General features: G+C 46.6%; 2 protein-coding genes across 2 annotated transcripts; both read right to left on the bottom strand.

Annotated features, from left to right (window-relative positions):
• Window positions 1–27,893: 27,893 nt before the first annotated feature.
• On the bottom strand, window positions 27,894–28,718 carry LOC119377211 (uncharacterized). The gene has a single exon (XM_037646785.1). It carries the CDS (start codon window positions 28,716–28,718, stop codon window positions 27,894–27,896), a length of 825 nt encoding a protein of 274 aa, XP_037502713.1.
• A 10,138-nt stretch (window positions 28,719–38,856) lies between these two features.
• Window positions 38,857–63,163, bottom strand: LOC119377210 (transcription factor E2F3-like; the record flags this gene model as incomplete). The annotated part of the gene is made up of 6 exons (XM_049411556.1): window positions 38,857–42,801; window positions 42,908–42,914; window positions 50,722–50,906; window positions 51,511–51,514; window positions 61,997–62,111; window positions 62,886–63,163. Coding segments are annotated over 6 exons (819 nt in total), but the record flags the coding sequence as incomplete, so codon positions are not given.
• Window positions 63,164–66,072: the final 2,909 nt, after the last annotated feature.

Genomic DNA, 66,072 nt, shown 5'->3' with positions numbered 1-66,072 from the left:
AAGCATTCAACAACCAACTCGTTGCGAAATTCGCATTGTGTGACGCCTGGTTAGAGAATTCGCGTCGAGTGAAGCCTGCTTGTTATTTTACTCTTCTATCACGCTATGTTACATATAGTAATGTGGTTCCTTCCCGACATGAAGCCTATATAGTGTCTTTCTACAAAGCAGTTTCAGGTACCGGCATGGCTGAGGTAGAATACTGGGCTCACACGCAAAGGGCCCAGGTTTGAATCCCGTTCCATCCTGGAAATTGTTTTGTTTATTTCAGTTTTTTTTTTCTTACTTCGCGCGATAGTGGTTACGGACACCGGTGGCGGATGACAACTACGGCGCCAAAAACGACCGCTGAAATGATCTCGTAACAGCTTACGCTGTAAAATGAGTCTTAAGGGCCCATAACATTAAGATTCAACTTTTTGGCATATTTCCACAGTGGTTAATACCGTGGCCCACCTCAGTCGGTGACGAAAGCATCTGAGCCAATGAGGAACGAATGGTTTACAAAAATCTTGCATAATATAACTGGCCCTTCACTCTTACAGCAAACGATCTTTCTGCAAAGTTAAATGTATGTAATTAGATGAGAATCAACTGATTTCGTGTGTAAAACAATTCCCTGACAACCAATAAGGTTACAAACACAACTGACCAACAACAGAATTTCAGGCCCTCCAGCCATTATATTCACTAATTTTCATGACTTCACGGTAAAACGCTTCCACTATTGGTGCTTCTCAGTGACGAAGTGTTTGAGTGCAGAAGCATAGCGTTAAGGTGCAGTGCAATTTTATATGCGGTAATTTTAGCTCTCAGATTGTTACTGAGCACAATCTCCAAGTGAAGCAATGAACAAGGCTAGTTGGTGAATGTTCAAGAGTGCTTTGTGCCGAGTACTGCACTCGGGGAACAGCGAAGGAACATGACAAGCAAGTATAACACTGCTTGTTCTTTCTTTGTTGCCTTAGTGTAATACTAGGCACAATACAATCAATCTATTCGTGAATTCATAACACACAATAACCAGAACTACAAGTGTTAACTGCAGAAAGATCTCTGCCAAGGACTTTTAATCCCCTCAACAGCATCGACCTGACAACAACCATTCGTCATCCCCGACTGGATCTTCAATATTCCCCAAGCATACACTAATAGTGCAATGCAAGGCATGGAACCAGGCTAGTTGATACATGATGTTATTTTTACTGCCCACACAAACTAAACAAGGCACTATGGTGGGCTGAGCCTTATTGGCACAGAACTGCAAGGTTTACACACACAGCCATGGGAGGAAAAACTGCCAGTAAATGGCAGCAGCCAATTTGCCGACAGCGTCCTTCAAGCAAGGCCTAGTGGAAAAATTTTTTTCATAGACTCCTAGTAACGTCACACTCCACAAATTGCTTGGAGATACCTTTAAGCTTGTACAGAAAAAGATCACAATACCATCACAAACTAAAGAGAAGTGCAATTGAAAACACCTCTACAACAAAATTGCCTGCTTGACAAACGAGGTGCAAACCAAATAAGCATCGCTACAGCAGACAGACATGCCTGCACAGCAAACAATGTAGGCATCCCCAACAGCAGATTACAACCTTACAACTTGCGCATGTTCTGATACTGCCCCCTGCTGCAGTCAAGTGTGCTGTTGGCTACACTGGGAGTGCCAATCAATAAGACTGCAGCTATGGTTGTCCGCACCCCATAGCTCCAACTAATAGCACATAAGAGAGCCCCAACAGCCACGCAGTCATGTGCATTACAAGCAGTGCTCGTAATAGATTAACCTAGACAAACATTTGCTGCATTCACATAATTCATTGTTAAACTACGACTGCAGAGGAGTAGCATCTACTCATTAGAAATCGAATTTGTCAACAAAGGTTCTCTTCTGCTTAGTGCACTTAGACTGCTCTATTATATGCAGCATGGGGCTTGGCAATAGTGTCTGAAGCATTTTGGAGCAAGCTTGACATCTGATGAACATACTTTATGCTCAATAAGTAAACTGATTGATCTGCAATGTACACTGAATCACCACATTCTTTAAATGTGCCAACCATAGACAACACGCACGGCATTCACAATACCGCTCCTGCACTTTTTTTTTTTTGCTCTCGTTAGTTTTGCTATGCTGTCAATATTAAAAACTACATGCTATGTCAGGGAAGCTACCAGGTCACCCATCACAGGAAAACTTAAGGTGTGAAGTGAAGGCCAGCTTTCTAGATTTTATATATATATGTGTCTTTTTTCCCCCTCCTGTATTGTGTGTTTCCTGATGAAGGCTGGTCCCCAGTTGAAACGTCGGGAAAACAAGTTTTCGTTTTGCGCGTCCTCTACTCAGTAGTATATACATATTGTCATGACTATAAAGGTGCTAACCAGCTCAATATTGTTCTAAGTTTAAACTCAGCCCAAATAACTCCAATCAGGCTGGATACAAAAACACAATGATGCTAACATTCCTCATAGCACTTGCCTGTTTTTTTGTTACAATGCCAGTACACAACCACTGAACCCCTCAAACAAGATGCCAGCCTTCTGCTGCAATCTCTTCACAAAATACTTTGGCCTGGGAATGTCTGTTGCAGACAGGACTTCAGGGAGATTATTTAGGACCACAAGACACAGCATGTGTCAATCAGTGAATTTTTATTTACATTGCAGGAGCAAAACAGAGGGTCCTGCCAGCCACAGTAACTCCTGAACACAACTGGCTGAAGAAGCAACCTGCTTCGAAAGGGGGAAAAAAAAAAAAGCTAAGCCACACATGACACGTCAGGAGTGGGCCACATACACATAGAAAAAAAATTAGTCTATTGCAAACATGCAGTTGAATGCAACATAACAGTAAACACAACACTGCATGTTTCAACTTTATATTACAGGCAACTTTATATACTATTTACAACTCACACTGAGCAAACTTCAATTTTTTTTTCACTTTTTTTTTTCTTTTGTTTCTTGAGTTCACGAGAAACAGCATTTACAGGTCCTAACCTGAGAGTCACAATTCATTCTACACCCCCTCCTTCCCAGTTATGACCTGCCGCATAGCGTGGCATGCACCACTGCACCACACCACTCCCACCCAATTGCTAACCACAACTCTCCTAGAGTTCTACTATATACAAGGCCACACACGTTTTGCGGCAACAAAGAAAAAACACCAGCATTCAATACGGGTGGCGTACACGATCTCACACATGGGCGGTATCACGAAGGGAGAAGAACTGACGCCACGACGCAAGCCAGCAGGGTGCTCAAAAACCACCAAAAATCCCACACACACAGACTTCGCGAGCCCCTCTCACCACTTACAAGCCTCCAAACGTTGTCGGGAACACCGGTACTGCTATGCGCACAGAGGACAGTACACACATTCGCACTGCACAAAACCGAGCAGCTATGCTTCACTCGATTCCGCAAAGCAGAGAACCCAAACCCGACAACGTAGTGTTCCACAATAAGTTAGGAAAAGATAACCGGAGCACGGCCACTTCGGGGAAAAAGTCATCCTCGTACCGTGCGGGGGGCCCTCCGGTGGTGTGGCATTCACACATTTAAAAATTCTAGCCTAAGTGCCCGCTCACTCCGAGAGGGGGGGGTGGGGGCGGGGGCGGAGTCTTTCGGCAGCGGGGGTCAACGGGGGGAGGCGGGGGTGGGATGCCAAAGTACTGGGGCACCTGGTACGCACCTGGCGCCATGTGCATAGGGGCGGGGGCGGCGGGTAGCCATACGGTGGCTGAAAGTACAGCGGCGGGTGATGAGGCGGAGGCGGTGCCGAAAACTGTGGCGCAGGAACGTAGCCCTGGTGAAACTGCGGCGGCACGTGATTGGCCTTCCACCGGAAGGTGGCACGGGCGGTGCCGGGTAGCTCGGTCCTGGTGGCGGTGGAGGGGGTGGCGGCACAGGCACGGACACTTTCCTCGACTTGGGCGAGCGAGCACGGTGCTCCCCGTCGTCAGACCGCCGGTCCCTTTTTCGGCCGCTGTTCAGCCGCTCCTTGCTGATCTTGAGCTTGAGACCCGTGCTCGGAGGTGGAGGCGGCGGAGTGTGCGCCCCTTGCCAGACTCTGGCACGTCGGCTGGAGGAGGCGGGGGCGGCGTTGGCGTGGGCGGAACAATCTTGAGCTGGGAATCTGATCTTCAGAGCTTCCCGCGGCGGGCTTCCGGTCAACCCGCTGCCGGACTGCTGGAGCTTCTCCTTGCTGATGGTTATCTTCAAGCCGCCGCCAGCACTCGGCTGTGACGACCTGCTGCCGTTTTCTTCCCTCGACGCCTCCGGCGTTCCTTCTCTCGCTCTCGGACTTCTCCTTCCGAGAACTCTCGGACTTCGAGCTGCCTGACGACTTGCGGTCGTGCTTGCTGATGCCGTTGCGCTCCACTTTTCTGTCTGAATCTGCCGCAGGTGCGCCATCCACAGACTGATTCACAGCGGCTGTGCATCGACAGCGTTGCTTGCTGCATGTGGGCTCCTACGTCAGGACCCGGTCACCGTGAGACTTTCCTTCCGAAGTCTTCTCCCCTCCACTGTGCTTACCGGGGGATGAGTGCTTGTTTCTGGAACGCTCCGATGAGCTGTGTTGTGCTTGTGCCTTTCTTTGCGTTCTTTCGTTCTGACCTTTCCTTTCCTTATCCTTGACTGGAGGTGCAGCAACTGCTCCGGCTTCACTTCAGCCTTGACTTCTGGCTTGTCGGACGGGTGCTGGCAATGGAGCAGCAGTCGGTGCCGGTGCTGCAGGTGGCGGCGGTGGAGGCAGCAGCTGTGCAGCCTGAGGTGGAAGTGGAGGCGTGGAAGGCCGGGACTTCTGAGGAGGGAGCGGCGGGGTTGCCGGGACTGGCTCTGCTGCGGTGGCGGGGGCGAAGGGGGGCGCACCTTCGGCGGTGGCAGTGGAGGAGTGCGAGGCTCCACTTTCGCTGGCGGCACTGCTGGAGGTGGAACAGCAGCCACTTTCGGCGGAGCGATACTCTCCTCGGCGGCAACGTTGGCACCGAAGGAGGCGGTGGAACCGTATGCGACAATGTCATGAGCACGTCCTGCGAATTGCTCCTGTCATCGGCGTCAAACTGCAGCGGCGATATGGCAGGCATGATGTCTGGCCCATCGAGGCCAAAGGAGAAGCTGTCGATGGACGAGTCACCGCCGTCACCACAAACTGAGCTCCGAAGTTGAAGTTGAAGCCGCTCGCGTCGTCTGAGGTATGCCTGTTTAACTGTGTGGCTGATGGCTTAGTGCTTTCGGTAGCAGTAGCTGTCGGTGGATGGTGCAGCGGCGCCGTGGTCGCACTGACGTCGGGGGTCGGTTCAAGTGAGGCTGGTGATGCCTGCTCTGAGAATGCGACGAAGGAGCCTGATGAGGGGTGAGACGTGGCTCCGTGATGCGACCCTGACCGATCGGATGGTGGTGGCTGAGGCTTTGGCTGTCCCTTCTGGCGGCAGCGCTTGTCCCGGTACGCATCCAGTGAAAGCGGCTGAGAGCCGTGACTGCTGGAGCCTTCTGGGGCCTTTCGCTTGCCAGGGGAAAGCACGTGCTCGGCGCCCTGGTTACTGGTCTGCAGCTGCACCAGTCCCGGTGACGGCTGCGCCGGTCCGTGATGCGGTGGTACCTTGGCATTCCGGTGCAGTGTGGGTCCGATGGTGGCTTCCGACTGCTGCCATGGCTACTGGATGCAGGCTGCCTTTCGCTGCTCGCATGGGCCTCACTTGAAGTGGACGGCTCATGACTAGCAGCGGCTGCGGCCCTCTCTTCCTCTTCTGCTGTGCGTGGGCTCCTGTGAAGTGCACCAAGTGAAAAAGTAGCTTTGATACCATTTAGTAGCAGTAATCAGTGTATACACCCCTAGTATATGCTGATTTCACTAATGTCACGCTAGCATTACATAGCACATTTTATGGTGCCTGCATACCCAATATTGCCAGTAAAGACTTTAATGCCCCAATTCACACATTGCAGTGTTCATCAGAGCTACAGCAAAATCTTGGAATGACATAACTGCTGCCCACTCCAGCAATTGTTTTATATATTGGCATTCTTTGAATGTACCCGCTGCACATAACACTGGGCAACAATGTCAAATACGTTTCAGTTGTTTATAAGCATCTGCTTGTGTACAGTGACGAGTGTCGTATGAATGTATGTAGCACTTTATCACTGTGCATTTAAAATGCTAAAAACCAGCTATTTGAGCGCACTTGACCAATATGAAGATGCTTTAGAAATGACAGCTGCATTAGCGAAAAACAGTCATCTCGCTGACAGACACAGCTGTTGTGCACTTTTGCAAGCTCACAGCACACTACTACAAACTACACCTTTATCACCTTAATTCAAATAGTAGAGAAATACGTCAGCACCACTGTACCACATGAGCTTTGGTTCTGCGCCACCAAAGAAAGTTGTCTGTAGATGTAAAGCAACAAGCAATGCAATACCCTTCGCGAAGAACCGCTGGTGCTTGGTGCCGATGCAACCGGTGTCGGTGCCGCCGTAGAGCTCGATCCGCCGCTACCCGCTCCGATGCTCATGATCTTGCGCTTGAGCCGGCTCGGGCACTTGTCCAGAATGGCCAGGAACTCGGACGTCAGCTCTAGAAAAGTTAACATTTAATAATAACAATTGTTGGGGTTTAACATTCCAAAACCACGATATGACTGAGGGACGCCATAGTGGAGGGCTCCGGAAATTTCGACCACCTAGAGTTCTTTAACGTGAACCTAAATCTAAGTACACGGGCTTCCAGCATCCATCGAAAATGCGGCCGCTGCGGCGAGGATTCGATCCCATGACCTTCAGGTCAGCAGTCAAGCACCATAACCACCAGACCACTGTGGCAGGTTAGGGGAGTTAACACAAGCCGTGAGAATTTCAGACAAGGAGGAACACAGCAGGCTACTGCAAACCAGGATCTAATACCAAACAGCAAGCATCTCACAAGTTTTATTGAGAACCATCAGCAGCCTATTTTATGTCACCTGTTTTGAAAGAGACAGCAGAATCCTATGCCTGATATTTTCTTCAGGGCTACTAATATTTTCTTAAAGGCTACTGACACCAATTTTCTAAACTGAGTCTACAAATCTGAATACGGAGACAGCTCTGAGCAAGTGTGAAGCTCAGTAAATGCTCATATTTTATTTTGACATTAACATTTTTGTAACTGCGCCTATTTCATCAATAGTATGTTACCGATGACTTCAAGTTCAAATTTTGTCGCTCTTGAGTGCTTCTGGACAGCTAAAGCAAAAAGGAAAAGAGGCAGTATTTTATCAGTTTCGTTTCTGAGTTTCTTTTTTCCGCTGCGGGGGCATTTTTAAAGCTCCTTCACAGTCGGGGAGGCAGGCACTTGTGGGTTTGGTTATGGCGTCGTCACTCGCGGGTGCTCCACGAAAACAGCGAATTTCGACGGATTCCGATGAATCTGAGTGTCAACCTCTGGAAGATGGTAGCAGCACAGACACAGAAGACGACTTCAATTTGTCAGACTTAAGTAAGGATGACGATAGTGCGTCAAACCGTCCCGGAACATCAGCAGGTAGCCACCACTAAGTTTCACTCTCTCCTTGGGCCATTTTAACGCTGCCGCGTGTTGATGTAAACATAGCCAGTGCATACTAAAGGTCGCAGCTCTTATCTGCAAAATGTCAATATCGTTTGGGCAGGAGCATTTAGTGCGGCTGCAGAAAGAGCAGAGTTCTCTCTGCAAAGACAGCGTGGAGTGGACCTTGATAAAGGTATAGCACTCCGGAGTTGCGCACGGTGGTTTTTCGTGTTGTTTTCATTGCAGCAGTCGTCAGAGAGATATGCAACCACACAATTAACTATGTGTGGATGCATATTTTCGTAAAGCCAATGCACAGTGAGAGGGACGGATTCTGGAGGGAGGTCACTGAGGAGGAGGAGATGCGCATGTTCGTCGGACTGCTGGTGTACACGGGAATTGTCCAAGTCCCACGCCTCCATTGCTATTGGAGTCAACACGTATTTACAGGCCTTCCAGCATCAGTGATGCCACAGAAAAGGTTCAAGGCATTGCTTGTCTTCTTGAGTGTCTCTGATCTGGAGAAGACAGTCGCATCGTACGGTATGTTTCACCACGTGTCTTCTCTACTGCAACACACGAACGATTCACCTGCGCTATTTTTTCAACCGTATTGGAACCTTTCCGTGGATAAGAGAAGGGTGCAATCTAAAGGTCAGTCCGATATTCGACAGTACTAAAGGACGAAGTGGTCAAATGGGGATACAAATTATGGGTTTTGGCAGATTCCGAAACGGAGTACACTGTTCATTGCAATGTATACATGGGAAGGCAAATTGAAAAACTATGCTACAAAGATAGGAAAGTCGAGCAGAAAAAAATGTTTTTTGCGAATTATGTGCAGCCAACCTTTGTTTCACCGCAGTGAGAAACTGCTTTGCGAGGTGGCATGATAGCCACTATACTCACGGACAACTTTCCTTGGTAATGAAGGAAAGGCTACAGGGGCGGAGCTACTGCACATGTACTGCCCAGCGAAGTAGTCCGGTTCGGCACGCGTTTCGAATTTTTTTGGTTTGTGAACCTTCCATACTCCCGTGACGGCCATTTCATTATTCGAGTGGCCGTCACAGGCTTACACAGCCATTTGTTAGTGAAATTCGTCACAAGCTCCCTCGGCGTGTCGTCGGAAAAGCTGGAGGGTGACAAGCGCTCACCTGAAGACGAAGATGCCATTGTGAAACTTGCACGAGAATGTGACGAGTAGAGACCGGATTTTAGGCAAATGCCTATTTGTTCCTTGTGCTCCTATTGCACCATTTTGACATATGAGCATGAATTAAGAGGTTAAAGGACCGACAACTGGCAAGAAACGGGTGATTAGATCCTGGTGGAAATGAAAAGGCCGTGAATTATAGTGACAGATTCCAGAATACTTTTCGCGATCTGAGTAGGGTTTATATTTTTAAATCGCGTTTAAAAGTAACAAAAACCGGTATGTCGCGCCGCCTAGCGCGAGCGCCATGAACAAGACGTATGCAGTTAAGCACTTTGTTGTACGTAGTCTAATGCTTTTACACGCACCAGAACGAGGGCTGAAAATTTGAATAGGTATGTTATTGTCAATTCCCGTTGTTCTAAGGTAAAAGAAGTAAAGCATGAGATGCGGCGCTGCTTTCGTGGCTTCCAGTGAAACGGAGGCTGCGGCGCATGCGCGCGGCGTCGGCGGCGTTTCCCGCGTAGCTCGACTCTCGTCTGCTCTGTCGTATCGGATTTTTGAAGAGTAGCGCACGAGTTTGCGCTGCTGCTCGCAAAATGCCATCGACTTACTGTTCTGTGGAGGAGTGCTACCACTTCATGAACAGCACTGCTGGTGCATCCTACCACTTGTTTCGTTTTCGAAGGCTTAGCTTGGCTTGGCTTGACTAAAATGTGATAAAGCGACCTGTGTACGGCCAAAGTACTTCTATAAGAAGCCCAGAAAAACGCTAAACTATTGTAAAATAATGTAATAGGCTAGAAAGCAGTAGTCGCGGCACCGCAAGCTTTGCAAACGTAACATTGCCTTTTCATACTTAGGGCATAACTTGTCACCACTGCTGGCGTATAATCGCCATCGCGCTCACCTCTCACTGTTTGCAGCATGTGATATTAAGACTGCATAATCGCTGCAGATCGAAAAACTCTGATTACAAATGTTTTACGGGTTCTCCGCGTTACCACTCCGTGATTAGAAGCTCTGACTGGTAAGCTTCCCATTGCACTCAAGAAAACGGGTACCACAAAAGTTGGTTGTCGGTCCCTTTAAGAAGGGCTTTTAGTGTTCTTATGGTGCCTATAGGTTGTATTCACGTGACGGTCATGCTGGAAGAAGTGATAGCGGAAAGTGCACCGGCTGTGCTGGCAAACCGCGTGGCCACCATTTCGGAGGCCGTCGGTTGCGACCGGTGCATTCACCGTCCGCTGCCCACAAGCTGTTTTTCCTGCAAACTCCTCCTGTTTTATATATTTGGCTCTAAAAATGTTAAATTTACGGTTGTGAAGCTGCTGCAGCCATGGGCGATAAGGGCTCGGCTCGCTTGTGCGTGTAAGCTGTGAAATTGGACGCCGATGTGAAACAGCGATACACTTGGACAAAGTGGCTCGGTGGTGGTGCCGTTGACCCACTGAATCTGACGAGCAAGGAAGCCTCATCGTGCTTGTACGGAAGGTGGAACTTTCAAACATAAAGGAGCACTTGGTGCACGCTACAAGTTTTGTGACGCATGAGCAACTTAATGCCAAGAAATGTTGGAGGAGTGGGTTTGTCCAGAAAACCTCGCTGAAAAGTTACCGCGACGACTGCGTCGTTGTGCGTGCAAAACTTACATTTCAGCTGTAAGTGTGAAAGGCGTGTTTACCAAACAATTTGATGTTAGTGCGATTCTGTACAATCCTGGTTGAAGCAGCGGGGTTAACAGCGCTTACCAAGTAATGCCAGGTCCTTCTGCTAATGCATATAAAAGCACCGTTACACGGAGGTGTACTTTCGATTGCAGTAGAGTGCAAACGAGACTTAAATTTCGACGCAACTTGCTCACCCACAGCTTGATTGATCGCGATGAAATGTGGTCTCTAGGGCGTTAAATTATTTCACGAGACCGTAGTACAAGTCGCGTGTGCAAGTGTACAAAAACTCGCAGCCAGAAGTCCACTTTAGCGAGAAAAACAAAAGCGTGTGCATCTCATTTTAGCTCGCAATGTACCGCGCATGTGTGAGTATGGACAGTCCAATGTTGAGTACTTTACTGTGTCGTGCTTTAAGCAGACATCTTCGTGATTTAGTGCAATGCGGCAAATACTGAATGCATTACTGTGTCAATGCGATTTTTTTTGTCGTATTTCGTTCGCGTCTGATTAAATGACTTTCCTTCTTTTTGATACACAGCTGTCAGATCCGAACTTAACTGAGTTTCCATTTGCAGGTAAACACTCTCAGACGCTTACTACACAGCCTTTGAGCCGGCGAAGGCGGCTGAACGATTCGTCGCAACGTTTCGCCGAAACCTCCAGAGTACGGCTACACTGTCTGCGAATAACGTTCACCAACGAATAAAATTCAACCACTTTTGCGTTCTCACATGTGTCACCCTTCGATTTTGTGCGTTTGCTGCACCAAATATGGCTCAGTTAACCATGATATCAAATGGCGGGCACAAAAATGGCTGAACTTAATATCACGCAGAGGTACACACAGGGGACACGGCCCTAGACATGGTGGCACAGAACACCCGGAAGGAGTCGCTTCCCGGCATGCCGCACGGGTATTGTGTGGGAGCGCAGGGTTGCTCGGGGGTGAATACCACCGAGCAACCCTGCGCCTATGCCTATTTTGGCATTCGTGCTAAATGCTTACAAATGCCTATAAATGCCTATTTTCAAAATTCGTGCTTATATGAACGCTGTTTAGCGTCAAGTTGCGCTCCTGGGTGCTGTTTGAGACCGTTATTCATGTTACTGCGTAAGATTGACTGTTGAGAACTATAGGGTTAGGCCTATTCCTCCAGTTCAACCAACCAACAACCGATAGCAGCAGTGAAGCGGGACACGCTGGCGAGCATTCGCCGCCGCACTGACATGGCTCGAGCGGTTGGTGAATGCGAAACCGCGGGGAGCCTTCAGCGGAAAGGGAAGTGAAGGGCAAAAAAAGAAAAAGAAAATGTTATGTGCACGCAGCCTTTGTTTTGTTTGCAATGTACTTTTAAGGTGTTCACTGCAGTAGCGTAGACAGCTTTTTCAGGGTTGGGGGGGGGGGGGGACAACCATACTTTATACCCGTGTCACACGGGCGTTTCGAAGGCCATTGAACCGATGTTCAATTGACTCAACGGGGATGCACGCGCTGCCACACGGGCAGTTTCGAAGGCCATTGAGTCAGTGGCCCATCGAGTCGACGGAGCACTCGACAACTCCATTGAAACTTCGACGGCCATCGAGCGGCGGAAGCGGAAACAGTGTCACCGCGCCCTCTCATTCCCAGTGTGCTCGTACTCATGATTAGAAAAGGAAAAATTTAACGAGTATGCATTAAAAGTAGTGTGCATGGTCGTTGTAACTTATTTACTAAAGTATTTGTGTGATTTCACGCTTCGTTGTGTCACCGCATCCATAGTCGTCAACAAATTGTTCACGAGCAACAGCTCATTCTCGATGGCGTCGGCTTCCTATTTCGCCGCTTTCGATCCCAGCATCAAGCTGCATGATCGCAGCCGCATAGAACACCATAGCGGCCTTGTCATCTGTTTCACGGTCACTCAGGATGGCGGAACAGGCACGTAATGAAACCAATGAAACGAAATGAATACACGCAACCGCAAAAAGGCACAACTACGTGGTAAACTTTGCAAACCCGGAAAAGCGGCCGGACAGGTAAAGCGTTTATAACGTAGCCACAGTTTCGCCGTTCAACATACTTATAACCAACTCTGCTTATAACTAATAATGCACTTATAATTATGTATAAACATTTTTTTTTATATTTCAGAACAAGACAACGCACAAATGTGTGCTTTTAAGTGGATTTATTTTAGTTCACTTACGACGACATGAAAACGAAAATAAGATTAGCAGCGCCACAAAATGTTTGCGAGAAACACCTGAATCAGTCAACGGCCGTTGAAAACCGTCGTGTGGCAACGCGAGAACTCCATCGAGTTCGATGGAGTTGTAGCGTTTCGATGGCCATCGGCTCAATGGCCTTTCAAACGTGCCCGTGTGTCACGGGTATAAGACTGGTTACGGACTACGACTACGACTACGAGGGACGAACGGGTGCCGCCTTAAGGAGCTTCGCCCCTAAAACAAATTCCTGGCGAAAAAAAGTTTCTGGGCGAGGCAGGATTCGAACCCGCGTACCCGCGATCCGAAGGCGCGAGCGTCGTAACCACTCGGATATGCAGGCTTTTTGTATTTCCGGTTGTACGTCACACAAACGGGGACGACACAATTATATTACAAGACAAAAAAAAAAGAATGCTAGCACACATCGGCCGTCAATCGCTGCGTGAATAACATTGTCATATAAAAATCCATTGTAACCAGATGTTCTACCCTAGCCAACCACGAAGGAACACGTTATTTTGTTTACTCTACTTCGATAAAACGGCCGATAAGTTTCCTGAAAATAGTCTTGCTTGTCTTTTATCTGGGTCACAGTAAAATGCAGTCATTCGTGAGCGCCCTTAAAGGGCCCCTCACCAGGTTTGACAATTTTGAGCTGACGAGGGCAATGCATACACTGGGCGTTCACGATCACGTCTGCCAAAATTTGCAACGCTACGCGCCGCGGAAATGGGTCAAATTTCAAGGTGAACGCTGCTTGCCCTCCCTCTCGCGGGCGCGCGCTTTAGAGAATGAGGGGATGACGTACATGATAAAATGGCCCTACGTAGATGGTAGTGCTGTGACATCGCTCCTCTACGTAGACGACTGTGCTCTGACGTCGCCAACAGTAGCACGTGACGCTGCGATAATTATTTGACACGACATGTGTAGTTTGTGTAATTTGTTGCTTGAATAGATTAATAAAACTTGACACAAATAATGAGACACACAAAGGGAATGTGTGCGTCTTTTTCAAATTTTGTTTCGTGAACTGTAGCGAGATGCGGGGCTTATGTGCCTCCCTTTCCCATGCGTTCGTGTCCCCGCGGTTAGCGCATCGAGCAGACGCCAGCCGTGGAAACGAAAGTAATGTTCTGGCGCGTTCGAGCACTGATTATGCTCATTTATTCTACCGCGTCCAAGTAAACGTTAATGCGGCACTGGCTCACGATACCGCCACTCTCGTGCCCGTACAAATGTCTCAACTTTCATGCCCGTCCCGCAGAAACAGGCAGTACACCACAGAGAACGCCGACAAAACGCCCATGGCCGCTTCATAAAAAAAAAAAAAAAAAAGGTAGCGGCCGTGCAACGCCGCTCGCGTGCTCGGGCTGGCTCGGGCACGTCATGCGCACGTGACCATGCATGCGCATGACGTGTCCATGCGTATGTGTCAAGTGAAGAGGGCAGGGAAGGGATTTGGCTTGCGAAGGCTACACGGGGCGAGTGGCAAGGGTTTGAAACTCGCCTCCTCGCATCGTGGTTTCGCGCCGCTACAAATTATTGTTTTTCTCAGCTCGTAATGAACCGATCTGAAAAATTCTTGCGGCATACTGCTCTTCATTCGGCACAGAACAACTTCCAGCGTCAAACTAAAATTTGATATGTGGCCTGGTGAGGGGCCCTTTAAGCACGCGAGCAGAGCACAGCATAGCCTTGTATAGCATAGTATACAGCAAGGGGGCGGGAAAGGAAAGTGAGGGTAAGGAGGTGAGATGTGAGGGGGTAGGGAAAGGAGGAAGGGAGAGAGTCATATAAAGAAAGAAAAGGAAGAAAAGCAGAAAGTGAAAGAGAGAAATAAGTAGAGAGGTAAAGGTAGAAAGACCGAGAAAGAAATACATGCAGAGATAAAGAAACAAAGAAAAAAAAGACAGAAAAACAGATGAGAGAACTTATTTCAGGCTTGGCTCCACTAGTGCGAAGCTGCCTCGATTTCTTTCTGCGCTTCACACTTCGCTCTCCTTCAAACCTTGTTAGTCGTGTTTCAAGCTAGAAGTGTGCAGCGAATAACTGGCTCTTAAGCGGTCTTAACCGGGTGTTCGTCTTTCATCGACAGCCGCAGACTCGAATAGAAAGCGCGACAGACAGCGAGAAGATCTATCCTGGCTAGTAAATATCATCTAAGACGGCAGTAAAGTGCACCGTAAGCTAGTACACTATCGTCCACTCTAGACCCACTCTTGCAGCCACATCAAATCCCCGCGCCGCGACCCGATATTTATTATAGTACGTTGGTAACGTCACAACTTTCCCTTCGTCTATACCCACTCAAAAGTTCCAGCAAGCATGCATGGGCTCCACCAGCTGAGGCACGCGTTGGTGTTTTGCGCTGCAACGATTCACACAACAATGATTACTTGGATTCAGGCAGCTAGGCCGGCGGAGACAAAGTGCAACTCTTCGGAAAACGAGCCCCTGTCCCCGAGGTGTGACGGACACCTCGTAACAGTCGGTAGCCCGTAACAAGTCCCTGAAATTTGGGCGATAGTGAATACACTATATTTATAGCCGACGTTTCGGTCAAGGGAACATGCTAGGAGAGTTGTATTGGGACGCAGCGTCAAATGAGCTTTCGGCACAATTTCAATGAGACCGTGAATGATCTGAAAACATGCGCAGGTCTCCCACCAGGCTGCAGCACCAAACGCTACAGTACCTCGCGTCACGAATGGTGGGAATATGCGAGCGAAACGCGGTCGACAGAGACGCTTGTAGTAAATGCGCAGAGCAGGGTGCCCAGGCGGATTCGGCTCCGCTGGCAGATGACGAAGCAGTTGCCGAAAAGACGTTGCACCGAGAGCTTTCAAAGTTTACAATTCAAAAAATGCCCCAGCCTCAAGTTGAAGTACCATCGTGAGCAGTACGAGCTCGTGGCAAATAGCCTCAAACGCGACGCAAGGCGATTCGCTGCGGCCGCTGTCGGAAACAAAGTGGAAAGGGCGCCGCGGTCCCGCACGCCCGCCTCGCTGACGGAAACTGCAACTGATTGCTTATCACGGGCAGCTCGCCAGAGCGCGGCAGTGCGCTGTCGGTAGCTCCACGCAAAATACCTCCTTTCCATTCGCTTGTGTGTATGTGTAAGACACAAAATCAAGATACAGCAAAATAAAACGGTAATGCTCCTCGCTGCGCGTGAGCACTACAAGAGGCTCTACAATATCAAGCTGCTATTTGTGTCGTATATTTCACGGATCGTAAAAACAGTCGCGTAGTGGGAGTGAGAACAGTTCACGGAAAATCGTCACCCTTTCCACTTTATTCTTGACAGCGCCGGAAGAGTGTCTGTCGAATAGGGATTTGAGGCAATCCGCCACGCGCTCGCCTGTTCCCTGTCACGATAGTGCTTAATATTCATGGAGCCGTTTCGCTGGGTATTCACGTGCCAAAACCACGACATGATTTATGAGGCACGTCGCAGCGGGGACTCCAGATTAATTTCTACCACCTGGGGTTCGCTAATCCGACCTAGATCGAAGCACACGGGCGTTCTTTGCATTTCGGCCCATCGAAACGCGGCCGCCATGGGCGAGAATCGAACCCGCGTCCAGAGCCTTTTCGCTTTCCTCCTTTCCGCTCGTAAAATACCTGACATTCCGGTTACTTTCATTTTTACAGTGAAAATGTTATGAGATCACAAGAGCCGATTTTGGTGCCATAATTGTCCGCCGCCGCCGGTGTCCGTAACAGCTATCGCACGAAATAATAAAAGTTGAAATGACAAAAAAATATCCATGATTGAATAGGACTTGAACACGGGCCCTCAGCGTGGCAGTTGAATATTCTACCACAGAGCCACGCTGTAGCTTGAAGCTCCATCGCAAAAAGACCCTATACAGGCGTCATGTCGGGCAAGGAACCGCGTTAACATACGTAATATAGCGGGGTAGAACAGTAAAATAGCCAGGCGTCACACAATGCGGTCGAATTGCGCAGCCAGTGGATCGTTGACTGCTTCCAACTTATTACACAGGACTCTGCCATAATTCTTCATCGTCATCAGCCACAGCAAAAGTGCACATAATGCCTTACAGATGTGTAGCAGGTATCACGCTTCTCCGCAGAATGACGAATAATGGCATAATGGGTGCTTTCCTACTTCACAAAAATTATGACGATTTACGGCGTATGTGGGTACCTTGCAAGTGTACTTGTATTAGTAGCCCAAAGAGAGTTTACAACAGGCTCTAGAAAGGCCGCTCTTCCCGCTACCGCTGTGGCTGTGCCGCGTGTTCCGCGCAGGCATGGCAATTTTTGGTATTTCGGAAAAAAAAACGACGTTGACTGGGGATGCAACGTAGCTAACAACATCGCCGTGACTGTCCCCTTCGCTCCAGCGGCATAAACACCGAACGGATCTGTAAGTACCGTTTTTTTTTTCCCTTCCAATAAACGCGCCGATGCCATGAGCCGCGAATATTAAAAAAACATTTCTCACCTGAATCCAGTGTCATTTCGCACGAAAGGCTCGGGATACCACGGCTGCTACTTCACTGTTGCGCTCCCGGTGGTGGAATGGTTCCTGGAATGCGTAGCACTGCACCGCATGACAACTCGCAAGAAACGTTGTTGCGCATGCGCAAGGAACGTATTTGCCCACCGAAGTGCCATTCGCCACAGGTAAGCATACCCATGCGTCAATTTCTAATTCAACAGCTCTGACTTCTTTACAACACCAGAACACCGCCCACCTCTAGACTGCAAAGGTTTGTCAGTTGGTACGAGACAAGAGTTGACCACGCGGCAAAACACAACTCCGATGCAATGTGCGATTTCCACACACGTGTGCACTGCAGCGTTTATGAAGGCTGCAATAAAAAAAGGTCGGTTGCGCAGCGTATCTGCCTTGATCTGGTGCATACCCGGCTAACTGTTGAGAAATCACAATACGTTATTTCCTTCGAGATTACCACTCCCCGAAAAAACACAGCGTGTTAGTAGAGGCAGTACAAATTAAATATGAAGCAGGAAGGAAGGTGACACGAAAGAAGTTCGCAGGCAAACACCTGAAAACTTGCAATATTCTTTATGCAACGGAGCTATAATGAAAATTTGTCTAAATACTGCCAACTTCACCAAAATTCATTAAACAATTTTACAAGAATCTTATATGCGATAACAATAAGAAGAATCCCTTCAGATACAATCGTTCCCCCAGTATCTAGTACTTTTAATAAGAATAAAATGGACAAAAAAAGCACAGGAAGTCGACAAGGACAGGCGCAATCTTTCCTCTAACTCAGCGGTTTGCGAAATGCGTGGTTGTCGATTACGAAATCCCGCTATCGCGTGGGGCGTCATATTTCGAGCAAATTGGACGTTTTGTTTACGATCGTGCAAGGAGATACGAGCTTTCATGTAGAAGTAAAAGTAACGCTCATTCGCATATGCGTTGTCAAGCTTGCGCGCATGGTCCAACTTTCTGGAAGATTAATACCTTCAGAAGCGCGCGCATACGGGCCCGTTGGCTCATGACACGCTGGGAAAACAGCGCAAAGAACAGGATGTAAGAAGGTTCAAGAAACAGCAGCGCTGTGCTTTGTCCATTCTTTTTATAGCGCCCTGTTCGTTGCGAGATGCTTATCCAGCAAGTTGAGACCTTGCGTAAAATCAAACATATCCCTCCCCAGGAAATTGATGGCTTTTTGAACATTTTCAAATGAGAATGCATGCATAACGCTACCTTTACTGCTTTGCTGGATAGCGAGAAGTATTTTTTGCGCGGCTTGCAATTACTATCGTGTTTTGACGATGTGCTCAATTACTGCGCATGCGCGATAATGTCCTTAAGCTGATGTTAAAGACGAAAACCAGGTCAAATGAAAGTTTCCGCATGTGCATACCTGCTTCCCATCCTTGTATGGTTTTGCGAATGTTATTTACATTCAGCATGACAAGTATGTCTGGTTGGACAGTTTGGTAAAGATGCCCGGCATAGAATAGCTAGAGGACTATGGACGAAAATATAGGTACACGAAAAAATTGTTTTTTTAATATATACTATATGAAAAAAAAATACATGTTAGAGCCGTCTATCTCATCATCATGATATTAATATAGAAGAAACACATAAAAACAAGAAATAATAAAAGACTAAGAAAAGGAAAAAAAGCTTGGAGGACGCTTCAGCTTCGCCTTCAAGAGCGATAGCGTAATCGGGCCCCGGCCGTGCGCATCGCCTTCTCAACAGAGCTTATGTAGAGTTACTGACCTAAAGGTAGCATATACAGTAACTCTAAGCTTATGCGAAATCTGCTGCCATCTAGCGGCAGCCGTGCGCATTCCCGCCATGTTGAAGGCTAAGCGCGCTCTGCATGTGCACACACGGATAGGAACGGCAATGCCAACATATTTTCGTGTGCCCTGTTGCTGAGGAAATTGGGATGCTGAAAAAAGGTTTGCAAGAAACTAACCTCCATATGTTATTAGAATTCCTTGCGGCCGATCGTTCCGTTGCTCCGGCTACTGCTTGCGACTAAGACCGTGTTTACACTCGCCGTTCTTAATAGATGCGGTATGTGACAGCATCGGCACTCATCAGAGAACACTTTTTCGTGTCATGCCGGAACGAGGCAGTTCTCGCGCCGTGTACTTACAGGCACATGCAAACAGGCTTTGTGTACAAGCTCCAAAGCTGCATCGCAGCTACTCGTGCATGCCTGCGCAGTTGTTGACGCCATTACTTTATCACATTGCGACAACAGTTACATGTTAGGTAGCTCGTGCGCGTCATCGATTCGCAGCGAACGGACCGATTATGCTGGCACGTGTTGTTCGTAGTTTGTTTTCGATTGTGAAGTTTAACAAGGTAGTATTTGGTGGGATGCATTGCGCGCGTACTGCTTCCCTATGCGTATTTCAAGCACCTCATGTGCTATAACTGCCAAATTCAGAGGGCCGGCCCAGATGGCCTGGCCCCTACTTTCTTTTTTATTTATACCCCAAGAAAAGCACATATCAGGTTCTCCCAGCTGACGCTGATCTCCCTTCGGAAAAATTCTGTATCCAACCCTGTGTGCTGCGAAATATTAACAGATGCTTGTGTGTGGCACGAAACTGAAAAAAAAATGCTGTTACCGCAGGCGTGTTATATTCGACCGTGAGTGCGCTACCGTTGGTTACGCGCAGAGGTGGTTTCGCAAGAGTTCAGTCGGCGACGCAAAACTGCCTTGCTGCAACGGGTTGAAATTGTAAGGCGCCAGTAGGCCCCGAAAGCGCAATGTGAACGCGAATCTTCTTGGCGGATGGCGTTGCTTACGTGCACATGTCGGAAGGATATTCAAAAAAATACCAGCTCATCAGCACCTACTTCTTGGAGCAACACTTTTCATGTTTACTTTTCACGTGCGTGAGAAGGGGGCCTGTCTTACATTTTAACCGTGTGGTAATTCTACGCGAAACATACATCGGTGACTACAGCACCGAAATATTTCTTGTTTCAAAAATCACAAGGATGACAACGTTTTATTTAAAATAAGATGCATAATACATTAGGTTGACGTACGTTGGACCTTATGAAATACCTCTTGAAATGGGTCAGCAGCACTTTCTTACAGTCATCGCTGTGCCCAGCCGCGTCGCGCGCTAATGCCTCCTTCCAACCATCCTACACTACACACATTACATTCCGATAGCTAACAACGCTTCAATCGCTACACTGAAAACAGACAAAATTTATAACCAAGCACAAAGGTTCATTCTCAACGACGACAGGCTTACACGTGACTTGGTGACAAATTTGTACCTTCTTCTCGTTGCGAGGCAGTTCTTCACACGTAATAATTGTCAACGTAAAAACTAGGAAATGCCGGTAATGTGTACAGGCTCGTCTGACGTTTTTATGCCCCGATTGCCGACTATCAAAGCAGATACAAGCAAGAAGAAATAGCCATAGGCGTGCGCACAGGAGGGGGGGAGTCTACAGGAAGCCTTGGGTTTTAGGGACAACAATGGAAAGCTGAACACTCCGCGATAGAAATAAGTAAGAGACGGTTAGAGTATTGGTGGCAGAAAAGTAGAGATAAAGTACAAAAATAAATAATGGGGAAAAATAAGGTCATTCTGCCTTAAGAGCAAGAGAGATGGAACGAGAATTTAAATTTTTTTTGGTATAATAACATAGATTTAATCAATGTAGATAAGGTATTAGGCCAGCATGGAACAAGGAAGTTTTTTTTTTTTTCTTCGAGCATGGTGGCAGACATGTCACCGCCCCGTTATAAAGGGGACGCTCATAGCATCCATCCATCCATCCATCCATCCATCCATCCATCCATCCATCCATCCATCCATCTTATTTTATTCTCCTGCATGGCGACAACCTGCAAAAGCATGCGGACAAACAAAGAGTTCGAGAACGATCACCGATAAGCGTAAACCCTGGCAATGTGGTTGTGTCTTCAGGGGTGAAGTTACAGCCGCAGACATGTGGATCGTGGCGTTGAACGGATAGCGAGAGCGCGACGCTCATTGCAGCAACGAGCTGAAGGGATTCCGCTCGCCAGATGCCTCACAAACATTGCACGAAGTGGCAGCTACAAGTCACCAATTGCTAGATTTGTGGTACACAACACGGCTAGGGCAATTCATTTTGTCCAAGAAAAGAAACCTCGAGATAAATACTGTCGCTCAGCTCACGTCAACACAGAGCACGTTGTAACACAGGCAGACAACGCTCGTTGCCCACAGAAGGTTCAGTGACGTGGACTGGACATATCCAATCAGATCAGCCGCCTGCGTGACGTCGCGCTTCCAGTGCAACACGCACTGGAAGTGGGCGGGGATCACAGCTGAGCCGCTGTGATCGGTGGCGATTCACAGCTTTAAAGCCTTGTAATAAATTACACAGTTTACGCACATAGCTTAAATCGGTCTGTAAATGATGCTTACGACTTGCTCTACAGGCCCAATGTGTTCGTACAAAATCGTCAAAACCGTTTCCGGGTCCCTTTAACAACTGTACTTGCGCAGTCCGCGCGCAGTCGTTCGTGTCCTTACGGCACGGTTGAGGCATGCACCGAGAACCAAAGCTAAGCTAGCAATTGAGAAGGCCATGCGCACGGCCGGGGCCCGATTAAGCTATTGCGTTCTACTCTTGAAGGCGAAGCTCAAGCGTCCTCGAAGTTTTCTACGGCTTTCAACAGTGCTTCTTTATTGTTACGTCCTAGTTTGTTAATGAGATTGACGGGAACCCGATCTAAACCCAAGTCAGTGAGCTACGAAAATTTTCCATCTGCCTTCTCCCATTTGAAATTCTCAAGTACTAGCATTTCCTCGATTGCGCTCTCCTTCAAAGTTCATACTTTTACTCGCCGGGGAAATCCCCTGGACGTTTCTTTTAAACGACTCGGCTGTTACCTTCCAGATCTAACTTTGCGCTTCGTACACCTCCATTTGATTTCCTCCTTCATCTGCAATATGTCATTCTATTGTGACAGACTTTTACCACCTAGCGATGCTCACACCTTAAGCGCTTCCTTCTTTTTTTCGTGAATCTCTGTCACCAAGCGATCAGCCAGGGGCACTAAAGGCAAATAAAATTTTATTTCAGAGTGCAATGTCAATGCTTGAGAACCTAAAAGGCCAATATTTCCACGCGCTTCTTTTTCTTTTTTAATCAATCAAATTTTATTAATCTAGTCAAAAATATAGTACATTGCAGGTAAATATGCAGGAGGAGGTCCCAAGGTTACACACCGCAGGCGGGACCTCCTTTATTAATACAATGGAAAACTAAACTAAGAAAAGCGAAGAACTGCTTGTTATAAGTGTTACTAGTAAGAAGTATATTACTGAATAGTCAAACTACACACAAACCAACTTCACAAAATTAGATATGTACAGCCATTATACACTGAATAAACACTTTTTTCAATTTTCCTTTAAATACATGAATGTGCATACTATCTTTCGAATCACGTGATTATGAATTCCATAATGAAATTGATGAAAAAACGATGCTCATTTTTCCATAGTTCGTTCGAACTTTAGGCAACAAAAGGTTATTAGAGACCGCGAATCTTGTTCTATTGGAGTTGCACAACAAGACGGCAGGAAATAAGTCGATAATGATGGTGCGGTGAAAAACCTTAAAAAACAATACACATACGTTATAAACATGGAGTTCGGAGACGGGTAGTATATGAAGCTGAGAAAAAATAGGATGTGATGGCGCTTGACGTGAAGCGAAAGTTATGAGCCGTATTGCTTGCTTTTGCAGTACCTTTAATGGCCAAATGTGCACTGAATATGAATTACCCCATGATGTGATGCAATAACTGAGATGGCTGTGTATGAATGCATAATACAATGCCTTAAGAGTTTCGATGCTAAAACACATTCGTGACTTGACCAATGCCCTTATACCATATGAAATCTTTTCACAAACAGAATTAATGTGTTCGTGAAATTTCAAATGTGTATCGACTATAACTCCTAAAGATGAAGTATGTCCACTTAAAGGAATGACTACCGAGTCTACAAAGAGGTGGGCAATGAATGGTAATTTTTTGTTCGGTGAGTGAAAAAGCATAAAACAAGTTTTGGAAGGATTAATCAATAATCTGTTATTGTTACACCACTCAACAAGTGAAATGAGGTCAGCTTGAAGTCTGGACACGAGAGTCGCAGAATCCGAGTGATGCGAAAAAAGAGTCGTGTCATCAGCGTAAACATGAAGAATAGTAAGATATGTAACTGGTCCGTTACACACACAACCACTGCATTGTGCAAACCGCGCCCGAATGTCTGGGAACCTTCTAGATGTGTCGGGGAACCCTTGTGGACTGGTCGAAGTGATAGCGGACCCCTTGGTGTGACGAACCGGGGGGGGGGGGGGGGGGGGGGGGGAGGGTGAGGGGAACGCGCTCACTGCCATACGTATTAAAAGGAAGTCAGAACAGGCGAAGGAAATGCAGCGCTATTGCGGCTGATGTAGCCGGCTCAGCAGGAGGAGGAGGAAGGAAAGGCAGGGAGGTCAACCAGACGCGCGTCCGGTTTGCTACCCTACTCTGGGTGGAGGGGATTAAAAGAAGGAACAAAAAAGAGGGAAGAAAGCACCGTCAGGGCACATGTGCGCCTGTCCATTACACGTCTACAAGCGACCGCTTAACCCGCGGTCTATTTTAAAAACAGTAACAATGCCCGCGTCGCTTTGCTGGCCTGCGACGCGTATACGACTCATGCAAAAGAGAACTCGATCTTACCCTCAAGAACAACGCAAGTCCCGTCTTTGCCGGGTTGTGCTCCGCTAAAGCCTCTTGCACCGCTACGCCAGCTGCCGGGCAGTGTGGGCAAGGTGGATGCTACGTCAGAAGGCCGTTCCCGGAGGCGAGCGGTTTGAATTGCGTAAACGTTATGCCGACAACGAAAAGGTGATTTTCTTTCAAACTAAGCATTTCCTTGGCATGAAACAAGCAATACGATATTTCTTGAACGCTGTTTCAACAACCCACGTCGACTTTACCCATTTATGCCCAGTGTCCTACTTGCAGGACGCTTCTTTGGTGTTTAAAATCGTTACTTCTTTAGGTGAAGATTGGAGCCATTTATAGCAAATGAAGGAGGTGTCTGCCGAAACATGTGCTATAGCCTACACATTGCTTGCCCTTAATATTACCGCGTACGGACTACTTCATTGAGCGAACGTGCACTCTGTAAGGGAAAAGCCTGGAGCAGAGGATCCTAAGTTGTGACGCTTTCTTTTTCTTATTATTGCAAAAATCCCGCCATTCCACCGTTCGTGCTAAATGTAGTTTGAGCCGTGACACTTGAGCTCAGTGCCACGAGAAAAAAACTCGGTGCAAAAAGCGCTGCAAAACTATGTTGCACTTACCTGACAGTAAATAAATATTTTGTACGTTTTGTTAAGGGCACGAATCACTATTCGTGGATAAAAATATTTGTTTGCTTAATTTTTCCGGGTATGCATGGGCATATATGGGTTATATAGGGACTGAGGTTAGATCCACTATAACAATGCGTGTGGCGGCGAGCGTAAAAACCAGGGAACCGTTCAGACCGATGGCAGGAGCAGAAGAAGACTATTCTTTATTTTTCGTTTTCTTTTCATCGCAGCCCGCAGCACGAGGAACGAGGAGCGTGCGCATGCACATGCGCCTGTGCGCGCCATAATTAATAGTCAGCCGATGCAGACGACGATGGCCGCTAGAGGGCTCCCCCTCCCTTTAAGAGAAAGGGGGGTGTAGCGCTGGCGTCAAAGAAAATGTCTTTGATGTCAGAGGGCCAGGCGAATCCTTGGTTGCAGGGGCGGCTTAGTGGTCGAAAGCGCATAACGGCGGGGCGGTTGCCAAGTAGGCGGGTTTGACTCTGTCCAGAGCGACGACTCCTTCCCGCCCGTTGAGCTCGATGGTAACAGTTTTTTCTGTCCGGCTGAGCACCTTGAACGGGCCGTCGTAGGGAGGCGTAAGGGATGGTCGAATTCCTGCACGCCGGACGAAAACGTGGCTCGCTGTAGCCATGTCCTTGCTGACAAAAACGTCAGTCGATGATGCATCCCGACTAGGGCAAGGACGCAGGCGAGAAAATAGGAAGCGAAGCTGTTGAGCGTAACTGTCTGGATCGGGCGTAGCGACACTAGCTGACGCGAAAAATTCACCAGGCATACGCAACGTTGTACCGTAGACCAACTCCGCCGTTGTGCAGCCGAGGTCTTCCTTGAAAGACGAGCGGATGCCAAGCAGGACGAGAGGAAGATCTTCAGCCCAAGACGAACGAGCCTGGCGAGCGATCAAGGCGGCTTTAAGTTGACGATGAAGGCGTTCAACCATTCCATTTGCTGATGGGTGGTAGGCGGTCGTATGGATATGACGAACGCCAAGCAGGTCTGTGAGTTTGCGGAAGAGATCGCATTCGAACTGTCGGCCGCGATCGGTGGTCACAACGCTGGGACATCCGAAACGAGAGATCCAGCCACTGACAAACGCTGAAGCCACGGTAAGTGCTGTTATGTCGGTGAGAGGAAACGCTTCAGGCCAACGGGTGTAACGGTCCACACAGGTGAGAATGTAGCGAGCACCTCTGGATGGCGGAAGTGGTCCAACGATGTCGATGTGGACGTGATCAAACCGAGCATCGGGTGGGCGAAATGAGTGAATTGGTGATTTCGTATGTCGTGTCGTTTTGGAGCGTTGACAGTGTACGCATTCACGCGCCCAACGCCGCACGTCGGAGTTCACACTCGGCCACACAAAGCGAGTCGTAATGAGACGTTGCGTAGCACGAACTCCTGGATGGCTTGTGCCGTGAAGCTTGTTGAATATGTGACGGCGGAGTCGGAGTGGGACAAACGGACGTGTTCGACCCCGTGACACGTCGCAAGTGATGGTGCCGGAAGAAAATGGGAGGGGAACGTCGGACAGCACCAGTGATGTGGTGGATGAGCGGATGTCTCGAAGTTCGACGTCTGTAAGTTGCGCCGTGGCGATTTCTTCGAAGTCAAGTGTGGGTGCCGATATCGCGTCGATACGGGAGAGGGCATCTGCAGCCGCATTGACTGAGCCTTCAATGTACCGGACGTCCACAGTGAATTCGGAAATAAAGTTGAGGTGCCGTATTTCTCGTGCGGTATAAGTATCGGGGTTACCGCGAAAAGCGAATGTCAAAGGCTTGTGGTCCGTAAGGACGTGAAAGCTTGAGCCTTCTAACAGATGTCGGAAATGTCGAATGCCCAGATATACGGCCAGCAGCTCACGACCAAACGTGCTGTAACGCGTTTCTGCCGGTTTCAGTTTCTGAGAGAAAAACCCGAGTGGATACCAAGAGTTGCGCTGCCACTGCTGTAAAACCGCGCCGACAGCCGCACTAGAAGCATCGGTGATAAGACGCATTGGTGCAACGTGCAGAGGATGTACCAGCAGTGTAGCGTCCGCCAATGCGTTCTTGGCAGCATAGAAGGAAGCTTCGGCGTCAGACGTCCAAGTCAGTGGGGAGGACGGAGCTTTGGTGGTCTTGAGGAGATCCGTGAGCGGTATGATAATGCGGGCAATGTTGGGAAGAAAACGGCGGTGGAAGTTTAGCAACCCAAGGAACTCGCGGAGCTTTCGGAGTGATGTTGGGCGAGGGAAGTCGCGCAAGGCTTGGACTTTCTTGTCCAACGGCCTGATTCCCTCTTTTGTCACACGGTGTCCGAGGAACTCAATATCGTCGACACCAAAGACACACTTTGCGGGGTTGATGAGAAGGCCATGTTCCTGGAGTCGAGAAAATAGCAGACGCAAATGGGTGCAATGCTGTTCGGGGGAAACACTAGCCACCAGGAGGTCGTCGAGATATGCAAATACGAAGGGAAGTCCACGAGTTACTTCGTTTATAAACCTCTGGAACGTCTGAGCAGCGTTTCGCAATCCGAACGGCATGCGAACATACTCGAAAAGTCCGAATGGTGTCACAATTGCAGTCTTCGGGATGTCCGCTGGCTCGACCGGAATCTGGTGGTAGGCCTTTACCAAGTCTATTTTGCTGAATATCACCGCTCCCGCGAGGTTGGCAGAGAAGTCGTGAATGTGAGGGAGGGGATAGCGATCAGGTATGGTGCGCGCGTTGAGTGCTCGATAGTCACCACAGGGGCGCCAATCCCCTGGATCACGCTTTGGGACCATGTGGAGAGCTGACGACCAACTGCTCGACGAAGGGCGGATGATGCCCAGTTGCAGCATGTGGTCGAATTCTCTTTTCGCGATGGCAAGGCGGTCCCCAGCGAGGCGCCTGGGTCGGCAAAATACTGGAGGGCCAGTAGTGACAACATGATGCGTGACGTTGTGACGTACAGGCAGCTCAAGGTTGGAAGGCTTCGTGATGGCTGGAAAGTCTGCTAGAATTGAGGCGAACATAGATGCCGGTATCTGTGGCGCCGTTCCAGTGGTATATGTTGGAGGTGCGAGGATGCCTTGTATGGACATCCTGGTCGTTGTGTCGACGAGTCGACGTGCCCGGAGGTCAACGCTGAGGGCGAAGTGTGTCAGAAAATCAGCACCCAATATGGCCATGCGTACATCTGCAACAACGAACACCCATCGGAAGGTGCGTCGGAGACCCAAATCGATGGTGAGAGAGCGCTGACCATATGTATTGATGGCAGAGTTGTTGGCTGCTTGAAGGGGAGCAGTCTGCGGAGAGCGCTGCCGGTCGAGTCGTGTGGCAGGAACGACACTGACCTCTGCACCTGTGTCCACGAGAAATCGATGTCCGGCAATCCTGTCAGTGACGTAGAATAGGCGGCTTGTCGTATGGCAAGAGTCACTGGCCGCCATCAGTGGCTCTGCGGTACGTTTCCCTGCCAGCTGCAAGGAGGACGACACTGACGCGCGCTGGCACCGAAGTTGCTGTGATACCAGCAGTAGACGCGTCGACGAGGACCGGAACGGGAGCTAGACCTCGGAGACAATCTGGGACGGTAATCGCGGTCTCGTCGACGGGGGTGAGACGGTGGCCGTAGGGCATTAACAGTCTCGGCGAGGTCGTCGATCAGTTGCTCCAGGCGAGACTGCCGGTCCTCGAGTTGCGACAACGGAACGCTAGATGCCGTAGCCACAGTACCTCCTACTGCATAGTCAGCGACGCGATCGGCCTGCTCCGCCAGCTTGTCGAGGGGCAGGTCGTCAGGTGCGGTAGCCAAGGCAAGGACTACATTCTGTGGCAGGCGCTGGAAAAACAGTTCTCGCAGCAGCGGGCTGTTTACATCCAACTTACAGCCACTGAGAAGCTGCTGCATGCGACGTAGCAGTTCTGACGGTCGCCGGTCGCCGAGCTCCTCTTCGTTGAGAAGCTGCTGGAGACGCCTGCGCACAGACACAGACTTGCGTTGCAGCACCGTCGTTTTAAAGTGGTCATAAGGTGTGGTTTCATGGGGCGTGCACACAAGGTCGTGAAACGCTGCAACCACTTCCGTAGAGAGCGCGGAGACAGCGTGGCAATACTTCGCTTGTTGCGAGGTAATGCGCCGAAGGGCAAAGATGGCCTCCACGTGCGTGAACCAGGCTGCAGGATTCTGGGGCCAAAACGACGGCAGGTGAATCTGCACCGTGGCGATGCCCTCTGCGCCGATCGTCGGTCTGTCGCTTGTGTTCCCGTCCATGATGTAGTGCTCGCCCTGCGATCACGTCCGTGTCACCACGTTATAGGGACTGAGGTTAGATCCACTATAACAATGCGTGTGGCGGCGAGCGTAAAAACCAGGGAACCGTTCAGACCGATGGCAGGAGCAGAAGAAGACTATTCTTTATTTTTCGTTTTCTTTTCATCGCAGCCCGCAGCACGAGGAACGAGGAGCGTGCGCATGCACATGCGCCTGTGCGCGCCATAATTAATAGTCAGCCGATGCAGACGACGATGGCCGCTAGAGGTTAATATTTGCCTTAGTGTCCCTTCAATCTTTGCTTCGCCCAATATATATCCATACAGTGTTTTTTTATTGCAATAGAAATTATATGGACACTATCGGCTGGTTTTTGCCCTCATCGTTGCCGGCATGTCCCGGATATGTATGTGTATGTATATATAAATAAAAGCCACAAAGAAAAATAAATCGGAAACAAAAGCGTTCCGAAGCGCGCCACCGGGAGTAGAACCTGCGACCCCTCGCTCCACAGCGCGCCGCTTTAAACCAACGTCTTTAAACAACTCGGCCACGCGCCTCCGGTTGTTCAGGGGGTGCTAATGGCGAGCTATTTATAATACAGCATTTAACGCTGGCGGCACGCACATCCCGGAGGCGCTTCAGCGTGTGCAGTATAACCCGCGAGATTGCCCGAAAGGCGCGCTTTAAAGCAACACTCCTACGTTTTCCTTCAGTTTGAAAACTGTCCTTGAGACGCGCACTAAAATGACCCATTTCTGTACCCACACGCAATGTGGAACGCCGGGTAAACATTTTTCAGGGACTTTAGGTAAACAATGCGTCGAAAGCCACCGCATGGCGGGAGACGTGGAGGGGTCACTCCACGCGCCGCAGTATTCAAGAAAAAAAAAAGATCTAAGAGCGCGTTGGGTTACGAAGTAATAACTGTGACAGTTCTTAGTTCGCGCTCATCGTGTGTATACCTGTACGTTCTTTTCGAGCGTCCTTTCTTGTGTTTGAGCAGCGTGCTGCAAGGGTCGAGCTGTGACAGTTGTTAGGTCGCGGTCGTTCTGGGTGTGTTCTTTTTGTGAGTCCTTTTGCGTTTCAGCGGCGCGCTGCAAGTATCGAGCTGCTTGCAGTTCTTCTTGTAACCATAGAGTTTCATACTTACTAGAGGGAACTCTGGCGCTAGTGTCAAAAAATACCGAGGGTAAGCGAGTACAAGTACCTCGGAGTATGGGTAAATGAGGGGGATAGATATATGGAGGTACAAGAGAAAGCATCGGTAGCAAAGGGAAAGAGGAATGCTGCAATTATGAAGCACAGAGCTTTATGGGGATACAATAGGTACGAGGTGCTTCGAGGGCTGTGGAAGGGTGTGATGGTTCCGGGGCTTACATTTGGGAACTCAGTGGTGTGCATGAAGTCAGAGGTGCAATCAGGAATGGATGTAAATCAAAGGACGGTGGGCCGCCTCGCGTTGGGCGCTCACGGGAAGACGACAAATGAGGCGGTGAAGGGTGATATGGGATGGACAGGCTTTGAAGTGAGGGAAGCTCAGAGCAAAATGAGATTCGAAGAGAGGCTGAGGAAAATGAAGGAGAGTAGATGGGCAGAGAAGGTTTTCAGGTATTTGTATAGAAAAAGCGTTGACACGCAGTGGAGAAAAAGAACTAGGAGGCTCACCAGTAAATATACGGCTGGCAGTGCGGCCGATATGGCAACAAGGAGCATTAAGCGGAAGGTCAGAGAGGCGGAGAGGACTTATTGGATGACAGCGATGGAAAAGAAGCCGGCTCTGAGTAACTACCGAATAGGAAAAAACGAAATAAGGAGGGAAAGGTTTTATGATAATTCAAGGGGAAGCGCTTACTGTTTGAAGCAAGGTCGGGCTGCCTTAGAACGCGTAGTTATAAAGCGAGAGCAGTAACGAAGAAGAACAATGTACATGCTGCGGGGGAACTAAGGAAACGATGGAACATGTACTGATTGAATGTGGCGATATTCACCCAGGTATACGTGTGGGCACGAGTCTACATGAAGCCTTGGGTTTTAGGGACAACAATGGAAAGCTGAACACGACCGCGATAGAAATAAGTAAGAGACGGTTAGAGTATTGGTGGCAGAAAAGTAGAGATAAAGAACAAAAATAAATAATGGGGGAAAAATAAGGTCATTCTGCCTTAAGAGGCAGAGAGATGGACCGTGAATTTATATTTTTTGGTATAATAACATAGATTTAATCAATGTAGATAAGGTATTAGGCCAACATGAAACAAGGAAGTTTTTTTTTTTTTTTTCTTCTTCGAGCCTGGTGGCAGACATGTCACCGCCCCGTTTTAAAGGGGACGCTCATAGCATCCATCCATCCATCCTATGGGAGCTGCAACGCATGACGCTTCAGCCAGCATGGGAATGATGGGTAGTACACAAATTTGTCTAAACTTCGTTCTTTCGGCTCCGTTTGGCTCCGCGTCGGCTGCATCCGCTTTGTCGCAAAACTAAATTCAGCAAAAGTCAGCAGTTCCACTTCACCACTTCTACTTTTTTAGGCTAACCAAATCAAACCTGGTCACGAAGTTCACAACGGTCTATTCTTTTATCCGAAACAAACGCCAAAACACAGCAATAAACAAAGCCACAAGTACGTTTGAAGCCGCAAGCACGAAGACTAGGCAAATTTGTGTACTACCCATCATTCCCATGGTAGCTGAACGATCGCAGCGCCAGAGTCCCCTCTAGTAAATTTTAGGAAACTCTATGCTTGTAACATCCTAATTTGTTGCTATAGCATTCGTTGCTTCGCCGTTGCGGCGAAACTGACATTTTTTCTCTGAATATATATTCCATCTTTCGCTGACTTTGTCCTGCGGCCGAGCTTCGCCTTTTGTGCCTGTCCAGGGGCGTAGCCAGGTGGGTGGTTGGGGTGGTTCAACACCTCCCCCCCCTTAAATTTTCAGTTTCTCTTGCGTATAGATACACGCGCACATACAAATGCACGCACGAACACACATAAAGTATGGTTGAACCCCTCCTCCAGCCCCCCGAAAATTATTTCTGGCTACGCCCCTGATGCTTCACGTCGCTTCTCGATCGCTTCCCGAATTTCTTTGTTCCACCAGCTTTTCGGCTTTCTTTTTCTAGCGAATCCCTATTTCTGTTGTCATTAGATATAACAGCTCAGAATACTATACCCAGTCCCTGAGTTGTATTTTGCCTACTCCTTCAACTCTTGCGGCTATATTTGTTATTTGTCTGTCATTTAAATACGAGCTGCCAAACTTCGATTCTATGCTCTCTTTTCCAGTTTTATATCCCATTCATAGGCGTGTGCAGGGTTTCCCATTAAGGGGGGGGGGAGGCAAAGGTTTATCCCAGCCCTACCCCCTCCCCCCCTCGTTGGTCGAGTCTCTTTCTTTCTCTCTCTCTATTTCTTACTTTTTATCTTTTTATATCTTTATTCCCTATTTCTCTCTATTTTTCTCTTCCTTTTTCTTTCTATCGCTTTCTTTTTGTTGATTTTCTATTTCTCTCCCACTTTATCACGACTCCTGCCTGCCCAACTTTAGCATTGCTATCAGGGGCGTAGCCAGAAATTTTTTTCGGGGGGGGGGGGGGGGGGTTCAAGCATACATGTTCGTGCGTGCGTTTGTATGTGCGCGTGTATATATACGCAAGCAAAACTGAAAAATTTCGGGGGGGGGGGGGGGGTTGAAACCTCCCCCCCTGGCTACGCCCCTGATCACTATCAGCCTTATTTCGGCTCACGTTCATGCTCACGTCTACCCACACATGCTTCAACGCACTAGCGTCCATACGCCAGCTCAGTATTTATTGATCATAGGCAGGAGTTACCAAACGGAGGGAGGGGAGGTGCCTTGACCTCGGCATGCAAACTCTTTCACGGGAAGTTCTTTATAAAAACATGTCGTGTGAGTGATCTCTTTCAATAAAAATGTCCTTACTGGACTGGAACCACGGGTAACTCGTATATGATAGTACGAGATAAAAAAGTGTGAAGTATAGCACCTATTATGCGAGATATTGATGTTAAAGAGCATTGACACCATGGTCGAAAAAGCTAATTATATGCTAACGGACCCATGAGTCGACTCACTCAGGCTCAGACTGAGCCGTGAGTCTGATTCTGAGTGAGTCCGAGTGAATAAAATCTTGGTGAGTTTAAGTCCTAGTGAGTCCGGCTGAGAAAAATTTTAGTGAGTTTGAGTCCGAGTGAGCCCGTTAGAGGAAAATTTTGGTGAGCCTGAGTCCGAGTGAGCAGGGCAAAATATATTTCATGAGTGAGTCTGAGTGAGCTCCACATTTTTTGCCGACCTATGATCACGTGTTCGTCTGACACTCGCTGTACACGGCAGTGGGGCTAGCCCCATTCTTGTCCACTTGAGGAGTCACACCGCACAAATTACGGTCAACTACAACAACTTCGCTGTTAAAAATTAAAATGAAGCGATGACGTGCTTCTCGCAATGGCCTGTCTTTGTTCCATGGCATTGTACTGAAGATGGGAAGTAAACAGCTCTTGGGATGCAACATCAGGGGCCTTCGGCCGCCATTATCGTCAAAAACTTGCTTGGCCAGCACCCAGCTCTTTAAACAATCATGAGACATGTCCGACTCAGTAAACGTTCGGGGGGGGGGGGGGGGGGGGTCTCTGCCCTCTTCGTGCGCACGCCTATGATCCCATTTATAATGTTATGTGTTTATGATCACTACCCAAGCTGCTAATCCCTTTCTCGCTTGTTCTCATTTCTCTCAGTTTGTCATAGATTCCTTCTAGCTGTCATGACACAATCAATGTTCGATTGGCTGTTTCCGATTTCCCACGTGATCTGCTCATCACGCATATGTATATATACGGCCCGTGCTAGCTATCGCAAGACTATGCCGCTCGCAGAGATATGGTAATTACTTCCCATTGGTGTCTGTATATCCGTCAAGGTCGATCACGTATATGGTCATTCTAACGGGTTATAACGGCTTATAGAAGCGACACCAACGGCGTGAGGTTGAACGAGAAGTAGCGCACGCGCTCCCATAGGAGCTCGGCTATCAGTGCATTCTAGTAGTTCCAGCAGGTCGTGCTCCTGCTTGAAATGCAAGGTGTATGACCGGGCTAGTTGGTATTCCATAGTGACGCGAACAGCGCGTGAAACACACTAGGACGAGTCCTCGTCAGTTACTCGTCCTTGTGTGTTCCACGCGCTGTTCACGTCACTTAAAATGCAGCCAGCAGGTCAGGGATCCAGTATGTCGTGATGTCGAGAAATAAGAGGTTTCAGAAACTATGTGCCCCTTCGACTGGACGGATCTTGAACGCGAGCTCCTACGAAGCGACGCCTAAACCGGAGTGGAGCGAACTTACTTCGTGCGTCAAGTAAAGTCACGGCCACGACGCAGGATGTGGTCATGTGGTCGCGATCAAGTAGGTTTAAGAACGATTGCTGTAGCGGAAATTATGCCTCAAGAGTGAAGCCATGCCCCCCAAAAGATGGCAGCCGCAGCGGCCCTCTTAGTAGACGCACAATAAAGCGGTACTACCGTTTAGCGAAGAAAAGGAAATTTATTTTTTCTTCGCATGCCCTACCCAGTTTAACAGGGCAAATTTTTCCGGACAGCGTTGAGGATTCTCAACGTGCGACTTTGTGTTACCGGTTTCCTTAAGAAGCATCGAAGCTGTTTAGCAAATCGTTCCTTGTGAGTCGATCGCAGGAAACAATCGTCATCTTAACGGGTAATATGCCACAGTGCGGCTACCTGAGAACGAGTACAGAGAGAGAGAGAAATAAAGAAACAAAGAGACAAGGAAAGATATGAAGAGAAAAAATTTTGTCGAAAAAAAAATTCATGAAGCGGGATTCGAACTCGCGTGCCCGCGATCGGAAGGCGAGCGTCCTAACTACTCGGCTATCCAGGCACGCTAGCAGGGCATAGCATAGCCCTGTATAACATAGTGTAGCAAGGGGGTGGGAAAGGGAAGTGAGCGTGAGGAGATGTGATCGTGAGGAGGGAAAGGAGGAGCAGAGAGAGTAAAGCGTAGCGCAGAATGAATGAGAAAGAGAGAGATAGAAGTGCACAAAGAAAAAGGAAGAGAGACAGAACATCAACGAAAGAGAAAGAAGTAGACAGAGAGAAAGGAAGATAGAAACAGGAGGTAGCAAGCATCACGTCGTATAGCGACCAGATACCCCACCACCTGATCAAACCGCGCATGCGCGGTAGCTAAGCCAAGCCCACCGACGGAGACATCGCGCGCAAACTCCGCTCTATAGTGCATAGCCTGGCTGCGTATCTCGAAGCTAAACGTGTCGCTCGACTGGGAGTACGAACGGCGACGGGTCCGTGGTTCACTGGGCCAAGCTTTGCGCGACATAGTGCTAATTGCGTGCAATTCTATTAACACGGAAGTGTTTTATGCTGGGTCCATCAAGACTTTCATGACGTATTTCCGTCACGGAAATACGTCATGAGCATCCCCGTTATTACGGGGCGGTGACGTGTGCCACCAGGCTCGAAAAAAAAAAAGAAAAATGCGCCGTTGCTACGACCGTCCCATTCGGCGCGTTTCCAATAGAAGTGCACTTTCGTTAACGCTTTAACACACCGCGAGGTGGCGGATTTAGCCCAAGCCTCGCTCATAGTATCCATCCATATCGAAAAATAGCCCTCTGACGCTTGCCTGGCTGTCGCACCGCGTTCTCCGCTCGCCCTGAGAGAATTAACGGCCAGCCTAGAGGGAAGACACGGTGCGCTTGCGTTTCTCTTCGCGTTTCACGACGCTTTGAAGGAGTGCATATTGATTATCAGTGTTTATTATGTGCGTGTTGATGCCATCTTTGCGCGGGATTCACCATATGCGTGTCCACATATACGTTAAGAACGTCTGCTACCGCAAGGGTTAAATCATGATCATGGGCGTCAGTCGTCGGTACGGAGATGTGCCACTAGGCGTCAACGCGAGGTCGTCCACATCAAGCGGTGCTTTATATGCCAAACAGTAAACATTATGCACCATAAACAATCAACTACTTCTGTGACACGTTTTACTTTCGTGTTATACCGATTCCTATGACGCAGGGATCAGCCATCTTTTTTTTTTCATTAGAGACCAAGTCATCAATCTCATCCCAATTTTTTACTTTAATCGGAAACAACGATCTTTTATTTCATACTTAACCTACCGCTTACATTAACAGAGCACGACCACTTGATCTCTAAGCGGATACAATACAAAATGAGTATGTTTCCGATATTAATGGGGGGGGGGGGGCAAAAACTGGCTTCACTTCTGTGAGGCACGCGAGCTTCCACGACAGAATCTTTTATTGCGATAGCAATTATATGGACACTCTCGACTGGTTTTTGCCGTCGGCGTCACCGTCATGTCCCGTATATATATATATATATATATATATATATATATATATATATATATATATATATATATATATATATATATCAAAGCCACAAAGAAAAATAATTCAGAAATACTTTCCGGAATCGAACGGGCTACCTCTCGCTCCGCAGCGCGCGGCGTTAAAGGCCAACTCCGGCGATTTTTTGGCCATGTCAAAGTAATGGTGCTTTTATATTCCTGAGACGCTCCTGTCACGGGTCCGATAGCAGAAACACTCGGCAAATTGGAGAATAATTTTAAATAAGCAAAAAGGCTCAACACCGAAACCGAAACCCAACCGAGCATACTGTCTTCGCGTGACGTATAAGTGGTTACAAAACCGGAAATCATACAAGGCATGCCGGTCCCGCCAGCGCGTAGTATGAAAGCTGCGAAAGCGGCGAAGAGCAGACGCTCATTTGAAAGGTGACTCCGTCGGAAATCTTGTGTGTGACTGACCGTGTCACGTGCACAAGCTGAGCTGTCGGAAAATGACAGCTGCGATTCCGACGCATTTGGAGGCCAACTGTAATGGTCATTCCTCTTCGATGAAGTGGAACACACCTGTTTAGCTCTTTGCTTGCCTGGTTGCACATTCCACCGCAAGATGGCACCACCTGTCCAGGGAGCACAAGTTTGTGGGGCCGTGATCGGGTAAAATGCTATCGCTGAGAAGTTCGCGGACTAACTAAAGCTTCTTAATATTGCTATGGGAAGAGTGCATAAGTTTGGCAATAGCGGCGTTCAACATCGCGTTGGTACGGCCGAAGGAATTTAATATAAGCCAAGTATGAGCCACCTTTCGCACCATTAGGTTACGTTGTTTCGCACGTTGCGAAGCTCACTGTATATGCTACGGGAAGTGTTTCCGTGGTGTTCATGCACGTGCATTCTTTAGTCGGTACGGTATTACCGTACTTTCCGTGTGGTAAACCGGCACTGCTAGCTAAAACGCAGGGTAATCGAATTAGGTGCGAGGGTTTCGTGACTGCCAACGGGGAATCATGTGCAGCCCACAACGCGACACCACTCATTGCCACCCATCGCACGCATTACCACAAGGAACTGAAATTCACACGCCCAGCCAAAGAAGCGCTCGCCAAACACTCGCGATTATTGCCTTGCGGATAGCAGACGCTCTAGGGGCCCCTCGGTTCCGTCACTTCCGCTTAACAAAAATGACGTCACGCACCCAATGTTGCCAATAATTTTGGGAAGCGAGGTGGGGAGAGTCGGGGCAATCAATAAAATTCATTTGCAATGAACCCGCGTATGTCTCCAGCTTGTAATTTGGCATATATAACAGGACCGTGAAAAGGAACGTACCCAGCGAATTTTATTGAGATCCATGGACCTCGAAAAATCGCCGGAGTTGGCCTTTAAACGGCTAGGCCACGAAGAGTACCGTCTTTCAACACGCTAACGGCGAGCTGTTTATATACACCATTTACTTCAGTGTGCTTTCTTGCTCACCAGCGAAATGGCGCGAAGTGCGCGAGGAGAGCGTTTAAAGGTCATCGCCCCGCTTGCAGTGTTGCGCGCGCGCATCCGTGCACTTGTCCCAACAGGGCGTGGTCGCCTGCGTGCGCGCTTATCTCGTGGAGGGAGTAGGGTGGTTGTATGTCTTGTGCTTTCACCGCGATATCTGCGCTGAAGTTACAGAGCACACGAAGGTCACTCCGCTCGCTACAGCGGCTACGTTTGCGAAACGAGCACGCTGTTCACAGAAAGAAGTAACAACTGTGACACTTGATATTTTGCGCTCGTCCCGTGTGTGCTCTTTTCGTGCGTCCTTTGCGCTTGAGCGACGCGCTGGAAATTTCGAGCTGCTTTCCGTTCTTCGCGTTACATTCCAATGTGTTGCTATCGCATTCATTGCTTCGCCGTTGCGGCGAAACTGTGACTTTTTTTTTAAACCTCCTTGTTCGCGATGGACGCGCCGAACGCCACCGTGCGTTTGCAGTCGAACGTAGTGCGTCGCTCAGAAGCCGATGGCACGAAGGGCGTGCTACTTGCTGGTTTGATTTTTCCCAAGTGTTCACATTCAACATAAGTACTATTCAGAAACTAATTAACAATTTTATAATTACGATTACAATTGGCCCACGGAATGTGCCCAAGTCATTCGTGTTTGCTCATCAGAAAAAGAATTAATGTGTTATCTGCATTAAAGTTGAACAGCCTCAAATTGCTAAATAGCCTGTCACTTGCGCCAAAGTTGTATCTTGTATCTTAAGAACCCGATATTTCGTACCATGTATAGGAAATATATACTGATACAGCACCTGCCGGAAGTAGATACGGAAGTCACAGATACAAGATACCCATAGACTACCTAAGATAGCATCTAGGATACACATATACTCTATACTGACTAAAGTGCCCAGCCCTGGATGCAATGACCTCAAGCACTACGCCTGGTAATGTTGCTGCCAATTTTCCACCTAAGCAATTATGCCTTTAAATAAATGATCCCTCAACAGGCCCTACTACAAACTTGGACACAAGAAGTTAGTAGGCCACATATCTGGGGTGCATTTCACTGGTACAATTATTATACCAGTGAAACCGCATGCAAAACTCCTCCAGTGGGCCCACTCCCATACGGTTGTGGCCCTATGCTAAGGTCCAAGGGCCCGAGCCAAAAAAAAAGTCCGACCAACACAGTACTACAATAAGCAGTTTAGGCACAATTTCACATGCAAGCTTGCACTATCAGACAAGAAAGTACAATCAGCTATTGTATATAAAACGAAGTTTTTATTTGGCAACAGCAACAAGCTAGCCCATGCAGCTGCTTGTGTAGCGTCACACGACCCAAATTCAACCTTCTAAAAAAAAAAGAACCTGTCAACATTTTATAGCAAACACATACACAAAATACCTACAAAAAGTGAAAAATATATGTTACACACTATGTACAGTGAACACCAGTTCTTGTTGCAAAATATAATACCTTGCTTCGTAATGGCAGTTCGCATCGCACACCAGAACAAGTGCGCTGGAGGTATTGTCCTAGTCAGACAACAGGCCTCGCATAAAAATAGGCAAGCCTCTTTCCCATGTTTGCAGTTTCTCCTCTACGACAGTGTTGAGTGAAAGTTCGACACACACGTCACATGGGTAAGAGGGCAGGCACGAGGAATACTTTCTTAAATCACACAGTCTAAAAGGAACGCTCCGAAAGGTGCCACCGTCCCTGAATACAAACAGGGAACAAGTACCTCCTAGCACACCCGCAAGCACTCACACCTTATGCTCCACACAGGCCCATTACCATGCTGTAGTTGGCACAAAGGCCACGCAGCCCAGCCGACAAGGCTTCCACGAGAATGTCATTTCCACGTTGACAACGTCTCAATTCATCTAAAACTGAGGAATGTAGGAGGCCGTCACAACCTCCAGCTACGTCACTACCGACTCCTCCTGCACACGGCATGTGCAAAATGAAAGAGCTTTCATGTGACAAGCTGTCTTCAACTACTGAAGTGAACTGTCAGTGCCGACAGCCCTCTGAATGCAAAAACAGGGAAGCAACTAAGGCTGACTTAAAGGCATGATGGCACACTGAATGGACTCCGACAAAAGGACACTTGTTGAGGGGCAGCGTGTGAAAACACTGTCGCCATTCCTTCAGCATGTCGCGGGCACTGAGCACTTAGGTTTGCCAGGTGAAGCAAGCAAGGCTTATGTGTGTTACGTGTACACTTACGTAACATTTTTTTTTTTTCTCCTGCACTTGTACAGTATTCCTCACACCCTACTATGTGACCAACAGTTTTGGTATGCACCTAGTGCATGTGCAGCAAAGTGACGTTAAATTTACGCGCTCTGGTTATAATTGTGCAAGCAGCTCACATACAGCCCAAGCTACTTCACAACATGCAAAGCATGGCTACGCGAAAAGAAATCGCTGCATACTCCTAGGTGTTAAGCAGAAATATAGAACTCGCTTCACTTCAACCAATTAACCAAACTAGTATTAGTTTTGAAGCACAAAGCCAAGATGTTATTTAAGAGAGCCCTAAAGACTCCATTACACTGACACATAAGTTTTGTAGTTTGTCTTTCTATTAAACACTAAATACTGACATAGCTGTCACGGCTGGATAGCTCCAGTGCACAACAATTACTTGTTTAGTGCCATTTCTACAGTGCCAAGTCAGAGTTTTGGTTTTAGGGAGCACTGAGAAAAGTAGGACGGCTGGAATGTGAATACAGCAGGTCACGTGACCAACACAGAACTGTGACATGCATGCCTTGCACAGTAACACATGAACATAAGCATCACATTGACAGTTATGCTTGCACGTGCTTTTACAATGTCTCCACATCGTCCTCATCCAGAGACTTGGAGATATGTGACTCGGGTAGGTCGTTGTGTGCATACATTCCAGCCAAGTCGATGATCTCATGATGTGCTGCACTCCGTTACGCAGCACACGCCCTGAAATCAATTTTAAATGTGTTCCAATGTTTACGCTTCGTTGATATTTTGTAGACGCATGTGTCCCCACAAATCGATCTCACAGATGATCTTGCCTTCAAATCTTTTGTGTCACTACTCTTTTTGGATGAACAAAACTTCCATCCTTGGCCTGTTGCTGCAGTTAAAGCTTGATGCCTGCAAGTTGGCTGAACAAGTTACCGCATGCCCAATGGAACGACTCTCCGCACTGCTGCCACATGTGGTCACGATGGCACACAAGGCCTGACTTAGAATTGGACTCTTCGCACGCAAACATTACACAGCTGAACTGAAAAATAACGACCTCCGGTGAAGTTTCGAAGCTTATTAATTTTACAGCGTACATGTGAAGAATCTCTGCCTCAAGAACCACAGCACTGTTCATGTCTACAGGCAGCCTCAAGGCAGACTTGACCTTTGTAGTGACAAACTGTAACTGGTACCAATGCTGAACTGGTATCGGCCCCATCAGCACCATTCCCATCTGAACTAGTCAGCGTAAAGAAGAAAAGGACAACCCCCCCTACACATTGCTTTTTCCTTTCTCCATGAAGTAAGCTACAAAGGGTGACTTATGCTTCTTAGCACTGCACAATTAATGCCTATTGGCCCTTTTTACAGTCTGACTCACCTTTTCAGTGCTGCCGGCTCAAAGCAGAGCCCTTCCAAAGGTACTAACAGTGCCAACTGTCAAAAAGTACTGTGCCTTTGGGATCAAACATAGTAAACTCTGTTTCTTTCTTAGCACTAAGCTGATGGCACTGATGGAGCTATAGCAGACGAGTTAGTCGCTGCTTCTCAAGACGGAGACGTTGCCCACACAAACAAGCTTCTAATCTTTCAACATGGAAGCAGCACTGTCATCTATCTGTCCTAAAGCAACAAAGCGATAAATAGAACTTTATACAATTAAAGCAGCAGTAACCCGAAGTCTACGTTGCCTACTCAGATGCCCACGCCATTAAAAAATAATCTGAAATCACTGTTGAAAAACAGTTCATTGTCTTGCTAAGCTGACTACACTGTCAAATTAGCACCCTGAATGGAAAATAATACATCCAAACAGCACGACCCGCAGCTTTCAAAACTCCTCTGCTTCGATGCCATGCTAATGCACAAATATAAGACTAAATGACTGAGTCAACCCGGCTCTGCAACCATCACCAGAGAGCAGATGGCAACCTCCTTCATAATGCCCCTAATGTGGCCAAAGAAAGCTAAATAAAAGCACAAATAACGCAAAATTGCACAAACATGCCACTGTGATAATGTCCATGCTTCCTGCTGCAGCCCAGCTAGTTTATAACTAAGTGTGTGGGCTGTGTGAGCTTGCGTGCTTTCAAAGGCAACAACGGTAAGACTTCTTCAAAGCAAACACACACATATGAAGGCTTCCACCAAGCTGCAACATTTGGTGCTGCAGTGCTACACCAACAGTGAACAGATTCCTCAAGCGCGACTAAAATACACTTCATAAAACCTCGTTCCAGGGGCAGCACCAGCGAGCAGACAAATAATGTTAATCTTTCTCCTGATGTGCACCCCACAATAGCCCCTCGGAGTCTGTCCTCAAGCAGGAGAGGACGCAGTCTAAAAGCTATCTGTCAAAAGCATAAATACAAAACAGCAGAATAGAAAATGAACGAAACAAACAAACAGAAGGGCTCAACACAGACAGACACGCACAACACATTCCAGGAGAGGACAAGGACACAGACGTGTGGTGCAGAATCACATAGCTACCCTAATAACATAGGCTCAACATGTTTGATTTCCCACGGCCAGTACTGTACAGTTATGTTGGCCACCTGCACTCGCGCACGAGTAGGAAACGGTGCGTACACACGTGCGTGCGGTGGCAGTGCTACGTGGAGGAGGAGGGGGGAAGGGCGTCACCGGGGGAAGAGCCGGCAACGGCACGGCGCCTGTTTTTTTGTACTTGTCGGCACAGACAGACAGTGAGAGGGATTGGAATCGAGAAGACAGCCATCACTTAGACGGGGGGCAGAGGTCGGAGAAGTCGTAGTCGTCGAACAGGTCGGCAATGCCCTCGGCCTGATCCAGAGTGAAGGCATAGTCCTCCTCCGAGAGGGGGGGCTCCAGCTGCACAAAGCTGTCCGCTAGAAGCTGGTCCTCCGTTTGCACCAGCAACTGCCGGCCGCCCATCGGTCCAAGGTCGTCCTCTTCCGAGATGAGGGCCCGCTTTAGCACCACCTCCTCTGCAGTGATAAAGGGACCCGGTTTGGTTACTCCATGTGCGAAAAAAAATAGCACCAACACACCTAAACCTTTAAAAGAGGTGTTACATGGTTGTACTTATCTTACTGCTGCACTGAAATGAGATGGCAAAAAATCTTTAAAGGGAAGCAAGGTGTGGGAGCGGGCTAGTTGGTATTCCATAATGTTAAAACTTTAGCGCAAAACGAGCACAGCGGACAAAGAAACGCACTTCCGAAAGTGAAGGTTAGCGCTTGTCCTCGTCGTTTCTTTGTCCGCTGTGCTCGTTTTGCGCTAAAGTTTTAACATTAAAGGGAAGCTGAAGTGGTTTTAGAATTCGGTAAACTTTGTTGTTAACAAGGACCAACATTATTGTTGACGATGGCGTAATTTTTTCCGCTGTTGTGGCAGCAGGAGCTTTAAAATACACAAAAGAAAAGTTCGTCTTGCTCCGCCCACACGAACCTGTTGAAAGTGTGGGCGTGGAAACGAACTAACCGGAACTACGTCATCATCGGGGAGCCACGCAGCACTGCCGTATCTCCAACCGTGGCCTCTGTGATTAGTTCTGGCTGTGCGCGTTGGTGAAACTGATCGCAAAGGCCATGCTTTGATGTTGCCAATGACGCGCCCATCGAAGATGACGTCACCGCGTTCGCTCAGCATCTCAAGAAGTCCTGTGGCTGTGGAGCCTGTACAGTTTGCGCTACTACCACAGTGCCTCCAGGTTTAATTTACACAGTGTAATGCTTCAGTATGTGGCATTTAATTCAATGCAACTGAGAGATACAGTTGGTCCTGGATGTAACAAAATTGAAAAATGTTGGCAATATTTCGCTATACACAGGTTTTTGTTACATGCAGTCTCACGTGAAAATCGGCAAGTATCATGCAAAACAAAACCAAAATGAGACTGACAACACTTCAGGAGACCTCACCTCTCACATTTATTCAGAAGAAAAAAGCTGCGTGATTTTGGCTTGTGTTTTCTTCATATATGATGACATCAAGCGGCGCTCCAAGGAAGTTAATTCATGCAATGCAGCGTCATCATCCTGCGCGCTGCGGCACGACGCAAGACGTCCTATGCGCCCATCACTTCCTTCACGGCAGGCGCGGCAAACAGTGGATTTTTCTCCGATGCACCTCCGTCGTGACCACGATCTTGCACCATTTCAACAAGCGCCGCATCTGACGTTTCTTCAGTACATACTGTGTGTGTGTTGTTATATCGAGTACTTTGTTTTTGCCGCGCGGCGCTCAATGCCTTTGCTAGCCGAGTGCGTGCGGAGCGGTGCGCTACACGTGAGCAGGCGACAGTGGACGCGGCCCTGTGGCTCGTTAAGCCTGAACCCATGGTGGTCTTCGATTCCGGTGAGTATCGAGGCTACCACAGTATTCAATAAAGCATTTCACTAAAAGCACGCGCGGCTCTTCCACCGCCACCTTGAATTTTGACCCGTGACCAAGCAAGGGCCCTCCTCCAAATCTTGTCGGATTATCTTTCACCACAGGGGGGGCACTTGCTCGGGATTTTACGGTAGGTGTTTTTCTTGCATTCTGGAGAACGCAGACATGCAAAATATGATGCCACAGGATCAAGCGAATAAGGTGTCACCCACCATCTCGATGCTTGTGGCTGCAGATGCTCTACAAAAAAGTACAGCATCAGTGAACTTGTGAAACTGCTGTCATACTGCTGTCAGTGCAGTCCACTTATAACGATGACACATGTAGGGGTATATACATATCTGTTACAGTAGAACCCCGCTGATACGTTTTTGAAGGGACCGTAGGAAATAAAACGTAAGAGACGGGAAACGTAAGAGCCGAAAAACAGGAAAAACGGTGAAATATTTAGTGGTACAGAATTTTATTTCAATTCTTACGAGCAGCACAAAAATTGGCGCGCTCAGCCGCGATCTAGTCGATGGATAGAAACGCGGAGCTTAGGACGGCCTCATCCACAGAAATGTAATCAACATATGTGATTTTTTTAACACCAACAGCTGTAGGCATGAAAGAACTAAGCACACGCAATCACGACCGGCGCGGCGAGTCCGACCGCGAACCGCACGCACGACCGTGCGAGCTCCAACCAGCTCAAAACTCCTCCCGCTCTCCGACAAATAACGATGATGATGAGTCTACGCCAACGCGATGGCAGAAGTGAATGCCAATCTCGAAGGCCTTGCTTTCGCATGCAATTACATCATACACGCCATGTTTGTGCAATACAAATTTCAAAGGCTATGCTTTTGTCAATAGTAAATGCCAATCTCGAAGGCCTTGCTTTCGCGAGCAGTTACGTCATAGACGCCATCTTTGCAATTGAATCTCGAAGGCCATGCTTTTGTTTGCATCAATTGAAAGATTCTGTTGCTTGCGCCTCTCATGCGGCTAATATTACGGTCAAACGAGGCCAAGCTGCGTGAAAATGCACCATGGCGGCTCTCTTTGGTAGTCACTCGGTCGGCTCCGAGCGCACTTCGCGACGTATCATACGGGAACGGTCCGACAGTTACGACGTAACAGCGGGGTTCCCAATACATTGTATCCTATGGGAGCTATGCCGGGACCGGCGGAAAACGACGTAACAGCCGGGAAAACGCAGCAGTGAGGAACGTAACAGCGGGGTTCTACTGTATAACATTAAAGGTGACTTAAGAGTCTCAACGTGTGCGGCATAGAGTTTCTTACAATAATACCTAGAGGGGAATCTGGCGCTAGTGTCTACGCGGGCTCCTTGAGCAGCGCTTCAACCACCATGGGAATGATGGGAAGTACAGGCTTCGGATTTGCTTCGGATGGATTAGGTTCTTGAGATTCGCAACGTTTGTTTGCCGAGTGTAAAACAAAGTGATATGAAGGCTATTCCAATTAAAACTTCCTTCATTCTTTTGTACGTAAAACTTATTGCAAAAAGTCTGCGTGACCGTGAGATGGAACTGAAACCTGGACAAATTCAACCACCAGGGTATGCATTGCTCTGAAATTGTGTTCCAGATTTGGCATCACCAAATAATGAATTATTTTTGTACAACTCTTGGCAAGAAACACGCTTGCTTTTCCCTCGAAAGTACGCATCATCTATTTATGGAAATAACAGTACTGTATTGAGTGAGAAACACTTAACGTACCGTTTGCTGCGATGCCAGGTGCGTCTGTTCAAGTGGTCTGCCTCCAACGCATCTTTCGTTTTGTTGTGAAGTCAAATCAGAGGAACGCTACGGTGCGTCTACCTAGCTTCGCCGTCGTTTTGCAGCTGATTTGAACGAGTTTTGGTAAGACGCGCATATCAAACAAACGTGAACGCGAACGCGATGCAATCTGCTGCACTGACATGGGACGCTACATCTGTGCGCAGCGGTGAGTGCACGACGCTTTGCTAAAACTGTCAAATACAACCTGTAAAGCTGCAGCGTCGCAGCAAACCAAGAGCTCTAGCGGTCTTCAGCCTCTTTGAACAACAAAGGCGCTGCTTGAGTGCTTTGAAACGCACCCCACTACCCAGGCCTCGCGAAGAACGAAACTGAAACTGTAGAAAAAGATCCGTAAACAGTTCGCTAGCTAACGCTATCCAATCCTAAGCCTGTACTTCCCATCATTCCCATGGTGGTTGAACGATCGCAGCGCCAGTTTCCTCTCTAGGGTATTGTATGAAACTCTATGGTGTGCGGTAAGGCTATGAGAAGAAAATTATCTATTACAATACAGTAGAACCCCGCTGTTACGTTCCTTTCTGATGCGTTTTCCCGGCTGTTACGTAGTTTTCCGTTGGCCCCGGCACAGCTTGCCATTCGTATTGCAAAGATGGCGTCTATGACATACTTGCGAAAGCAAGGCCTTCGAGATAGGCATTTCTTCTGCCACCACGTTGGCGTTTATTTGTTGGAGTTGTTCGAGCTTGTTAAAGTTCACGTGGTCGTGCTTGCATGTGCTTAGTTCTTTCACGCCTACAGCTGTTCATGCTAAAACAAAAATCACATACATTGATTACATTTCTGTGGATGACGCCATCCCCAGCTCTGCGTTTCTATCCGTCAACTAGACCGTGGCTGAGTGCATCAATGTGTGCACCAGTGAAAAATTTAGGAGTTGGTGGAGCCGCTTTTGGGTGTACTTCTATTTTCGCAAGGCGTTTGACCGTTTACTGCAAGCCACGATGGTCCGACACTATGCTCATGGTCCTACAGTATCGCTCAGCGACGCGGACACAACCGGCGACAATCTCGCGAAGGTATCGCCATAAGCGATCGCTTGTCAGGTGTAGGCCGTAGTGGCACTAGATTTATGAAAAGGATGTGAGACTGCAGGTGCTCGAAAAACTTGTTGTGCTGCTCGGACATGATACAAAAGCACCAGGCAATGTGTGCAAGCACGGGTTTTTCACAGCCGTAAGCATTGAAATAAAATTCTGTAACCACTAAATATTTTGTTCGTTTTCCTGTTTCTCGCCTCTTATGTTTATTTTCTACGGGGTCCCTTCAAAAACGTATCAGCTGCATTCTACGGTATACTTGTGACTACATAACAAATATCAGATTTTGCATTCGAGAAGTGTTTTCCATGCAAAGCGAGCAAAATTCGCAGGCACTAAGTTGTCCTGTCGAAACAATGCCAAAAATTGGGGCTAGAACTTTGGATAATTCAAGTTTAGGTGGCTGCCGCCCATTTTTGCCAGCCGGCGCAATTGCAAAATCCACGGAGAGCTAGACATAATTGTTTACATTTGAGTGTGCAAATATTCTATCAATTTTTGCAAGACTTTTACTAATAGGTTCAAAATATGCAGCATAAGAACACTCATCACAAGTATTGAAACCAGCACAAACAATGACATACTTGTGGTAAATTGCAAATGTGATGTCAGTATTCAAGTGTAGTGGCCAGAGCATGGCATTGTGTACGAGGCCAAGCACGTTGTTGTGATAGGGCACCAAAATTATATTGTACAGATCCACCGAAACAAATGGGGATCTAATATTCCAAAATTAAAAAGAAATGTCTCAAAATAAGGAAACCTAGCATTTTTCTGGGTTATCCTAAGGTAACCCAGATAATGCCTGCAATGAACATCGTGCGATCAGTTTTAATTGCTCCTCCCAATTGCGAAAGCATGCTTAGAGGATTAAACTATGGATTAAACTAGACTGACACATCGGCACTAGTGTGTCTAGCGAGCAGCTGGTTTCGTTGTCTGGAGGAACAGTGACATGCACAACACTGTCACCGCTTCCTGTACACACCAAGCAGCTACCCTTCCTTCATGGCATTAACTGCTTATGTGGTACTGTCAAGAAATAGCGCTGTACGATGACTACATTTCCTGCAGTATATATTAGTATTTGCTGCACAACAAGCTTACGCTTTCATGTCTGGTTAGTGAAAAAAAAAAAAGATTTTTTTTTTTTTTGCAAAAGTCAGTAGTCTTCATGCTTGAAAATATTTTTAAAATATTCGATTCAACTCACACTTGCTTCCCCTGCTATGCTCTTTACACTGAGGTTCAAATCTATTTTTTTTAAAAGATCTATCGTAGGTAGCACAGAAATGCACAGCTCAAAACAATTTGCACCACCTTGCAGCAACGTATGAAAACTAGGGGCATGCAAATATGAAATTCAATTACAACAGCAACTAGAAAAGTATTCCTATTCAGAAAATTAAATACACGCATGAACAGTACGCGTGTGACACCAATGCTTCCTGTCTCATACGTTGCCTTTCTCCAAGAACACCAGCTCCTTTCCCTCAGTCTTGTGCAGTAACTAGTTACTAGTAACGCGTTACCGGTAACTAGTTACTTTTTTCAGTAACTTGTAACTGTAACTAGTTACTTTTAAGTTAGAGGAACTTGTAACTGTAACGCTGTTACTTTTTTCGCAGTAACTGTAACGGAAAATACCGTTACAGTTACTTCTGTCTTTATGAAAAATTATCCAACCGCAACATTTTTCGAACTTTCTTCTTTACCATATATCCTCTCCACCCCTCAACTTTCCAGAATAGGGCTCCCCTCGCAGTTTAGGAGAGGAGGTGACAATGCGGATTATCTTCCCTGCAGAAGACCGAGGTTGGAGGTCTGTCATTAACGCAACATGTAAATCAATCGTAGTTCAACTGAACAGCCTGCTAAGTTCGCGTCCGTTTTCTTTTCAGCATATATATCCTTTTCGTCACTTGAGTATCTATAGCTCTGTTCTTGGTGTACAGGTGGAGGAGCATTAGGATGCCATGTTTATAGTTTCCCTCGTCTGAGGCTCCGAGCTAATCGTGTTTGACAGGTGGCTAGAAAACAGCAGAACGTGAAACAGCTAAGGCCAGAAATTCCGTGAACTAGCGAAGTGATTTTTTAAAACTTCTTTGTAACTGATTGTAAAATGTTTACTCCGACTTAATGCAACGATTATTAACAAAATGACAGACGTTTCGCCCCCTATGCAGGTGGCATCCTAAAAAACAAACAAAAAAAAAAATGAGCCGAGGTCAACCAGTCCACATGTCCTTGTAAATATCCAGTGGGGGGCCGCGGTTGTTTTTGCAAGCCGCGGCGAATGAACCGCGATTCCAAGAGTTGCTTTTCCCCCACCTTCGTTCACAAACCGGCGTCGTCGCATTGTTTAGGTCAAAGCTATGTCCGGTCACACAGCAGTGCTCAACAAGCTCGGTCTTAGAACGCTTTGCATGGGTTGCTTTAGCGACATTCCGCTTGAGTTCTTTAGGCCTCGTTGATCATTTCCTGCCCGTTTCGCCGATCCCCGCATCGCACTTTTAGATACCGCAATGATCATCCGCAGGTGTGCAGTCTTAGGATTTCGTGAACACACGTTGTCATGTTCCAAGGTATAATAACGGGACTTAAAACGGTTTGTATGCCCAGCGGACCGGAAGCTCTTCGAACAGAGTCTGACACACCTTAAACATATGGAGCAGACACAATGGACGTCGTACCCACTCTTGATGCACTCCCCGCTGCTCTTCGCATGCGCTTCTGGGTACAGTTAATAGAGAGTTTTAGTGCTGGGGACCCAAAGCCACCTGGGTACGCACGCTCTTGCGTTCCTTTGTGCTCCCAGCCGCATCCACTGAGAATGCAAAAGAGCACAAGGACCCACGCGCCCCCAAGCCCGCGGGTCCCCAGCACTAAAACTCTCTAACAAACGTCTTAGGATATACTGCCGCCGTTCCAGTACATCAACCACGTTTTCCAGTTCAAGTAAGAGGCGTTCAAAAGGATTGCTGGTGTTGGTCCCCCTTTTATGTTTCCTTCGTCTAGGGTTTTACAACGTGCAACCCTTATTAAATAAATTCTATAATTTGATTTGTGATCTATTATTTTATACATTAACGGAAAAGTAACGACGTTACTTTTGCACAGTAACTGTAACTGTAACAAGTTACTTTCGGAAACTCCGTAAATGTAACTGTAACAGAGTTACTTTTTTGGCTTAGGTAACTGTAACTGTAACACTGTTACTTTTTACTGGTAACGTGCCCATGACTGCTTTCCCTGAAGGGCTGCGGTTGGCTTATTGCCACGTATGCTTTGCTCCCACCCCATTCGCAGTCTGATGGTTGCTCAGTCATTTTGCCATAATCTTGAAGGATGTGCTTCCATACAGTGCAAAGTAACTGCCACACGTCATAAGACAGGTGAAATGGCTGACATCAAGCAAAAATGCACAATGACACCCGAGTTCGTTATACGAAATCTGAGTTAGAACATCAAACACGTGGTTAGCCAAGAACCCAGGCATTCAGGAGTACTACTTAGCAGGCCTGACATGAGACAGTACGCATCTAGAAACCTGATGAGCAATGAAACATTGTGGGCACCATCTAATATCGGGAGCTGAATCTACAACAACCAGTGTCGAACTAACACACAGGCAATGCTCTGCCAGGCTAGTGCTGCTCACCCGTGGAGGGTCCGGCCACAGCGGACTGGGCTGGTGCCTCCTCGTAGTCCCCTGAGAGGACGACGAGGGCTGGCTGTTCACAGGGACCTCTGCATCGCAGTTGACAAGTCCCACGGGATCTTCGGGGTTGGACAGGTACACCTCAATCTCCCCTTTTTTCACTCCTTGAGCCATATCTGCAGGCCCTGTTCAAGGAGGCACACTGAAAGAGCTGTTAGCCTGTCTGTGTGGCACAGAGAGAAGAAAACAACAGAAAAGGCCCAAACAAAACAATAAAAGGCCACGCAACTTGCACAAGCACTGACTTCAGGTTTTGTAGACATAATGCGAACAAAATGTTAAAGAATAATTCAAATCATTTATGAGCATTTTACACTGATATAATTAGCAGAAAGTAATGTTGGGAGCACATAAGTGACACATAAAAAGGCTGATTAGCCATTAGCGTTAACTCAAAATCTTTTTAAAATGATGTCACTTCCCCTCTAAAAAAATGACAGACATGTGGCTGACAATTATATCACCCTACAGTGGGATGAGAAATGTTGTCATAGCTTTCTTCAAAACTTCATCCACACACCAATGTTTGATCCAAGTTCCGCAGAGCTCACAGTAGAGCAACAAGAAGAATTGTACTTTTTCATTCGAGAAACAAGAGGCACCTTAAAAAAAGAAAAAGAACTTGGAGAAGTTCAAGCATCATTTACAAGGCAGCATGGCAACACTTTCACAACTTCTGAAACCGTAAGTTCTGTCCACCAATATTAAAGCACAAGAAAACATACTTACACTGCTGGGACAAAAGAAAAGTGCAAAAATCACATTAAGGTATGAGGCCAAGTGGAAAAAGCGAATTTAAAAAAAAAATGTCATTGTTTTGTTTTTGGTCATGCTGAATGCGCAATTTATCGCCTATCATTTTGCTGCATAAAGTTTCTGTCTATGCAGTTTCTTTCCAAAGATACAAGCAAAAATATTAGACCACCCGTCATCTACGAAACCAAAACTAAAAGTGCCAGTTTTGTGTGCATCGTAAAATTAGCTTGATATGTAGTACATTGTTGGTTATTTAACAATCTCATGTCAAGTGGCAAAATGTAATAATGCTCTAATAGCGTTGTAAACCCATCATTTTTAATCATGAAAGTAATAAACATCTCTCCAGGTGGACGCGCAATGTTGTACACCTCAAGGACAGATATGTGAGCCTGAATATCATTAAATTTGCGTCATTTTAATAATGGCAACAGAAGCACATTTGATATTTTGAAGCAAGTTGGCTTCGAGCCTGGCCTCTACACTGCAAAAACTTGCCTCAAAACGATCGGCACTGCATCGCGAAAGCGTCCTATCACAGCACTCATGCTGCAAAGCAAGCTAGAAAAGAAAAATTTGCACTCGAGCAATGGCACACAAGAGTAAGGTCCAGGATGGAACTAGCTACAAATATCGAGGATTTAGGGCTCTAGGTCACCTTGTGTAAGCGCTGCACATGTTTCAAATCATTTTTGTTGATTTTCTCAGAACATTTTGGTATTTTTCCGCATCGCGAACATTCATACGCTTTTGCTAATAAAGATTTTTCATTAAAACCTGGCACACTTCCTTATCACATAGTGGGTGTGCAATGAACCTCAATAAGCAAAATCGTGCCACAAGATTTAATATGGCTGCCTGTTATACGAAGGTGCCCTACTGCTAGTGCATAATTTCTTGGTTATTTAATCACTATAATTTTAGTATTCAATCTGATCTCATTTGTTTTGGTTCATTGCACTGGCCAAAGTTTCTTTTATGTCTCTGCAAAAATTAGATTTTTTTTTTGTTGGCATAGAAGTTGAGTTAGGACTGTTCGTGTGAGGCCCACTTTTAATGAATTTTTAATTATGAAAAATTGACAAAAATAGGACTGCTTATAATGCTAAACATCCTCTTAAAAGTTCTGCTTTACAATGTAGACTTATATATGTAGTGATTATTGCCTTTTACAAATTTTTTTCCAACACTTGGCCTCATACCTTAATGTGATTGTCACACTTTTCTTTTGTCCCCAGCAGTGTAGTATACACTACACATCCTATTATTAAACAAACCACTAATTCAAAAACATTCTTAAACATTGGAGAATCAAATTGTAACTTTGCAAAACCAGAAAGATGTTTAATATTGGTCAGTAACTTGGCCAATTTCTAGGTAGTTGTAACACAAAGTGTTTTCAGTAATGCAGGGAACTGAAAAATCATTTGGTCACCAGATGGTGTACAAAAGAATGGGACTTTCCACTGGTTCACAAGATCTATCTAGAGTGATACACCTGTCCTACTTTGTGCAAGTGTTGCTAGTGAAATGATGTTTGGTTGTTCAAAATTTCGGGCGAATCGTGCTTGACGCATCATCACTAATGAATCTAACCCGAATTGCATGCATTACAGAAGAATGCCGGCTTGACCCAGGCGTTTTCTTTTTGTAATGCATGCGGGTTAGATTCATTAGCTGTAGCCTTGCTCACATAACGAAGCAGTAATTAAGATAAAAATGAGGCATTAGGTGTGAGTAGTTTAACCGCTGTTTGCCAAAAGAATTCAATATTGTCAAGCATGCTGACTGACAGTGATATACATGTAATTGCGCAGGTCATTTGATTGTTCCATGACATAGGTTTATGGACACCAAGGGCTTTAACTGTGTCTGCTATTTTCATGATAGATTAATAATAACTGTTGGAGTTTAACATCCTAAATCCACGATATGATTTCAACCACCTGGGGTTCTTTAACGTGCACCTCAATATAAGCACACAGGCCTGCAGCATTTTCGCCTCTATTGAAAATGCGGCCGCCGCGGCCAGGATTCGATCCTGCGACCTGCAGGTCAGCAGTCGAGCACCATAACCACTAGATCACCGTGGTGGGTAAAACGATAGATTGATGAAAACTAAAGGCACTTGTTAATATGGCTGCTGACTGTCTTGGAGCAAGAAAAAAAAATATATATATACTGTGAGCACTGACTGTTTAGTTCATCTTGATCCGCACAGAAACCATTATAATCATAATGTTCGTTTGTCACACGGGCTGCGCCGCTTTGGCCTCACGCCGCGACTACATTGAAATATAACTAGGCTTGTGCGAATAATCGAGCACTTCGAATATTCGAACGAATAATACACTATTCGAAAGAATGAATAGGTGTATATTAGTCTGCTTGTAACCCCCCTGTAAAGGTGGCTTTACTGCAGTGGAGGGGTGCTACACCGTGAATACAACTTTCCAGGAAAAATCCGCACTGCCGCAAAGCCCCACTTCTAGGTTAAATGAACATATTACCGTCACATCGATTCATCAATTTTTTAAGTTTAAAGCATCATATTATACCAGCTCATATGCTCCAAGTATAGTAAATTTTAAAACTTAACGTATTTACAGGTTATCGCTTGCATTCTACCAAAATTCAAATCCTGCTATATTCAAAGTAGCTTCCACTTTCTTTAAACCAAAAAGAATGACATTTGCACATGGCTTGTTACAATTTAGAAAAAATATTGTGCACGTTCGTTGGGTCATGACAAATATGCTCATTGTTCTTTATAATATGCGATATATACTATTTGAATTTGATTCGAAATCATTCGACCAAAATCACTATTCGCTTCGAACCTAAAATTTACTATTCGCACAAGCCTAAATATAACTTTTCGATTACTGTACCAGACGTCGTCTCATATACTTTTTTTTTGTGACAGTTGTTGTCTAATATATTTATTGTTCTACAGATATTTATACAGTGAAAGCTCCTTAATTTGAACTCAAAGGGGACTCTAAAATTGTTCCAATTAAGCGGAGTTCGAATTAGCGGGCGGGCCCTAGAATGAAAGAACATCGCACCACACCGCGCTGGCAGAACCCAAAGAAGCCACCTCCGGACTCGTTATTACAAATTAAGCGCTACTACACATTCGTGGCAGGTGATTTCGTAAATTAAGTTTATGGAACTCTAACAGCAAACAGAATTAATTGATCTGTCAGTGATATGCCAGAAACAAGCACCGACATGTATTCATGTGAGCAGTGAGCCTTAAACCTTTGAGACGCTATGTACACAATTGCGTACACCACTTGTTTTTGCTATTTGTATCGACTAGGGGCTAAGAAAGAGCGAGATAGTATATCGAGCTTTGGATAAATTTACCCTCCTGCATAATACATTTGTCTGTATTTAACTTCATTCTGCAGTGTACTGTTGCACATGATCACTTTGCTGAAGGCGCTACCACGTCCGATGTGCCGCTTCCTGCGAACCATGTGAAAAGTATAATTTTCGTTTGCACAAAATGGACATAACCAAAATGGAACTTGCACTATATTCTAGCCTGATAATTCATTCTATTTATGCCAAAACAGAGCATCAATGACTTCAGGATAAATATATATTTAATTAAAACTTAAGTAGGATTAGTTACTATAACACACAAAAATTAACATATTATTTTTGTTGCAATAGAATAGTGAGTGCCTTGAAATAACGTTGTATCGATATGACACATTTACAGACAGTTCTTCATAGGTGAAGAACTGTCTTCATAATGAAAACCAGGGGCTCCCAGTTCGAATTAACCGTTGTGGATACCGACAGATTCGAATTATCGGGAGTTTCCCTCCATAGAAATACACAAGGCTGTGCCGGGGCCAGGGAGTCAGTTCAAATTAGCTGTAAGTTCGAATGAACGAGCTTTTACTGCAAGTGCCATATTAATCTTTACAAAAATGAATCACATGTATGAGTTTCAAATAACAAGGTAGCAGTGTACCATCAGCATAAATTATGCATTCAATTACATCAACAGTGTTGTTAAAACAACAGAAAGTTGAGATTGTTGGTAGGAATTCATCATTAAAGAAGGCAAGATATGCAGACACAGACGAAGGAACCAGACAACACAAATGCCTACACATAACTGGCATGTTTTGTGTCACTGACAGGAGAACCAACATAAAATTTTGAAGGCGATATCACTTGCGAGAGAGACTTGTGTGGACATACACACCATCTACAAAATATCAATGACTAATACAGTGAAATCTCGGTATAACGAACTTCAGGGGACCGCGGAAAAATGTTCGTTATTCTGAAAGGTCGTTATAGTGAAAGCCCAAAAATTTACCATAACAATAGAATTTCAGTAACGCAAACGTCCTACCTTTGCAACGGTACGTCCTTGAACTCGTTTCTCACAACAATGCACACGTGAACGTCAGACAAGGCACGTTTATTTGAAATAGTCCGTGATCGTTTTTTTTTTGACGGGTGCAGCACAAACTCTGCGTCACGAACGATTCTAGACCGTCCGCATTTTTATCCGCCGCTTCGGTCGCTGTTCCTCTTTTTTCTATGAATATGCGGAGTTTCCTCAAGTAGTCCAACGCATCTGTGGCCGACACGGACTCGTCGCGATCTTCGGGTGCTACCGTGACATCGTCGTCCATGTCCATCGCTGCAATCCTTTAAGGCCCAACTGCATGCACGCGAGTTTTGAGCGACGGCCGACAGGATTTGCTGTCGCGGAGGGCCATCCATCGCCGTCGCTTGTCGCAGGGGTGCAATCGCGAAACGATGCTATTTCCGATTCCACACGGCTGGCTGATCGCGCTGATAACGCGGACGGACCGTCGTTCTGACCACTGGCCAAGCGCGAAAAGCACGAAAGGCATGGGAATCTGAAATAGAATCGTTCCGCGATAGCATCCCAGGTTTCTGGAAAGCCAGAAAACATCGCTTGTCGCCCGGAAGTGAGCATGACGATATCCAACAACATGGCAGCATCTCTGACCCTTGCTTCGGTTGCAATTCGCTCGTGATGCTTCCAATCGGCGCGTACTTCAAGGAATGCAAGTTATAGACTACCTTATTTACAGCCCCATCTCACGCGGAGAGCGAGGCAGCGGCCGTATTTTGTCGTTATTTATGATCGACGGTTTCGTTTTGATGTTTCGGTGGTAGCTTGCTGCATTGGTGGTAGCTTGCTGCAATGTCAACATCGTCGTCGTGTGAGGTAGCCCTCTCCTGCGAAGCAACGATGTGAGGCGCTGCGGCTTTTCTTAAACGTTCTATGACAGCAAGAGGAAACGTTGTCGAGATGCGCCTCGTGGACTAACCCCAACATAACGCAGTTTGCAAAGTGCGACGTAGCGTAGGCAGCGTACGCTTCCGGGCGCCCCATGGGATCACAGCAGATACTACTGCCGCGGTTAAACATAAGATTGCGAAAAAGGAAGTCCCGAAACGCTTTTATGGCATCTTTATCTCAAACAAGACAATATAAATTTGGCATGTTGTCATTCATCTACTCTGTAATTCTTTTTCGTAATTTGCCTGAGTGCGCGCAATAGTTTTCAATCGAGCAGCGCGACGGAGCCCGTTTGTAGGAGGTGTTGGTTTGTCGCAGTCGCATTCGCTCGAAAGTCGCGTGCTACGCATGCGGTTGAGCCTTTACAAAACCTGATGCGTTGTCGCCTCCTCAACAGAGGGGAAAAAAAAAAAAGTTCTCAGTCCGCGGTCTTTCTCCTCCCGCGCCATCTCAGGTTTTAGCGGGAGGGCGTCCGCTCTTCGCGCTGCGTCGTCTGCTACCTTACAGCTCCGACTGCCATGACCCGATACACTGAAATCTAAGAATCCTCGCATTTCGGATATAAGTTCGTAGTACTGAGGTGTTGTTTAAAGATTACACGGGAATTAAATAACGATCGTTATTCTGAAATGTTCGTTATTCTGAAGTTCGTAGTAGTGAAATATTTTACATTGAACTATAAGCAGTCGGCACGGGATTTCTTAAAAGTTCGGTAATTGAAATGTTCGTTATGTGGTGTTCGTTGTACGATATAGCCTAGCCGAAGATATTTAAAATCAATTTTGAAATGTATGCCCCACAACTGAGTACAAATGGAGCACCTTGTGACATTGACACCAACAAGGTTTGACTATAAACAACCAACAACCAGCTATATGTCACAAGTTAGTGTTGGCTGCTACGCCCTTTGCGTGTGCTCTCTGCCACAGTTGTCAATGCGGCGCGCACGTGCAAGTGCTGCGATGCATGTCATTGTTTTGTGTGGTCTAGTGGCCAGCTGTGTATACAAACAAGCCATCCAGGTACCACCTCTCGCTGCTCTCCGAAACCGAAAATGCTACTGGACGGTAAAAACATGAATGAGTGAGTGAAATAACTTCATTCGGAATCCAGCAATTGAAAGGCCCTGGCCTGGGGCCACCGAGATGGCCTCCATGGCTCGCTGGACTGGCCACAGCTGGTCTGAGCAGCGCGGCCAGCCACCACGCACGCAGATTTCAAGGGAGACTGCCATTTTATCTTGATATATTTTAAATCCCTACAACATGCGTTGAAGGGTGGCTCCAGCAGACTTGCATAGCTTGCATATATCGCTCTCGTATATCTCGAGCTACAAAGTCTTTAACTGCAAGGGATTTAGATAGGTTTCTGTTTTAAACACCTCCAAGCAACAGACTGCTCTGTTAAGCTCAGTGTGAGGCGGTGGTAATATTAACTTCCTATTTCGAGAGAATTTGGTAATATCACTAAATCCTGTCACCTCTCTTTTCCTCTCCAGATCTCCATTCCCCTAACTGATGGAAGTCACTCTCTGCTCAGCTCCGCGAGCAAGACCTCAAGCTTCGCGGTGTGCTACCTCGTTAGGATTGATTGCAGGAATGCCTGGAGTCGTACGCACTGCGCACCAGAGCAATTGCCTATCGTTTTCTCTGAATTAAGAATTCTGCTTCGTTGACTGATGATGTGCCACACCTCAGGGGAGATCCTACCCTTAGCATAGCTTCTAATGGCCGCCTGAGAATCGCTAATGATGTACCAAGCATTTGTGGAGACCAATGCTTGTGCAATGGCTACCTCCTCTGCTGTCTCGAAATGTTTGGTATTAACTGACATGCTTGTAAGGAGTTTTTGGGGGTGATATACGACTACTGCCACACAGCTATTTCTGTTTGGGTACTGCGCTGCCTCTACAAATGTTGCTCTTTCATCTGACCCACAGCTTTGGACCATTTTCTCTGCTCTACTCGTGCGTCTGCCCTTGTAACCTGGATGCATGTTTTTGGGTAGATTGGTACTAGAACTTTGTCGTGAATTTCTCTCATTATCGTCCTCTTTTCCCCATACTGAGTGTGGTAATACATTCCTAGCTTGCGTAGTATAGGCCGCCCCATTTTGATTTTGGTTAATCATCCCACGTGAGATATTTGCTATGCTTCTATGAGGTCATCCAGAGTACTGCGGAGTCCTAACACTAGGAAGAGCTCCATGCTCGTACCTATGGGAGTCCCTAGTACTAGTTTGTATACCTCTTTCACTAGGCGGTCAATTTCGGTTTTTTCATGTGCAAAGCAATTGTGGAAGGCTGCTATTTATATGATCGACTTATTACAAAGGATTGTATTAGCTGTTTCTTCTTTCGTACCAGTCTCGAAATAATTACCTGTCATGCACTCGAGCAAATAATGTTTCCAGCCGGGATAAGGGGGCCATTAGCTACTTATTACAACAGAAAAAACAAAATGCAGAATTTTTTGTCAGTACTCCTTAAGGCTTTGTCTATTTCTCAGTGTACAAATTCTACACCCTTTCAGTCGATAATTGGTGTTTGCGTTGTATGGCTCTCTTCTCTTATGTTCATGTCTGCAGGCTTTACCTTCTTTCACGACGAACGTTCTTAATCTGGAAGTTAAAAGGCGGCGGTCCTTCCTTGAAGCACCTCACTAAGTATTGGTCGCAAAAAAGATAAATTATTTTGTACACAAGCTGCTTGCATTCTGAAAAAGGTCAAACACAAAATTTATAAGCGTGAGGGTTATACTCAACTAACCCAGAGAAGAGAATCGGTGGTAATAGAAGGAAGGTGCCACTCAGGGATGGAACGAGATTGGTGGTGTGAGAAAATTGGTGCAATTCAGAGGCATAGATGGAGTGTGATGGCATCAGACAGGGGCGTCATTATCAATCACTGGACAATTCTTTTGTCTCGCAGTGGACTTAAATATGGCCTAACAATGGATGGCAGTGATGATGAAATACTCGGGAGATTTTCACCATATATTCAAGAATAAGTCCTGCACGCTGCAAACCAAAATATTTTACAACTTTCTTTTTGCAACAAAGGAACTGTTACAGATTTTTTTCTCATGCATCATTTGCTGAGGATTTTAAAACTGCCATAAAAAAATCCGCTCTAGAAGATGCATCTTCTGAAGAATATTGACCCTCAAAAACCTAACAGAGGAGAGTATTGAAAGCCCGAAGTTGCCCAGTTCACACGGACATTTTGCTTTGTTCATACATTGCACTCTTACACAAGTGGTATTTAAAAGCTGTAGAGAAAAAGCACGTTAATGCATACCTCGGAGTGATGTGCGCTAAAATAGAATTAAACGCAATTCAAGCTCACAAAAGTGACAAACACAAGGCTGGAACCACAACCTTTGAGAAAATTCACGATTTTTTTTTTTCTTTTTCTTGAAAAGCAATCACTGCTTGAGTTATATTGTAGTGCACCTGTAAAGTAAGTTCCTGCAACAGGATATCACTAAGCTGGAACTCAAAAGCACATCTGCATCTAGTCGGCTCCACACATTCAGAAAAAAAGAAAGAAAAAGGTCTGAACATGGCAGCCAGATTTCGTATTTTTCATCATGGCTAACAGCGCGACTAACACAGAAGAGGAAAGCAAGGGAGCGCATGGCACAGCGCTTACTTTTCAAATTAAGTTTAACCGAAGAAAACGAGAACATAAAATAATACACAAACCGAGCATGTGGTGACCAACCCAGCCTGGGCCCTTCGTAGCCAATAAACTCCAAATACTCTGCACAACTAAGCATTGTCATCATAGTAGACATACAGACAGCAAAAGTAAAACGTAACCAGGATACTAGGCACGGGATAGCAGAATATCCTTATCCACTATCTAACAAGAAACCCTGAAGGTTATTAAGAGAGATTATTAAGGCATTTTTTATAAACAACAAAGGATCTTAATGTCATCCATTCATTGCCTTAAAGGAGTCCTGACACAAAACTTTTCGCCCCGCGTTTTTTTGCTGCAATGTGTTGCTGGGGGCCTGTTAGTCATAACACGGCACATGGTTTGCTGCAGCGCGTGACAGATAATTAATTACAAGCTCCTCATTACCGACACAGCCTGTTTCGGTTTGACAGAGCTCCAAAAACGACAAGCCGCCGGGTGCAACTATCACCACCTAGCGAGTGAAACGCTCGGTCACGTGAGCACACAGAACAGTGACGCCTTTCCGCGCGATCTGTCGTCGTCGGGCTCATCGTCGTCTGATGGCGACGATTTTCTTGCGGCGGGGATGGAAGGAATTTCGACGTGGCGAATCACTTCAGGTTTGACCCGCTGGCGAGGAGTGATTAGTCGGGAAGCGCGTCAAAACAGAAATGGCGGCCACGACGTCATCATAACTTGTACCGGCTGAAACGTTTACGTAGGGGAAGTAGGGGGTCACCTCGAGTCACCTCCGAGGGTGTCATTGCACTAGGTGCGGCCTATAATGCTGGATCGCGCTCGCGAACTTCAAAATTCATATAAAATACCTTCCAAGCTTTATTCGTTGTCGATATTTTGCAGATGGTACACACACGTACACAGGAATCGATCCAGCAGGCTTTCTCGGCCGCGAAATTTTGTGTCAGTACCCCTTTAAAGGGTCCCTAAATCATCCAAAGGTCGAAATTTAGCCAGGTGGAAGAATATTCTGAGCCAATCTTTCCAGGAAACTTGTACAAGTTGTAGTTTGATGTTGCAGTCTGCAGACTATGAAGCAGCAGACCATTTCTTCAAAAGAAAAGGAACCCAAGCTGTTACCAAAGCATCTTCACAAAGGCAGCACACAATATTAAACATTATAATTAAGTTAAGCTGTGTAGTTTTACATGCCAGAACCACAATGATTATGAGGCACACCACAGCGGGGGACTTCAGTTTAACTTTGACCACCTGGGGCTCTTTATTGCACACGAATAATGAAGTATGCAGGCATTTTTTGCATTCCGTTTCCATCAAAGTGCAGCTGTCATGGCTGAAAATAGAACCGAATGCCTCAGGCTTAACGCTGCAACACCTCACCTGCTAAGCTTCCTCAGTGCATTGATTTTTCTTCTAGCAGATGAGATAATGGATATTCAGCAAAATTTTCATGCATATTCTCTTGAAAAGGGCTCCAGGAGGTTTACCTTGTGGGGATCAGGCACTTCTAGCCGTGTCTCAGGAGGTGCCTTGACTGCTATCACGGTCTGGTCAGCCAGGCTGCTGATGCTCCGCAGGTCACGATACGTCACATAGGCATACGTGCACATATGAGTCAAGGCCTAATGCACACACTGCCTCAGCAAAGTGCCATGCGATACGAGAACTCTCTACCATCAGTTTACCTTGCTACTGAGCGTCGGCTGAGCGAAGAAACTTCAGCAGCAGCAGTGACAGTAGACGCTACAAGCCATGCCATGCAAGAGAGTTTATCTTGCAGCAAAGGCAGAAAGAAAATTTCAACGAGAAGGAAGAACAGCAACCTGACGTCCTGGTTGATATGATAAATATGGGGCGCGTTTGGGATGAGATAAGGAGCATTCGAGGTCTGCAACATTCCATACTCCCTACGTGTAAGCAGTGGGCTATTATATCATCATCCATTATGCCCAGTGGCCCTAACCTTTATCCTGCATAGGCCTACTACTATACCAGATACCACAAACATCCGTAAACTAGCACCACTGCCCACCACCCTGCTGGCCTCAACCATGGTTTTTCAACAGCTTGTTCCACAAACACCGTAGCATGTGGGTGTGTGACCTATCTTTCAGAATCTGTGGGGCCAACGGACAGATGGACCTGTACGTCCTGACAGGCACCCAAGAAAGCCGACAGGTACAGAGGTTTGGCCTTCTACACAGACTAGAGCTAGCATGGAGCCGCATTGCAAATGAAAATGTGTGAAGCTGAAACTGTGCTTACGTGCTACTATAGCTGGTGCCACTAGAGAACTGTTTGCACAATTTTCATGTTTTGAACAGCCACATAAGGAACGGAATATCAGCACTCATGATCAACAGCAGCAAAGGATATCTTCGATCTACGTTCTCAGCAATCCCTCGCAGATCAGACACTGCGCCTTCGAGCAGCTCGTCCAGCTCGCGTTCCACCTTGATGTACTCGTCAACCTCTTGCTGCAGAATGCGCTGCCTGGTTCCGTTCAGAGTGGCCGCCCCCCGTCCCTCCCTCCACCGGATGTTGTTTTTGGACTTCTTCTCGATGAGGCCGACGCCCTCGAGGACGTTTGTGATGTCGTAGATGCGCCGCTTCTGTACGCCTAGCAGCTCCGATGCTTTATTTAAATCCACCACCTGCGTAAAAAAAATAACAGTGCACTGCCTCCGTCAGCATTGCACTGCAATGTTATCAGAGGACTGCCATGCAAGCTACAATGAAAAATGCCTGAATGACATCTCCCTCTTTAGACTGGTTTCTTTACAACCAACTACTGCCACACTTATGACATGTCATAAAGTACAACACATATGCAGCGAAATCACACAAAATATGGACCATACTTTCTATTGCTCATCTTCTCATGACTCACGTACCCTAGCAGCGATTTCTGCATTACCACATACAGAAGACAAAAGCACGAAAATGTCCAGAGACTTCGTAGCTCACATATGCAGCCAAAACCTATTGCTTCCCATACAAAAGAAAACTATGGGTACAAGACATGTAATTCAATGCAACACTTGGGTTTTCCACTTTTATGCTGCAAACATGGCATAACTGTTAGATAAAAAATGTTTTAGATTGGAGTCACTTTACCAGCAAACAAGTGAAGTGACATTTCTGCAATAAGCAGCCACTTGTGCCCAAAACCAAAACACGGTATGGTGCATATTGGAACCACTAATGAGCACAAATAATATGCGACTTGAAGTAACCTTACACGCACAAGTTACAGATTAAATAGTTATTGAGCATCAAATAGTGAGCAATATATAGAAAGTGTCTCAGATAAACAACTGCACTAAGACATGCACGGAGTCAGACCTCCATGACCGCACTACTAGTAGCTTGTGCTGCTTCACTTGCGTACAGTTAAACCTCGGCATAACGATGTTGGTAAAATTGGCAACTCGCTTCTACACATCGAAACTTCGCTATACCAAAAATTCCACCCCTTATGCAAAGTGAATAGCCGTCGACAGATCCTTTTTTACATGGAAGGTGCCATAAAGATATTTGAATAATATGGCAGTACAGAAAAGAAACTAGTTCCAATAACATAAAAAAACTATTTTGTTGAACCTGAAATCCTGCGATCACGAAGTCCTTTTCAGTGGTGGCTTTATATCACTCATAAAGCTGAAAGAAACGCAGGTCCATGCACTACATGAACCAGTGAAGCCATCGCACCTGTTCTGCCATCACGACTTGCATCAAGTTTCAACCCCTTATGTTATTACTGGCAATATACAATGGTTGTACCATGGTCTGTCATGATTTGGCAATGTCTGCAGTATGTGCACTAATCCCAACCTTATTCTTCGGTTCTTTATTCCTAAAGTTGATGCCATGGTTCTCGACTGCTTGTTCCCCTTCTTCCTGCATCGGAGTTTCCTATGACTACAATGTACTGAGTTTGTACCTTTTGAACTGACAATTCTACAGCCTCATAGAACTGTTCTAATAGGTGGACAGCAAGGCAGCGTGTCGTCTGCTAAGGCACTTCAAGCCTAGCTCTTTGCTACTTCAAGGCGCATGCTGTTCTGTGTAGCAAGGAGGGTATACATACACTTCCACAACACTGTTATTACCGCTTGTCCAGTTTCCATGATCGTGTCCTTGAATTCTTTTGCGAATGAATGGAAAATGTCTCAAATTTCACAGAGTGAAGCTTAGTTGTGTGGCCGTTGTGAATTAAACACAGACAACTTTGAGGTATGGGTCTCGAGTGTAGCAGCCAATATACGTAGCAGTTATGCTTAAATAATAATAATAATATATGGGGTTTTACGTCCAAATACCATGATACGATTATGAGGGATGCTGTAGTAGGACTCCGGAAATTTCAACCATCTGGTATTCTTATTCTTTAACATGCACTGACATCGCCAGTACGTGGGCCTCTATGATTTCACCTCCACCGAAATGCGTGACAACCGCAAATCACAACCGTGACCTTCGGGTTGGCAGCCGAGCACCGTCACCACTGATCCACCTTGTGGTGCGGTACGTTTTGAAACACAGATGTATTTTGCCAAATAAGCTTGATTTTTTATTTTCGAGAACCAATGGTGACTACTCGCACCGCTCACATGAGCAGCTGGTGCCAGATGTCAACATACATTCCAAGTAGCTAAGGACTCTGATAACATTACAGGTGCTCTGCTCAATGAAGTGCACTGATTCCGTGAACTTGCATTTAACACAGTGCATTGCCTACTTACCGTTATGAAAAATGCTGAGTGGAAAATAGGCCATGGAATGAACAGCCGCCTCAGTCTGTGGATCGGCTTAGGACATAAAATGATCAACGTGCTTTTGAAATGACGCATGACATCATGATAAGGCGTCTCCGCTATTTCACAGACTTTCAAGCGTGCACTGTTGATACTATCGGGTTCAACTTGAAAGAAAAATTTTGTTATGCGTGCAGTGTTTTCGATCGCTGCCTTGAAATTTCGTAAGTTCGAGTGCCGCGAAGGAGCACGCAACTCTCAAGTAAAGCAATATTCAGAGGCGTAAAAGCAAAAAAAGGAAGCTACGAGCCTGCTCACTTTTACCAAGGCAATTTTACTCGCACTATTCTCACATCGAACAGAGATGTTATCTTTGCAACACAAAGTAAAAAATTCACGAGTGTTTGAAGATGAAAACAGTAAAAGTGTTATGTTTGACGCTGTGCATTTCATGACACTATGACGCACAACAAATCTTCATATAATGCACAAACATGCAAGGAAACAAACTCCAGTGCGAAACAACATGTCGTGTTAGAAGGTGCATGCCACATGAATGAAGAAATCACCGTTCCACACCTCTTGTAACTATCCAGTAGTGATTGCACTTGTTCAACTAAGCTGCACAGCACTCCAAGATGCCATGCAGTAATGTTTCGAGAAAAAGAAGGACTGCGACTGCTAGGTGGACACGGAAAGGCGACCTATTGATATGCACCTATTCATTGTTATGCCTGGATGTTGTGTAGCGTATGCTTGTACTATTCCTAATTTTGTATCTCTGTTCGGACTTATTGTGACGTATG

The sequence above is a fragment of the Rhipicephalus sanguineus genome, unplaced genomic scaffold (genome assembly GCF_013339695.2).
Source record: "Rhipicephalus sanguineus isolate Rsan-2018 unplaced genomic scaffold, BIME_Rsan_1.4 Seq4043, whole genome shotgun sequence".
NCBI classification, from domain to species: Eukaryota; Metazoa; Arthropoda; class Arachnida; order Ixodida; family Ixodidae; genus Rhipicephalus; species Rhipicephalus sanguineus.
The sequence above is the reverse complement of the archived record's forward strand: the minus strand, read 5'-3'. Positions and strand labels throughout refer to the sequence as shown.

Coding starts and splice junctions, on each gene's coding strand:
- LOC119377211 (XM_037646785.1), bottom strand. CDS start 28,718: ATGGACGGGAACACAAGCGACAGACCGACGATCGGCGCAGAGGGCATC.